Here is a 72,089-nt window from a genome sequence, read left to right on the forward strand (position 1 = left end):
TGTACCACTTTGCTGCACTGCAAGCTTCTGTGGATCAAAAGGGCTAAAGTGGATTTCAATGCTGCATATCCATAACTGATACTGAAGTTAATTTTCCTGTTTTTTCACATTTCATATGGTGCATAAATTAATTGTTAATTTGTATTTTTTTTAATTTCTGGAATGTAATTAATGTGCCACACACAGGTACAATGTGTGTTTAATGTCTCTTTAAGTTTGCACCACATGTGTTTGGTTAGAAAGGGCAGGCAGCTTTTAGTTTTCAGGACAGAAAACTGAAAGAGCCAAGTGATTTAGAGAAGTGTGCAGGATGAGTGAAAAAGCTGCGGTTTGTTTCACATTCAATTTAGTAATTGCAAAACTCAATACAAATATATATTTCGGTCAAACAGAATTGGTAAAGAATTTATATATTGGTTTTATGTCTATTTTGTATGTTTTATTGATTTTAAGCTAGACCTTTTAATTTTTGCAAAATACATTTTTCTCAAAAATAATATTGTTTATTTATTATTGTGCCAGGTTGTTCTGAGGTTGTACTGCATTTTGGGACTATTGTATTATAAAACCCTATATTGCAATACATATTGTATTTAGATTAAGTGTATCCACTCATGCCAGGAAAGGATATATGCAAGAGTTTGGGCAACCAAAATGTGCCTTGTCTAAGGTGACCCGTAGTGGGAGATGCAGAGAAGAGTGCAGTCAGGTTGAAGCTATACTGTACATGTTGGTCTTTCCACCTCCTGGAATCAGTCCACAAGCTTCTTTCTCTTTTTGCAGTGCTTCTTTTTTCTTGCAGTGTATCTCTACAAATACAGAGCAGCTTAACAGAGTCAAACATCATTCTTACTACTTGGTTGTGTTTCGCATGTCAGTCTTTTGTAAAACGAACCAGTGAAATGTATCATAAGCATTCATCAATCCATGAATTTTCTTTATGCTTATTCTACCACAGTGTCATAAGAAGCTGGGACGTAGTATCCTAGAACACCAGGCAGCAACCAATCCTGGACTGAATATCAGTCCATCATAATGAAGGTAATATAAATTTGGCACAAAATTATATTTCATATGCAACAATATATTATACCTCAGATTTACTATGTAGGCAAATAGAAAAGCAAGAGGAGGATGAATTCGGGAGACTGATTTATTAACACTGTTTTTTTAACCTTTCCTGCGTAAATAATAATGAGCATACATTAAAGAAGTAGCATGTCTACAAATGTGGATTCTTAATCAAATTCTATTGGGACAATCAAGAATCTGTAGGATTGCTCAAATGGGCTAAACTGCCAAATAACGTTGTAATGAAGAAAAGATTTATTATAAAAATGTATCAAAATAGTAATCAATTTGTCATAAATGAAGAACATTGGATGATAAGAGAGGAAAAGCTTATTTCATTATGAACAGGTAAGCCTTAAGGGTTTAAGGAATGTTTACTTCCTGCCCCAAAAGGCCGTAAATCTAAACTCCACACTCCTGAAACTATCTTTGAATCAGAAGCGTTTTTCACTGTGTGACTAGCTAAGTAAGTAAATCATAGGTGTCTGTATTTTCCATGAATAATTAAATAAATAAAATCTTTACTTCTAGACAGAAGAACTGAAGGCCTTGTTTTGTAACATATTTTGTGTGTATTTTGAACTCTGCCTGTCTATTATGTGGCATTAAACTATTCTTACACATCTCAGCCTTTTTCTGCTTTGAACAGGTTATACTAAGCAAGATGCTGACTTACAAAGGAAAAACCAATTGATTATTTTTACCAATATACGTACCAAGATTTCTATCTTGTAGATTCAGCAGACAAATTTAAAACCAGGGAAAGACATATTTGTAATATTAGTGACACTATTTACAGTGAGAATACTTAGGAGGATGCTGACTTAAAAAATGTACTAATGGCTTCACTTTCACTTCATTTCAGTTTATTTCTATATAGTGTTCTTGTTCATAGGTAGACTGAAATGACTGACTCAGATTTACAGATAAACAGCAAAGGAAATAGGCATTAAGTATGCATCATTTCATATAAAAGTGCACATATCTTTGCAAATGAACAGCAATAAAGCATTTAATAAACTTCAAATAAAATGTAACGTAGCATAAGCCTATTCCAGTAGTGAATAGCTTTCACAGGACACCAGTCCATCACAGGACCGAAAATATAATTCCAGTTTATTCTTATTAGGTATATTTCCAAAAAAGTCTGTCATTTTATACAATGGTTGTAAATATAATTGAATAAAAGAAATATGTAAAGAGAAAATATTGTGTTAAAATATAACAGCAGGGAAATATATGTTGTATAGTCTCCCTACTTGGGGCTTGTGGAATGTACGCACGTTTATTTCTCCTTTCAGGGATCAAACCTCAGTTGTTCCACCTGCATTTATGTACAATACAATACAATACAATACAATACAATACAATACAATACAATACAATTTATTTTTGTATAGCCCAAAATCACACAAGAAGTGCCGCAATGGGCTTTAACAGGCCCTGCCTCTTGACAGCCCCCCAGCCTTGACTCTTTAAGAAGAAAAGGAAAAACTCCCAAAAAAACCTAGTAGGGAAAAATGGAAGAAACCTTGGGAAAGGCAATTCAAAGAGAGACCCCTTTCCAGGTAGGTTGGGCGTGCAGTGGGTGTCAAAAGAAGGGGGTGAATACAATACAATACACAGAACAGAACAAATCCTCAATACAGTATAAAAGTAAAAATTTTAGAAGTACGGAGCAGAATTTAACAGTAGATGATATCACATAAGAAGATTTGGATAATTTTAGACTCCTGGAGACCTCAGCCATCAAGCTGCCTCCCCCATTTGGCCATTCCATGGCTGAAACAGCGCTGGGCCAGCCAATCCGATGAAAGGACCCCTCCTTCCCACGATTCCTGCGATCCTCCATCAGGGATGACTTTACCTTAGGTAGGCAAAACAACCTGACAGGTGGGCCGTGGCACCAAGTGCCACATTTGAGTACCGAGAAGAGAAACAGAATAGGTGAGGGTTAGTATCCAATTATAACTATCATGTTACTTATGTTTTAGTGCTAATGACTAACAACAGAGATGCAGTCTGTACAGTTAATCAGCAGTTCTAGTCAGGATATGCTAAACTGAAGTAGTGAGTCTTCAGCTGGGATTTAAAAGCTGAGACCGAAGGGGCACCTCTTATAGTAGCAGGCAGACCATTCCACAGTTTAAGGGCCCTGTAACTAAAAGCTCGACCTCCCATTGTTATTTTATTAATCCTTGGAATCATAAGCAGACCGGCATCTTGAGATCCTAATGTGCGCTCTGGTTTGTAAGTCATGATAAATTCCGACAAGTAAACCGGACCTTGGCCATTTAATGCTTTATATGTTAAAAGGAGGATTTTGAAATCTTCCCTAAACTTAACCGGGAGCCAGTGTAAGGATTTAAGAACTGGAGTTATGTGTTCGTATTTTCTTCTTCTTGTAATAATTCTTGCAGCCGCATTTTGGATTAACTGGAGGCTGTATAAAGAACAGTTTGAACATCCAGTGAACACCGCATTGCAGTAGTCAATCCTACTAGAGATAAATGCATGAATTATTTTCTCAGAATCCTGTTTATTTAGAAAGCACCCTAATTTCCTAACATTTTTAAGATGGAAGAAACATGATTTGGACAACTTATGTGCTTTAAATGACATGATAGAGTCAAAGATAACTCCTAGATTGCAGGCTGATTCAGTATAATTAATGGGGATTCCGAGTTAAATGATGACAAAATATTGTTATGATCAGCGTCATTCCCTCCAACAACTAACATTTCTGTTTTATCTGTGTTTAAAGACAAATAGTTCTCATTCATCCACTCCTTTAATTCACTAACACAACTAATTAAAGACAACATTAGAGAAACTTCATTTGATTTTAATGAAAGGTATAACTGGGTGTCATCTGCATATGAGTGAAAATTAACATTATGTTTCCTAATGAGAGATCCCAGTGGAAGCATGTAAAGTAAAAACAATAAAGGTCTCAGTACTGAGCCCTGCGGGACACCATATTGAACTTCTGTGTATAATGATGGAGTACTGTCAGCACATTTCTGTACATATTGGAATCGATTTGATAAATAAGAACTAAACCAAGCGAGCACGGTGCCTGTAAGCCCAACATCATTTTCTAGCCTGTGCAGTAAAATAGAATGGTCAGTGGTGTCAAATGCTGCACTTAAGTCCAACAACATAATTACAGTGGAGTTTCCTTCATCAGAGGAATAATGGAGTGTACAGGAAGAGGTAGTACCTCAGATGGGGGAACACGTGGTGCTCCCAGGAGCAGTTTGTCCGCTTTGGTCCTCACCTGTCACTCAGCTCTCACCTGTGGCTCCTTGTAGCTGTTAGCATGCAACAGCGGCCATACCCCAGACAACGGCTTCCACTGGCCGGCTAAACCAGGTGAGGGTAGCTGATGGGCCCAAACCCTCGGTGAACTAGGCCTGCCTACCTATGCATGCGAAGTCTGGACGTCGGCGGAACCTGCGGAAGAGACCATCTAGGTCCAATGGAGGTGAAGGTGATTACAGCAATGCACCGTGGAGTGCACAGAGCAAGATGAGGCACGTAGAACATCTTGGTCATCCACTGCCAGGACTTGGTCTTGCCACTGGACACAGGTGGTCCCGGACGAGAGAGTGAGGTCGACGCTGCGCAACTCTTCCTCACTATAAACAAAGTCAGCCGCGCAAGTCATCAGTCATCAATCTCACATCATCTTTCAAGCCCTGTGGTGACGGGTAAGCGACGAAGCGACAGGTGTGGTGCACTGGGAGTCGTAGCCGCAAGCCTGCACACAGGCGACTCAGGCCATAGGGTCGCTCTTCACTTACTGGAGCAGAAGTGGAGTTCGGCAGCCACCTGAGTGTCTGAGCAGCCCTATTCAGGACAGCACTGCTCACCTCCATGCATGAGGAAGGGGCTAGAAAAGGTGCCCCAAACATTGCCTGCTCCTTTCCACCCTGGCCGGCTAGCCGCGGTCGGCGGGGACCCAACTATGCGGTCAAAATTTAAAAACAAAATGTATTTCACTAAAACTTGCCACATGGAACATCCGCACCCTGCTTGACAGGGATAGCACAGACCGACCCCAATGACGTACGGCACTCATTGCCCACGAACTTGCCAGATACAACATAGACATTGCCGCCCTCAGTGAAACCAGACTCTCCGGTGAAGGAGAACTTACAGAAAGGCTTGCTGGCTACTCATTCTACTGGAGCGGACATGACCCCGACTCAAGGCGAGAAGCTGGAGTTGGCTTTGCTATCAAAACCTCTCTTGCGAGCAAACTCTCCAGTTCCCCGAAAGAAATCAATGATCGTCTTATGACAATGAAACTCCCCCTCATCCATGGAACGAAGGCTGCCACTATTGTCAGCGCGTATGCACCCACCATGACAAACCCAGAAGAGACCATAGACAAGTTTTATGAGGACCTGAACACCGTCATCTCCTCCATTCCTACTGCTGACAAACTTAACATTCTTGGAGACTTTAACGCACATGTCGGCAGTGATAACATCCCCTGGGAAGGTGTGATGGGGAAGCACGGGGTTGGAAAGTGCAACAGCAACGGCCTACTGCTCCTTCAGACCTGTGTTAAACATGGCCTTTTAATAACAAACACAGTCTTCAACCTCCCCACACGCAACAAGACATCCTGGATGCACCCCCGCTTAAAACACTGGCATCTAATCGACTACGTCATCGTCAGAAACAAGGACCGACAGGACGTGAAGGTGACTAAGGCCATGTGCGGAGCAGAATGCTGGACGGATCACCGCCTCATCGTCTCAAAGATGAAAATCCACATCCAACCTAAGAGAAGACCTCAAGCCACTAAAGCTCCGAAACGCCTTAATATCAGCATGCTGAAGATCCCCAATGTCAGACAGACCTTTGTTGACACCCTGGATGAACACCTTGCTTCCATCACACTGGACAACCAGGACGTGGAGATGGTGTGGACCACACTTCGTGAGACGGTGTATAGCACAGCCGCTGAGCGCCTCAGACCCTCTACCAGGAAACACAAGGACTGGTTTGATGAAAACAATGCAGCGATCCAACTGCTACTTCAGCAAAAACGGCAGGCATACAAGGCGCTACATGACGATCCAACATCAACAGCAAAGAAAGTCGCACTGAGAAGCATCCGCCGCAACGTCCAGCTGCAACTGCGCCTGATGCAAGACTCCTGGCTGAGTGCGAAAGCTGATGAGATTCAGGGCTTTGCAGACAGGAAAGACATGAAGAACTTCTACAGAAGCCTGAGAGAAATATATGGCCCTACCACCTCAGGATCTTCCCCTGTCCTCAGTGCAGACGGCTCTACACTCATCACAGACAAGGAAAAAATTTTAGAAAGATGGGCGGAACATTTTGCCAGTGTGTTGAATACGCCTTCCGTCATCAACAATGAATCCATTGAAAGACTGCCCCAGGTTCCAGCGAACAAGGCACTGGACGCTGTTCCAACGTTGGATGAGATACAGACAGCCATCCGCCAGCTGTCCAGTGGTAAAGCACCTGGCTCTGATATGATTCCTGTCGAAATCTACAAAGTGGGTGGACCAACGCTGACAGATAAGCTGTTGTGTTTAATCCAGATCATCTGGCAAACTGAAACTGTACCACAGGACCTCAAAGACGCTTCCATTATCCACCTGTATAAACGCAAAGGAAACCGTCAGGCCTGCGACAACCACCGTGGAATCTCACTACTGTCCATCGCAGGCAAGATATTGGCCCGTGTCCTACTGAACCGCCTGAATGTACATCTTGAACAAGGTCTCCTACCCGAGAGTCAGTGCGGTTTCCGCAAAGAATGTGGGACTACCGACATGGTGTTTGCTGCCAGGCAGCTCCAAGAGAAATGCCAGGAACAAAATACGGACCTATATTCTACATTTATTGACCTGACCAAGGCTTTCGACATGGTCAGCAGAGATGGCCTGTGGAAAATCATGAAGAAGTACGGATGCCCAGACAAGTTCACTACCATCATTCGACAGTTGCATGATGGCATGCTCGCCCGAATCCAGGACAACGGTCAGTCATCTCAAGCATTCCCTGTCACAAACGGCGTGAAGCAGGGCTGTGTCCTGGCCCCCACACTCTTCAGTATCATGTATTCTGCAATGCTAGCTGACGCATTCAAGGACTCCACTACGGGCTTGTCAATTCGTTTCCGTACCGATGGATCAGTCTTTAACCTTACGAGGCTTCAAGCGAAAATCAAGGTCAAATGTAACACCATCAACGAGCTTCTGTTCGTGGATGACTGCGCCCTCAACGCTGCCTCAGAAGCCGACATGCAGCACCAGCGTTGATATCTTTGCTGAGGCCTGTAACAACTTTGGTCTCACAATCAACACAAAGAAAACTGAAGTGATGTATCAACCAGCTCCCAGGAAGCCCTACGTAGAACCCACCATTACCATCAGTGGGCAGCGTCTAAACGTGGTGGACAAATTCACCTACTTGGGCAGCACCCTTTCCAGAACTGTTGTCATGGACGACGAAATGAATGCCAGACTGGCAAAAGCAAGTGCAACATTTGGCAGACTCCGCAGCACCGTGTGGGACAGGAGAGGTATCAAACAAGAAACCAAGATCAAGGTGTATCGCGCAGCAGTCCTCTCTACATTGCTCTACGGATGTGAAACGTGGACATTTTACCAGCGTCACGCCAAGAAATTAAACCACTTTCACACAACCTGCCTCAGAAAACTTCTCGGCATCAAGTGGCAAGACAAAGTGCCTGACACGGAGGTTCTTGCCAGAGCGGACCTACCGAGCATCTTTACAACCTTGATGATGTCTCAACTCCGATGGGCAGGACACATAGCCCGTATGGGTGACAATCGGCTTCCTAAAAAGCTGTTCTTCGGTGAACTCACGCAAGGGAAGCGCTCCTAAGGAGGTCAACGTAAGCGCTATAAAGACACACTCAAAGCAGCCCTGAAAGCCTTCAACATCAATCCTACTAAATGGGAACAGACAGTTCAGGACAAAACCAAATGGAGATCAGCTGTCAAGAAGGGGGCTCAATCTTATGAAACTAGCAGGACTGCGGCAGCTGAACAATGCAGACAAGTCAGAAAAAACAGCATTAGACCATTGACTGCCGCAACCATTCCATGTCCGCATTGCCAGAGACTATTCCGAGCACGCATCGGACTAGTAAGCCACCTACGCACCCACCCAGACCCACCCCACCCTTAACCAGATGACTTGATGGTCCTTGTCGATTTCGACGGACGAACGAACGAACTATGACCAGTGCGGAAACCAGACTGGAATTTCTCAAATAAATTGTAATGTGTAAGGTGTGACTGAAGCTGACTGGTGACTACTTTTTCTAGTATTTTAGAGAGAAACGGTAAATTTGAAATAGACCTATAATTATTTAGTATGTGTGGGTCTAGGTCTGACTTTTTAAGTAATGGTTTAATGACTGACACTTTTAGTGCATCAGGTACTGTGCCATGCAATAACGAACTATTGATAATAATTCATTACATTTATATAGCGCTTTTCTCAGTTTAGAATAGGCGCTGCAAGAACATCCATTGCAATTTTTACCAGTTTTGTTGGCACTGGATCTTGGGAACAAGTAGTGGGCTTCATTTTAGAAATTAAAGTTAAGACTTCCTGCTCAGTTACAGGATTAAAATTATTAAAGTACTGAATGCAATGTGAGACAGGGTCTGCTAAGCTAGTATGCGGTTTGTAGTGTGATGCAGGGATCTGGGATCTTATATTTTTAATTTTCTCATTGAAGAAGTTCATAAAGTCTCTACTGCTAATATCTGTTGGTATTTTGCACTGTTGATCTGAATTTCCATTTGTTAATTTAGCCACTGTTCTAAACAGTACCCGAGGATTTTTATTATACTTTACTTTTATTGTACTTTATTATCTCAGATTGCTGTGAATAAATATCATTAGTAGAAAATGCAGCAATAATGTAGATACTTCATCGTCAGTGACACGGTCCAATGCGGCCTCTATGCCAGAAATCTTGGCCCCAGTGAGGCATTTAACATTAACTGCTGGTTTAACATAGTTTGGAATTCTAACATTCCACACTATTGAATCACCAATTATTAGCACTTTCTTATTCTCAGTTTCCACAGGCGCACTACGGAGTGCTGAGAATCTGTTCTGGGTCCGAATTGGTGACCTGGGTGCTGGGGGACTAAATTTTGGCTTCTTAGACCCCCGTCTTACTGTTACCCACTCGCCCTGTGGCTGAATTGGTGCTGCTGACTTCATGGGACCTGGAGAGACTGAAGCCGAATCAGAAGTAGCCGAATTCTCTAAACAAACCCAGTCAATCCAATTTTCGGTTTCCCTAATTGCTATCAGATTCCTAACGTGGTCCTTCAATTCGCGTATTTTCCAGACCAACTCTAAATTAACTAAACACTTTTGGCAGGTGAAGCTGTCTACACTTTTAGCTGGAAAACCTGAACTGTACCTGCTGCAGGACACACAACATATAAACGTGCCCTCAACAGGCAGAGAGCAGATGGAACTTACATTTAGTGTCGATGTCATCGTCTCCGTTTTTTTGTAGTAACTTTGGTGCTTCAGCGCTTTCCATGTTCAGCTGAATCACTAAGAGACCGTTGGCTTTAAGTTTCCACCACCCGTTGAGCAATAGACTTTAATTTCTCACTGCCGGTTATTTCTCTTGGTCAGCTGCCGGCTTTACTTCAGTTGAACTTGCCCGGGTGTTTGCGAAGGGCTACGTGCCTGTGGGAGACGTCGCTGCTCTGTGCTTCTGCTCGCCGCTCCACTCTGTGCTTCCGCTCGCTGCATCCATCCACTCTGGCCTCCCGGCCGGATAAGATTTTTTTAGTTGGGATGCCAATCCATCTGTTCAAGCTGTCTCACACTTGGGCATGGGAGGCAGCTTAAGGGCTCGAATAGTGACAATTTCATGTCTGACCAGGGGGTGGTGAGGTGCACTGGCTTTTTCTCTCAATCCTCTGCAGATCATTCATGGGAAATTCCACAGGGTGCCTGTGATGACGTCACTTCCTGCCCAGATGATGTCAGTTCAGCTTCCGGTGCCTGTGACAACGTAACTTCATGTCCAGATGATGTTATTTCCGGTCCCTTTGCCTGTGATGATGTCACTTCCTGTTCAGATGATGTCACTTCCTGTCCAGACCTTTAAAGCCGCCATTTTTGCCACATGTCATCAGTTCTGTTTTGGACGTTGAACCAGACAGAACTCCTCAATAATTAACCCTTTTGCAGCCTGGGCATAATACACGGGTGGCTGCCCCAAACCTTTTAATGTCTCCTGTCCATTCTTGTGACAAAACATTTACAATATATAGTGATGGGCACCTCTGCATGTCTCTCTTATACAGGACAAAATAGCTAAAGTAGACATCTTTATCAGCATAAAATGAACAAGAGAGAGGGATAAGATTGGGATATACATAAAGTAACTGGTTTTAAGATGAGATGACTAGTTCATGAGCTCACTGTTCAAAAAATATAGTATACAACTGTCTACATCATAAACAGCCTCCCTTCAATGTACACCTTTTTCGCTCTACTACTTTTCTTCTAAGGAGCTCTTACCCAAGTGACCTTCTCACTCTAAGTACGGAGTTACACTCTGACCTAAAGTGCATGGATATATATATATATATATATGGTTGAAAATAGTTTTACTGTCAAATAATGCAAAAAGTACGCGACACATGTTTCGCCCTAATTCTGGGCTCATCATGCGTACACACTCACTGCACTCCCTCTCGGAAATCGAACCTCGGATGTCAGCGCTAGAGGCAAAGCCCCTAACGTTGCGCCATGGCATGTGGTTCGTTCATTTGACAGCATGTAGATCGGGGCAACTGAAAGAGGGCACCGTGGCAGATGTTAGCCGACTTGCTGACCAACCACAAGCGTTACCCTGTAGGTAACCACCCATACAATCAGATTGTGATTCAGACTATGAATGCCATGAATGTAATTACCCCGATTTACATGCTATCATATAAATATTTCCCATCTTATACAGGCATGTTACCTCAATGGAAATGTACAATTTCTGTTAACCAGCCATAATATTAGTGAGAGTTCATCTGACATAAGACAAATTATGGTGGGTCTGTCTCCAATTGCCTAATTGTTTGCCACTCATCCTAATCCCTTTTCAACCCAGCTCAGCCATACCAGGTTGCCACTCTACTGTGATACATATGTACAAGGTGGCTTTAAATCCAGAGTGCAACTATCCACAAACAGGCCATATCTCTTAGAAACTATGACAATGCCAGGTGCATAGGAGATTGTTGAAAATTTGTCATATCTTTTGCAATGACACAGAATTTTTGGACAACCAAGTACTACTATCGAATGGGAAAGGAGGAACAGCAGCTTATTCATAGACTAGAAAGAAACTCAAAATGAGAATCAACAATTAACAAAAGGATCCCACTCTGCTAATAAATGATGGATTTTTGCCCCAACTGTCCACAAGACCCACTGCATTGAATCTTCTGGAGCAAAGTCAGGAAACAATGGATAATGACTTAAATACATTTATGTTATTTATACATTTATGTTATATATAATGCCGGTGAGGCTGTTCAGTATTTTGGCCTTGAAATTTTTTTTCTCCAGTTTATCTTGAGTTTTTTGTAAAGTTTTTTTGTCCATCTGAACCATTCATGATACTCATCTTTAGAGACTTGGAATACAATTCCATATATAAACACTCTACTTTTCTATTCATTATACTGTATCAGTTTTATGTAAGCCCATATTGATTTATTTTTTATTTGTTCATTATCATTCCTATCTAATTTAATTTGTTTTACTTCTTTTCTTGCATCTGGTGTATGAAAATGTGCTTTAGAAATAAATATTGTTAGTGTTGTTGTATTTAACTTGACTGTGATATTCTATTATTAAGAGGACCTCCTTTGCTGAAATTACTTAAAAATAAATAAATAATAATCTGGAGTTAGAGAAATTATCAGTAGTGTTGTCCCTTGACTTTACAAGTGTCCCTTACCAGTCGAAAAAGGAACAATATAACTAAGTGTGAATTGTCATGCTGGACTAAAATGCGGAGGATCACTCCACAGTCTGGGATGACCTGAATTTCAATGCTCAGTCTACTTCAGTAGCTTTATTTATAATTGGAATTTTTTGAAAGACTTCAATCTTGAAGTCATAAATGCAAGTACTATAATATATACAGTACATCAATATGTTCCACTAAGTAAAGAGAACAAAATCCATTTAAGTTAGATTTTACTCTTTCCATAAAGTTATACAACTTTGAGAAATAAAAGTCTTTCCTTATAAAAGTTTGTTGCATTATATAAAAGCTTCCATTTCTTTGGTTGTTTTCATTTTCTTATGAGCAGCATACTGTTGTATTTTGGTAACATTTCTGCTTCTCAAGATTTCAGCCTCTAGCTTAATTGTTGACTGGAGGATCTACTATGCTGAATTTGCATCTTCTTTTCAAGATCATATCTCTTCCCAGAGAGCAGTGTTATAAGATGGATTGGTGGATGATTCCTTTTGTGCCATAGAGTGTGCTGCAAAAATATAATGAGATCCTATTAAGACCTTGGGCTCTTTGCTAGCATGATGGACTTCAATTATTCATGTCCCTGCCCAGAAAAAGGACAGTTAGACATTGGGTGGATGTCTTCTAAGGATATCTGTAATTTTTTGAGCTTAAACCTTTCATAAATACCTGATAAAAATTCCAATAATTAACCTGAATTGATATTTAATATTAATTTTAGAGTTCTGTGTGATATACCAGTGTGCTAGTTGGAGTTTCAACCTCACAGTGAGAGATTGGATCCTGGTTGATTCACAGTCTAACCAGGATCTACACAGGAAGCTTCTGTTTCTGCAGAAATGCTCTCTGTATGGAGTTTGTTTGTGCTCACTTGAGTTTCTCCAAAGATTTCTCCATCTGTACTCAGTCTGAAGACATTCACTGTATATGTTTATGGTTGTGCGCATGACTGTTTCTTGTGACTGACTGGCTTTCCATTTGGAGTTTGTTTCTGTCTTGGACCCAATGCTGTTGACAGATATTGACTCCCAATGACTATGTAAAGGAAATAGGTTCAGAAAATAGATGCTAAAATATGAATACATTTTCTGTATTATCAATTTCACATTCCAAGTACAGCCTACTGCTGAATATAAAAGAGCTTCAAGAAAAGTGAAATCTTTTAGACATAGGTGAACAATATGGAATTTACCATTTTTATATTTTGATATTTTTTTAATTAGGCTATTGGTTTGTTTTTCTGATGTCAATGTGTTTCTCAAATTACCAGTGATGATTCTGCACAAATTGAGCTGTCACAACGGAGACTTCATTTTTTCTTTTTACTTTGGACTTGTGAGATTAGTTTTCTGCCAGGACTAACACAACCATGATGCAAGTCAGAAATGATTGCTGCTAGGAAGTTTGGCCATTTATTCAGACGTTACATCAGACCTCTTTAATTTACATGAAATCACCGTGGGCACAAGGAGCTGGTAGTTAGCCATCTCGGGACATTTCAGACTAGAAAAAAAAAACAGAAAAATCAGCCAGAAGTTTGAGACTACAGAAGCCTCTCAAGCAAAAACCTGCTGGTCTCCTTGGTGACAGCATGCTGGGGACAAAAATAAGGTTAATTAAAAAACCACAGCAACGTATAAGGGCTCTTCAGAAGTACTGTAGATTCTCTCAAATAGCATGTATACATTTTTGAATTACGCTGTGATTTTTATTTGTTTTACAGTAAAATTCAGTTTTCAAACCCTTCATAAATTATTTTAAAGTATTTAACTTCTCATAGAAGTATTTCAGATGCACTTTTTAAAGACTGATAAAAGCTTAATAAGTTAGTATGCTTTCAAAATAAAATAAATTACCAACAAAGTACGTATGTGTCTTTCCCTCATTTCTCAATGCGTTTGAGATCTCACTCAGTTCTCAGCTCTCTATTAAAATACCATGTTTAAAACTACCAGAAATTCCTTGAAAAATTCTGATGATCACTTTATTCGATCTATATATGGACTCAGACTTTATGTTACCCCTGATAACTATGCTTAGTAGGTTTTTGTAACTGACAGTTTCTACCATCTCTAGCCCTCTCACCATTCCCTGCACTTGTAAGCACATGATTTGTCTCTGTCTCCCAGTTCTGGCTGTTAGGTATTTAACTTCTTATTCGTGTATATTTACCCTACCCTCTTTCACTCAATGCTGTGTTGGTAGGTTCTTGTCAATCACTCCCTTCTATTTAAAGAGGTGTATTCAGAAAATAAATAGATGATTGATTATCTAAACTAGATTTGCCTCATTTGTGTGAAGGTGTGTATGTATCGCTGAGTGTGCTCAGTGATGGATTATTGCTCTGTCTTAGATTGAATCCTGAAGATAGTTTGGCCTAGACACTTGACTACTATGAACACTTTTGATAGTTCAATTCCAATTGATAACTGACTGACTGCAGTATGCGTTAAGGGTACATACAAGGTCCCAATTATTGTTATAAGAAGGAAGAAATAAACCAGAAGACCACATGTGAAAAAGGGCTTGACAAAAGAATGGTTAGGAGAATCAGGTTTCAAAAGTGGGACAAGCATGAGAGGGAAAAACATCTTAGAAATAGTCAGCAATGGAAAGAAAAGTAGTCTAAACCAAAGTCAAAATCCAAAAGTTAACCTATGGATAATCTCCTCAAAGCTTGCCTACAACAGAATACTATTTTAAGAGTTTATCCACCATGTGGTACTGAACTAACGTCACCATAGTTAGGCAAGGAAACCTGACATCACTAGCTCCAGTAATTATGGCTGCATGACGGTGAAGAAAATGACATCATGAAAGCCAAGAAAAAAACAAGAGAGTAAAATATAATCAAACTTAATCAAAATGAAACCAAATCCTTAAATTATTAATCAAAACAGTTATTTGTTTAAAAAAATACCTAAAGAGCACATGAACGTCCACAAAAGGACACCATAGAGCATAGAAAAGATTAAAAAGATGATAGAATCCCAACAGTTTATTGAAATTTTGTGAAGCATTGTATTGTAGATTGTGGCCGAATAAGAAACTGCAGGTTCCCACAAGAATATGGTGGTGGGCCATCCCAGTCATCCCCGTTTAATAAAGTCACAAAAATGAAATAAAAAGGGGCAGCTATGCACACCACTATAAATAACTATAACAAAAATAGCAAGGTTTCTATCACTCTTTGTCAAGCTTTGGGGAGCTCTGCTCTATGGTGCAGTTGGTATCACAACTGACTGCCTCCTTCCAGCAGAGGTGGGCTTTAAAAGTAGGATACCAGAAGGGGCAGAGTCAGTTGCCCTCACTGGGCATCTTCTCAGTGCAGTGGACGAAAAAGAAGAAGAGAAGGGTAGCACAAGCACCCCATCTCGACTCCGTGTGGTACTACCTGCTTCAGATGAGCCTTGAGGGTGATCAACAGATGCCCCATGCGTGACAAGATGCATACTTGTGAAGATAAATTTGTTGGTTTAGTATGTAGCTGCAAGGATCAGATTTCCCAACTCATATGTTACATACAGTACTATATAACAGAGCTGATTCAGGCACAAACACACCACTAACCATGACTGTTTGTCCTATTGTTGAAGGAGGTCAGTCCCCTTATATTCAAGGTTCTTTTGTAAATGGTTGCAACTACTGCAATTAAATGAACAACACACAACTCACCAGGCATAATATTTCTGTTTGCCAGACTCAAGGATGGTCTGAACAGTGTACTCATATAGCAACTGGGGGCTATGGCCTCAAATAATGCATACTGTATTGAAAAAACAAAAGTCACCCAGGACAGCACCATACTGCATGAACACGTTTGTACTCTTCTGACTGCAAACAATAGACAAGAGTTCTGTGATTCCCCTGGCAAGAAACAACAGTCTTATTTAATGCTGCAGATAAGCATCTATTTTATTTAAACAGGACAGAGAAAGATATATACCATAACAGAACCAAAATGCAAAAGTTGCCGTAAACAGAATATAAGCAGGGCAGTAGGTAAGGACCTGAAGTGATTCATAGGTCAGCTTGAAGACCAGTTGCTATTTGACTAAGCGGCATGAGAGTTTGAGTTGTATTAGAATAAATCTAGGTAGCTCAATCACTCATAATAAGTCACCATTCTGGGTACCATTGCAGGAATCTGTCTGTGTGAAACTTCACAAGTTCCTCTTTCCTTCTCTACTCTGCTTTCTCCTCAGTTCATTGCTTAAATATTAACTACACTCTAATTCATTTAATTGGGCTTAATATTACTAATAGTTGGTCCCTTTAAACTTGAGGATAACATTTAGGGAGCAATATCCCTTGCTTTTCACCCAAAACACTTTCGCAAAACTGTATAAAAATTAAACTTGGCTGTTTTACTCATCGTTATGCATACCAGGTAAGGTAAACAGCCAGACACAAGCCTGGAAGCAGCAGGTGTCACACATGTGTGCTTAGGATGCAGCCAACAAGCCCTAAGGTGAGTGATCTAGCACGAGATAAAGGATTGATTTTGGGTACTAATGCATCTCTCTCTCTCTCTCTTTTAATTAACAGAGCCAAAGAAGAAAAATAATAATCTCACACACTTCCGCCCCCAGTGATGATGTTACTTCCATCCATCCATTTTCCAACCCACTGAATCCGAACACAGGGTCACGGGGGTCTGCTGGAGCCAATCCCAGCCAACACAGGGCACAAGGCAGGAGCCAATCCCGGGCAGGGTGCCAACCCACCGCAGGATGATGTTACTTCTGGCCCCTAATGATGACAACATTTCTGGCTCCGGCACTATGACACCACTTTCGTCTGTCTGTATTGGTGTAATTTCCTGCCAAATCACTTCCTGTTGCCATTTTTATATATAAATCCTCATTCCATCTCTGTACTCAGTCAAATGCTTTGGTTTTTTGATCAGTTCTCACTAAAATCTTCATCATGTCCAATGGACATTATATGGGGCAATTCCCAAACTCTTTGAAGTTTTTCTCGAGTGAATTTGTTTATTACAAAAGTGAAAAAAACAAAACTAAAACCATAAAGTTCCTTTCTGTAGTCAACACTATATTACCTAAGAAAACAATCTAACAAGTAACATTACTAAGATATAGACATTTCCTTGCTGCCACCTAATCACACAGGAGGAAGTCAGGCACACTTTCCATTGCTCTGATGTTTCCTGAACTTACATTAGTACTGCAGGAGTCATTTGCTCCTGGTCCATACATACTATTAGAGCATAATGCCCACTATTGATGATGGTCTGTTGTCACTGGAAATGATATCAATGCCAGTATACCTCCTAGCCAGACATCTGACATCTTGACTCCTGTCCTGTCCCACAGAAATAATCATTGCAATTACAGTCACTGCCTGGTGTTTTGCATTGTGTGAAATATCTTTTATTTTGAAATGCTCTGTGTATAAGTCATAATGTGTTTCATTAGGTTGCTATACTTAGATGTGTGTTTTTTAGTTAATCATGTAGGTCTATTCTGTGAGTAAAGCAATAAACAAAGATCTTGTATTATCTGAAGTCAGCTACTTACCTGAGTATAGATATTGTCAAACACAGTAACTATTCTCTTTTAAACATTATGATACCCAGGATACAATGCCAGGACCTCTTTTACACCATGTACAAGAAGATGCTTTTAAAGTCATTAACTGAAAAGACTTTGACCCCAAAGCACACTGTCAACACAACAAAAAGTTCATGGAATGTTTTAGATTGACTAGCAAAACCTTCAACTTAAATCCATTCAAGCAATGTGTTTCAATTGATAAAAAAGGGTCTGAAGTCGGGACATCTACAAAATTAAGAGAAACTGATAATGGCAATAGTACAATTTACAAAATTTAAAAACATTTAATAAAATGATATTTATTTGACAGTCATATTCATAACTTGCCTGTTTGTGTATGTTGTGTTTGTAAGTTTTCAATTTCCGGTCTCATCTTAAATATGTGAAGGATAAGATGATTGGTGACTCTAAACAGGCCCAGAATTAATTAAAATGGATGTGTTTGTAGTACTAGGGTGTTGTACCGTGTTAGCCATTATGAATGTAGAGAAAAGCCAAGCAGAATGACACCTTTTATTGGCTAACTAAAAAGATTACAATATTAGCATATGTACAATATGCTAATCTTTTTAGTTAGCCAATAAAAGGTTTCATTCTGCTTGGCTTTTCTCTACAATGGATGTGTTTGTAATTCTGTTTTGTAGTGTACTGCTGATCCAACCAGGTTTGCTTCTTGCCTTTGGTGCAAAATTGCCATATAGTCCTGGATTGCACAATGTGTGTTCTAAAATGGATGGATGGATGTAAATGCAAAAACCAAAATATGCATTAAAATTACAGTATAATGAAAAGCTCTGCATAATTCCATCTGAAGCATAGGTGAGATATTGCAATCACCGTGGAGGTGCCATTTCCAGCAGGATTATTATATTCACCTCAGGAATGTGTTCATTCCAACTATTTTTCTACAGATACTATAAGACAGAAAACATAAGTAACAAAATGAAAGCTATATTTTAACCACAAACATTGCAGTAGAACTCTTACAATGTACCAAGAAAAAATCAAAAGCAGAGAGTAATGATTCAAAATTTGAGTTAACATGCAAAGTGTTTTCAGATGCTCGCAGTCTGACATATTAAGTACTAATTTTGAATTCACGTCACTGTTTGAGTGCCTAGCTTCATATGCAGCTCTAACCATTTTTACCCCATATGCATGATGGGAGAAAAAGTAATTTTCCATTCAATAAGAGTCTTGTCTGGCTTATAGAGAAGATCAAAAAACACTGAGCTGATAGATGCTGCCTCACGTCAAAGATATGCATTCAAAAACTTGACCAAATGGCAAAGCTTAAAATGAGAATCGATTCAGGATGATGGGCTTAGTGTGTAAGGCAGATGAATAAAATTGGCAGCTTCTGCATTTCTTTAAGGGTTTATCACATAAACTAGTCATTTATAGTGATATTTCTCTGGGATTGAGTAATTTTTGAAATGTTGATTGTAGCTCCAAACAGCTCACAATATGCTTTTTGTAGGCAAATTTAATTTTTGGGGGATGCAGCCAGATAAGGAGAGGAGGATTCTGGGGAATCATACTCTTTTTAAAACTTAATATGGAAATAACCCCATAATACTATTTTCTGAAGAGTACAAAGACAAAATATGGTTAGGAAGGGATGCCAGGTCATTGGTTATCTGCAGAAATTGTCAAGCACATCAGTGCCTGTATTTATCAATCATCTCAGATTAGGAAAACAATCCAAACTGGCTCTAAACCCTCAGAGTGATGCACATTTGGTCCTACTCATAGGAATGGGAAAAATAATATTTGATCAGTTTTCCTAATTTAGGAAATGACTCCAAACTTCTCCAGAATTTAGGAGAAATCATGAGCTGTCCTAACTCGAAAGGAGCTGCCAGAAAATGCGGTTCAGGCAGAAATTGGCACGTTCATTCCGGGAAAGGCTGAATGTTTTGGAAACACTGTACAACAATGAATTTGTAAAAAAATATTGATTTGAAAAAGATGGAATAATATTCATAACAAATCTTGTATACCACATGATGGCTCCAAACCTTGCACTAGTAGTCAAAATGAAAGTACTGGTAATGCAGTTTTGCAACTGCAATTATTTAAGTATGTCACAACAAGCGATTTCTCAAAGTTTACATCAAGCTTTGAAAGTCCTTACATATCCCCACCACTCCACGTGGGGTAATATTAGAGCAAGCTGCACTTCAGCATGCTGTTGTACCTTGATCTTGGAGGTCAGCCTCCATCTGCCTTGATGTTTTCCTTGGTTGTTTCTCCACCATTCAAACTATGTGTTCAGTTTGGGGCAAATTTCGTCTTGCAGTCATGTCCAGAGCAATTGGCTAAGGTTCCAAGGGCCTTAAACTTATTGATGATATTAACTACTGTGGTCACAGGAGCACAAATACAAGACCATCACTAAGGCTACAAGACCAAGTCCATTACCTTGACCAAGCTTGACCTTTACCTTCTTCCTTTCCTCCTCAAACGACTATGATTTTTCTTTCTCTTGACGCAACAACGCTAAATGAGGCTTTTGCTCCAAATATGTGTTGCTAAAGAGAATAATTAGTCAGCTGGAGTTATAGCTACAATCAAATTATGTGTCTTAACTACTATATGGTTCCAACAATTTTGTCCTATCATTTTCATTTGTTTTATTTTTAAAAAGAATAGGCAACATCCTAAATCAAAAGCAAAGTGTTTGTTCTATGGAATATAGACTAAAGAGTTATGGATTATTCTTGTCAGTTTCAGTTTATTTCACAGAAAATTGAGATTTTTTTTAAATAGTGGGGATATTATTTGGCCACATTTGCAGAGAACCATAGAGTAAATGAGAGGCAAGCACTTTGCTTTTTCCCAATCACATTAGAGCCAAGCGAGCAGACTTTAAAAAGTGTTAATAAGCTTTTTAGGAGGTGATTTCACACTAAGAAAGATAGGTGACTGGCAATAAAGTATGATCTCTGCTATGTGATATCCTGGCACAGCTCTGGTAAAGTTAATCAGTGTGGGCTAAATGATTTTAATTATCCCAGAAGCATTCTAAGTAGAGAGATATGTTGGAATCCAGATGAAAACTAGCAGTAAACAGGATTCTTAAGGAATGTGAAATATGGACAGATACTGGAGATGGTCTTGAGATGAGGAAAAAGCATTTGTTATGTAAAGCGAGGTACGCACTAAAATGAAGGATTTTGACTGGAGTTTCCTCAAAACTGGAAAATAAAAGAAGTAGCCAAAATGAAAATGCCATGTTAACTATGGAAAATGTTTACAATATTCTTACACTGCAAATAGCATGCAGTAAGAAACGAATTGTTTTTCCTGATGTTAAGGTGTTTGTGAATAAAACTTCAAAGTAAAGATAACTTGGCTGGAAACTTAAATGTCACAGTTTGAAAAATGATCTGCACACAGGCTTCTACCTGTCATACAGTTTATTTTAAAATTAAGGCACTTCCTTGAGAACTTGATGTTAAAATAAACTTTCAACATCAGTGTGCAGATCCACTGTTTTCCTGCATTTTAATGAGATTTCTACCCTTATGTTCTATTTGATTTAAAGTTTTTGTGTCCAGCACAAATAGACCAAGTTCAATGCAACGAAATGCACTGTTGAAAGGTAGTTTCACTTATAGTAATACCTTAAAGACACAATGGCTGTAAAATAACCACAATAATCACCAATATTAATTTTAAAGTATATGCAACTGTATGCGGGAGCTGAGACCAGAGGTGTGTCAATAACTAGACTCAAAGGTGCAATGCAAGACACAGTAAACCTGTTGTGTCCATGTTTAAAATATCTTCTAATTTGAATAAAAATCTGGATAAGGTTTCTCAAGCCATACATATATTTTTCAAATTATTCAATATTTTATTTAATCTGGGCACCTTGCCCTTAATTGTTGATACAGATGGCTAAGAAAAGACACTAATAGTTAAAAAACCATGTACAACTGAAGATAATTGAGCTAAGATGCTCTACGGCCATCAAAAAAGGCATTGGTGATACACAATCTAATTGTAACAGTTTATGGCTTCACATAGAAGCAGCTTACCACCATTTGTCTCACCTTAGAATTGGACCTGCTTTCTTTAACCCATTTTTGCCCCAAAACAATCCTCCAATATCAACATATGCCAGATGTGAAGGTGGAAATATATACAGTGAAAATGTGATTGAACCTAATAATATTTACTATGAATCTTAGTTGTTCCACTTCTTCAACTGATTTTTTTCTATTTCTATTTTTTTACATGTGTTTTTGAATTATTTATTATTTGTATTGTCCTGACAGTGAAGTCACCACAGTGCAATTTTGTGGGTTCATATTATGGCTGCATTTAAATTGTTTATTACTGTGACATTTTTTGCTGAGCATGCGATTAGGCATTGTCATTGTGCGTGATGTTGTAATTGTAAACTAATTTAAGTGTACATCACAGGATGCTTGTTATCTGAACATTAGATAAATAACAAAAAAAAACAAACCATCTAATAAATAAAGCTTAGACTGACAGAAAATTACACAGAGCACAACAAACTTAATGACTGTGATTGTTGGATATCATCATCTTGAAAATGTCAGATTGCAAGACTAGTATTGCAGAGAATGTTCTTACCACAGTTTCAAATTTTCAAAGTATCATGAGCCAGGGTTTTATCTTGAAAGCTAGTTGACCAGTTGCCTGAGAGTGCTGGTGGATGTACAAATGTTTTTCAAATATGGTGAGTTCTGCTGCAGTATTTTTCTTCTTCCTTTCTATCATGTGTAGTGTGCAGCTGGGGCCCTTGCCCTGCCAGGAAGCCTCCATGCTGGGAGGACCGGGGGAGCAAGTGTGGCTAGAGCGTTACCTCCCCCAGGATGCTAGATGGCAGCCCCTGTGGGTTACAGCGCTGCCTTGGACAGGGTTCCATGGGAGTTGGAGTTTGGCGCAGCCCTGTTGGGATCCACAGGTGCCACCAGGGGGTGCTGCAGCAGGATCTGCTGAGCCCTTTCGGGCAGTTCTTTCACCACACCCGGAAGTGCTGCCGGAAACTAGGTCATCAAGCACCTGGAGCACATCCAGGTGCAGTATAAAAAGAGCAAGCAACCACTACTTGGGGAGCCAGAGTTGGGAGGAGGAAGACGAAGCTTGATTGGAGGAGTGGAGGAGAAAGAAAAGAAAGAGAGAAGGAAGAGTCGTGCTTGTGTTTTGGACTGTGCTGTACTTGTGGGAGATGAGGGAAGGCATTTCCCACGGGGTAAAAAAGAAAAACAAATAAAACCCGTGTGTGATTTGAACTTGTGTCCTATGCTTGTCTGTGTCGGGTTGAGGCAGCTGTGCCAGCCTGGTGGGCCACACATGGTACAAGAAAACCAAGACAGAAAAGCCCTTCTTCTGTTTTTTTGTGGCCCAAAACCCCTATTATTTCTTTTTTTCTTGTCGCTGCATTGTATGCATTGCACTTCCAGGTGAGCTATCATTGCTTGTCAGGTCTTCCTCACACATGATCCCATGTCAGAGATGTTAAACAAAATCAAATCTGATTGACTCAACTCAGTAAAGATGTCTTAATGAAGGCTATGACTGAAAGTAGCATATTTCTATTATCTTTACTTGAAAAAAGATTTAAGTATATTAATTGAGAATAATTATCAGAGGCAGAAACAGTAGCCAAAGGGAAAATTAAAATAATGATACAAACCACTACATGCCTAATGCAAGAGTCTATAAAGATCCATAGAGAAAGGTTGCGGCCTACTCTGGGAGATATTGACTTTCTTTCTAAACTGCAGAAGTCAGATGAGGAACTAATAAGCAGTATCTATTGGTATTTGTTGAAGTTAGTTGAAGTTAGAAGAGAATACTCCAGGATGTTGGCACTCTGGGAAGAAACCTGCAATAGTCCATCTAAATTTAAGAAGGCAGTACTAAAAAAGCTGGGCAGCATCGAAGCTTGTACAACTCCTCCAGGTCCATGAGAGAAACTGCTTCTCATGCTGGAACCATTCAATTTATGCCCAGGCTCAGTGATGTAGTTCTGCCATTGACCTCTACTGTAAATGCTGCAGTGAACTAATAGTTCTGGATTTTTAAAAGGATTACATTTAAAGTCTCTGACAGTGAAATGATAAGTCTAGATTAGTTCAATAATGTCAGAGCTCTGACCCACGATACCCCTTCCATTTGCAACCTGCCTCTGATATTGTCAATCTGATTAGGTTGCTGGGGAATGATAAGTAAGAGGTGGTCACATGATGAAGAAGAGTAGAGGCATAATTCAAGTGGCAAAGGATCGTTTGTGTTTGAGTATTGTGAAAGCTATTAATCAAGACAACATTTTGACCATAAGCATGACTGGGTGTTACACTTGAATGAATAGATGCACATTCAGTGGTTTCAGCCATTCTTGAGCATCTTAATAAGCCACTAACACACCCTGAGGCAGCATCAAGAAGGAGCTCTTGTGGTAGGTCACTTGTCAGAAGTTTAGATGTGGAAGTCTGGGCTGTGGGGTGAAGAAGAGAGAAATGTGCACAGTTAGAGGAAGAGTACTTTATTAGCCTCCCCACTAGACAGCTTTTAACATAAAGCCTGCTTTGGACAGCCATATTTTGCTGTCTGTTTTCTTTTTCTTTTGGAACTTTGTATTTCCTTTTATATCACTCCTGTTTTGCTTTGATAAAATGCAACCTTTGCTCTTTGTGGGCATTATTCAGAGCTTTGCGTTTGGAGAGTTGCCAGAGGACACTTTCTTCTAACAGCCTTTATTCATTATCAGTAGTTTGATTTGTTTCATAATATTTTCACTTCCTTCTTAACATCTCCTTAGCTGAAATTAATTTTTAACGTATTACTTCTAATATACAGTATATACAAGCATATATTGCATTTTGTGGCTTTTTATGTATTTAAACCTCCTTCGGATTTTTTTTCTCATCTAGAATGTTTCTGTTCAAATCTATTTGTAGATCTCTGATGTTTTTGCAGACATGTACTGCCAAATTATTCTGAAACTAATTATATTATAGTTTCTAATTCAATAATCTCTGAACTCTGTGTTAATATATAAACAGCACAAATTTGAGAGATATGTCTCTTCTTTGTTATATATACTGAGATAACAAGAGACAGTTATCAAATGTCCAAATTTTACTGCAGCATATTTCTGTTATTTTTTATTTTTTGTTCAACATTACAATAGCAAAATTCATATGCACTGCTGTATATGACTTTATTAAAGAAATTATTTTATTTAAAAGGGTTTTAATTTGAAAACAAGCCACATTTCTATGTTACATTTTTTTTCTTAGCTTTCCATAATGTGGATGAATTATTACATTATCTTTCTAATTATGAGTTTATTTTTATTGTCTCAATACAGTTTGCTTAATATTTGAAGTCTATGAAACACAAAGGCATGAAATGAACAATTTAAAAAAGTGATTAAGTTTGAAAAGAAACACTGGGACGTTTGGTTGTGCAAGGAGTCACACTTTTTATTTATGTACAATTCTAACCATTTATCATGTGATTTTGCCACATCTGTTGCATCAGTATGTTTAACTTTAGAGTGAAAATCCTAACGATGAACTAAACAACTGGAGTGTAAGTGAAATTAATTTGTGAGTTCCTTTCTCCTGTCATTTATCTACCATTTCATAAATAGTTGTAATTAGAATTTTTGGCAATATGTATGTACAATAAAAATGTGTTAAAGTACCTGGTTTGTACACTGCCAAGGAACCCTTCAGTAGCTATGTGAGCAGGAGAGAATGTGAGTTAGACTTTCCCTCTGTGAAATATAAATAATATGCTAAAAGCCATTACGTTTCTGTAGGAAATTACCATTATTCTTCTAGCATTACTAATAATCTAATGTGCTCCTGAATGATGAAGACCACATGTTATTTTTAGGGTAACCCCAAGATGTAGCTAGGCATTTTAATTGCTCTTTAAGTTTTGCTGCAAGACCCTCTTGACTTCTCTTGTTGTCAAGGTCACAGGAGAGAACATTTCCATTCATCTCTATAATTCTCTTCTTTTTATTACAGAACTGCCCTTCCCTCCAAGTCTTTCGTCCTCTTTTAAGACTGATTATCAGCTCCACACATCCTTTTTATCATCTTTCTTCGCCCATCGGCAGGTTTTGGTTACGTAAAGAGCTACAGGAAATGTTGCTCTTATTTGAGAGGACAGCCATGTCTACTAATTGAGTACAGAAATAAAACAAAGTTGTATCTAACGCAATGCTGATGCCTTTGATGACTTGCTTTGGGCAGGGGCATATTTTATTTAGTTTTTTATATGATTCATATTAACAATGTAATTTTATTTTATATAGTGTCTTTCTTTAGCAAAATCCACCTAAGGCACTTGGTTAAGCAACTTACTCAGGATCATGCAATGTGTCACATCAGCCTTGTAGTTCACTTCCAGGTCTTTAGTCTCTTTGCTACGTTGCCCTTGCAAACAAAAATAACACATAAAATAAATTAATGTCATTTCAAATAGATATGAGAACATATTAACTATATATATACAGTAACCAGTAACGGCAGACTGCACGATAACGTGCAGTGAATACACTTGACTTACGCATTCATAGTTTTCATACTCTTTCTCTGTACGTTTAGCATTCATTTGCTCAGAGGTTGATGCACTTGCTACTTCGTGAGCAGCTCTTGTTTTCTCCACCCTAGCGGCCCGTTTCTCTTCTTCCATTGGCATCTTTTTGCGTTAAAACTGATTAAGTCAGTGTTTGTGTTGCAATTACTTAGTTCGTTTTTCTTAATTTTTCACTTAAGCTGGCATTTAAGTGTTCGATCTGCCCCAAGTAGTACTAGGGTGTTGTACCGTGTTAGCCATTATGAATGTAGAGAAAAGCCAAGCAAAATGACACCTTTTATTGGCTAACTAAAAAGATTACAATATGCAAGCTTTCGAGGCAACTCAGGCCCCTTCTTCAAGCAAGATCTGCCTCAAGAATGATTTAAGATATGAAGAGGTAGGGGAAGTGACAGCAAAAGTGGTAGGGATAAGAATGGCGCCCATGCACATGTACTGCACAGCTGCCCTGCTGGCTGCTGCTGAGAGTTGATGCTACAATAAAATAAAATAAAAATAAAAAGAGTAGAAAAACCATCACCCTGAAAGTGGACGGTAGAGGTCACGTAGTATATGTGTACCAAATTTCAGGTCAATAGGTGAAACGGTTTGCGAGCTACAGGTGAGCTAAAATCCTGGACAGACAAATGGACAGCCACGGTAGCGTATTATGTAAGAAGATGGCAAAGCACTGGACTTTCAAAAAAGACCCCAAGGGAAAAAATTACAAAGTAACAGTAGTTGGCAAACCAAATTTAGTCTGTATTAGGTTAAGAAGGCCCTTGGTGATGATAATGTGGGTCAATGGCTGTTGGAGCTCAGTCATGCTCAGAATTCAGAATGGCAAACTGGAAACACTGGTAAACCATAGGACAGGTTTAGAGAGTAACATGGGCTACTAGAGCCCTACCTTGCTCGTGAAATTTAAATGGTAAACAGTTATAAGTGGCTCAGAGATACAGGAAAATGTGTGCCTGCCACAATGATCTCTGACAGACAGGCTACAGGACACCAGAATTCTAGGAAGGCATTCCTGACCCCAAAAGGCATTCCAAGGATAGTTCTGGAAGCACAATTGAGAGGGAGCTTAAAAGTCACTCACTGACCAGAAAGCTTTAGTCTTAGATTCAGGAATGTATTGTTGGCAAAGTGTAGCAGTGAGATTATGTGGGAACACGTTTGGACTTGAATGGGAATTGAGCTTTTTGTGAGTGCTTGTGTACATTATCCTTGGACAGCAGGATTGTGGACCTTCAACCCCACCTTAAATTGTTATTGTTTTCGGTTTGTTTAGTTAATTTGAGTTCTCAAACATTTATCCCTCCTGTTCTGGATTGTGGGTAAATAAAACCTAACATTTTGATTTATTTCTTTGTTTCCAGGCAAGGGTAAGTCATGGGGTATATTTTGTTTTCCAGTGGATTCTTGCTCTTGACATTGCACTTTTAGATGGACAGTATGCTGTCTCCACACTAATTTAAATGCATACAACAATGGCAGGCTTGCCATTTTAGAAGGATTCCCTGCAATTGGCTCTGAAGCTACCCATTTGAAAGATGGAGTACCAGCTTATGCTGGTGGCGACTCCTTGGTGATGCCATCACTTGGGCTAATGCAACTTATCCATACAGTTACAATATATTTTATGTTCTCGTCCATAAGTCAGATAGGGTCAAATACCTCTTCAAAGTTTAGTATTTTGTAATTTTTTGTCCTTTTGAAGCCAAATAGCAGCATAGCTTAGAGCAGCATCATCACCATTTTGTCACCACATTCTCTCCCTAATAAATTCTTCATTTGTTAAGAGTTTCCACGGCTTCCAAAGCTGAATTTAACCCCAGACTACAACGACAAAGTAAATCATACCTCTTGGTGCAGAGTTTTCATTTATCTCTATGTGTATTTTTTTAAATCTACCTATTTCATATTAGTCTGGCAAATGAGGAAAAAATGCAAAAAAAAAAAAAAACAGAATATATTGGATACAAGGAAGAAACCAGCCCTGGATGGTAGTCCTGTACAGTATTTAATAGAGCATATTTGGATGACCATAAAACGAAAAAAACAATATTTCAGCTGCCAGTTTAGAAATAAGTAATCTTTTTGGTTTCAAAGACAAAACTTATGCCCAATTTTAGATCAAAATTCTTCATTTGCTTTTAACATTCTATGGTGTATGAATAAATTTCTCATTGGAAAAACAATTTATTTTGTGTAAGTGCCATGTCAAGTCCTATTTGAAGTCAAATAGAACTGATCGCATTTTATTGTTCCATTAAAATTAAAACTACAACACTCACTCGCTGCTGCTACTCTCTTTTCCCGTTCAGAAGGTGGTTGAGTTTCTGTATCAAGACATGATTAAAACTGCACAAGGTATCAGTATTCAGGTTTAATGCATGGCAATGAAAATAACAGCAATATTTCAGTGCCAGGTCTGAGAAAAACTTTATGGGCTCATGCTTTAAATGTAAAAAGGTGAATGAAAACTGATACAATCAACTTGGAGTGCATGAATAAATCAAACTGAATTGGCATACATTAATAATTAGGCATAATCAAGTCATTTGCTTTTCATGTGGAAGGATAGTATTAAGAAAGTTTGATATTACATGAACTTTTGCTTTTGCTGTTGAGATGGTTAAACTGATAAGTGTGTTAAGGAAACAGATGATATTTCGCCTTCAGTCTAGACAGCCTTTATGTTATTTAGTAATCGTGTCACATTCTCCCTTTCTCTAACAAGTCTTTTATGAGTATTGCTCATGCCCATCTCCTTGCACTGTGGTGGTTGCCTGGTTTAGTTACAGTCTAACAACTTGACTACAACTGTATTGATGTCTAAAAGGACACAAAAAAGTGAATACATTGTTTTTCACTGTTATTACATTACAGATTTATTTTATTTCCTTATAGCACAGTGCAATTCAGTCTCTCCTTTTCAACCCATTAATCAAACCTTACAAGTTCTTTGCCCCTTACCCATTCACTGTGTGTTGTCCTTACCTATCTGTGCTTTAAGACAAATTTTATATGAATGCCCTTCCAAGTGGCAACTTCTAGAAGGATACTTGGTAGATAACAATGTCACCTGATTTTGTTATCAAAAAAAAAAAAAGAATCAAAAATGGCAATTTGTTGTTAGTTTGAATTAGGAGCAATGAGATGCATTATTTGCTTAATGTGTTTCCTTTGCTTGTAATTTTATTCCAAAGAAGATAGCAACTCTTAAATTGCGTTTTGTCCAAACTGAGCAGAATATCGCCAGTTATCTTCCTTTCACCCATCCTTTCGTTTTCAAACCTGCGTCCTGAAACTCTAACTGAAAATGCCACCTGAATAGAATTAAGTGTGAAAATCCCCATTGCATGTGAATGCGGGCTTAGTGGCTCAAAAGTGCCCCTGCCAAAAGTTTCAAGTGAGTTTGCTGAATTAGCTAACATTCCACATATTTAAAATCTTCCTGGAGTTAATTATTGTGCTAACCCCAGTAGTCACTATGTACAGGGCAGAAGTACTGATCAGCTCGACACAATTCAACAATTTCACTTAGAAGAAAAAATATACATTTTTGTACCATTTTTGTCCATTCAGGAACACAAAGAGGTCCCAGTACCTACCTTTGGCAGTATATGGTATTGAGACTGGACTCCAGTGTGCAGTGAACATCTCAAAAACTATTTAATAATATCCATTAAAAGGTCACGCAGTGCTGAGCAGCATATCCATCACAAAGAGCTTTGATTCCAAGTCAGTGGTGGATCAAAGTGTCAGTTTATCATGTCCTCCTTGCTTTCCTCTAAGGCCTCTGATTTCCTTCCACAATCCAGAAACATGCTAATAGGATGATAGAAAGTCGTTGTTTTCTTAGTGTAAGTGTAAATACCCTCTAATATTCCAGGGTCTGTGCCAGACTTTGGTTCATTGTTGCTGGGGTAGTTTACAGCTCCTTAAGCTCTTACTCTTCAAGAAGAAGGCTCATAAAACAGATGAATAGGTTTGAAAGTGATAGCATATCTTTGGATAGCAGAAGGAATTCTAATCCTCATAAAAAAAATAAAAAAAAATCAGGTGCCATTGCAGTGGAGGAAATGCGATGTAAATCATACTGCCAACTAAATGATAGGCAGGAACCCAACAGTAATAAGTTTATTCTATCATGGCTTTCCTATCAGAGTGTGTGTGTAAGGTAAGGGACATCATGAGCCTGCTAGAAGTCTGATAAGGTATATTATCAGCATTTTAATTTATAATTAACAACAATGTCCATGTACATTAATGTCAATACCTTTGAATCCTGCAACATGCACACTGAATGTCTGCTAGTGAATATACAAGTGTTAATTAAAGCCATTTTGGAAGCAATTTTCAGAAGTCAAATTGAATCAATAATGTTTTTTTGTGCAAAATTATCTTTAAATGTGTTTCATTTTCAGAAATAGTTACATTTATGAGTGATTTAGGATTCGTCCACAATTTTAATACTCCATTACAAATAATATACAATACAATACAATACAATTTATTTTTGTGTAGCCCAAAATCACACAAGAAGAGCTGCAATGGGCTTTAACAGGCCCTGCCTCTTGACATCCCCCCAGCCTTGACTCTCTAAGAAGACAAGGAAAAACTCCCAAAAAACCCTTGTAGGGAAAAAAATGGAATAAACCTTGGGAAAGGCAGTTCAAAAAGAGACCCCTTTCCAGGTAGGTTGGGCGTGCAGTGGGTGTCAAAAAGAAGGGGGTCAATACAATACAATACACAGAACAGAACAAATCCTCAATATCCTATGAGTACAATTGTAGAGATACAGTTTATGATTTTATGAATGCTTACTCAATCTCTGTGCATGTGGTCATAGTTTGCAATCATTAAATCTCTCATGACAAACGTGCTACACCTGTTATACCCTTAGCAGGTATCATTCGGCTTATTTATATATATATTATTTAAAACTGAGAATGGTCAATCTGCCATTTTATGAACAGTTTAATTAGGTCCAAGAACTGCAGGGATGCAACACTTAGCTCAAAATTAAACTAACAATAGAATAAAATCACAACGCCTAATTTACATAAATGTATTATAAAAAGGTGCTGTGACCTGAGACCATGGTTTTGGATTTTATAGCACTAACCTGGTCGTTCGATTTTCACCGCTGACTTCAACAAACCCTTTACCTGCCTATTTTATATAAGTGCCATCCCAAAGGGCATTGCTTGGACAGCACTTCATAACTAACACAAATAAATATTACTTCAGCTGGCACAATAACAGATTTACCCATCTTGCTCAGAGTAACACATTGAACCTAGAATGGCATTTGAACTGCAATTCCCTGGGTCTCAAGCTACATGGAACTACTAAGCCATGCAGACTGCCAAGTGTGCCAGCTGGAAAAGCTCTAAGACATTTAGGCTGCCCAGCAACTTATGTTGGGTCACCAATCAGCATATTTAAACAGGAGTGATCGGTGAATGACATACACTGAAAATATACTGACTCCAGAACTTAATGGGTAATTGAATAAAACAAGCATGCATTTTCAAATTATGATTTGAAAAAAAAAAACAAAACAAAAACCACACTTTAGATTCAGTGTCTGCTTTAAGACATTCAAACTTTGCAGCATCTGCCAGTTTTTAGCTTTCATGGCAAAGACGTCTCACGTTAACAAACAGGATCCCTTTAGAAGGCATTTGGCCTTACAGGTGTTAAGCTGAAGAACATTTACTCAAATCTAAGTATGTGCCTTCTAAGAAAGAAGATGCCAGATCAGACATCTCTGATGAACATCCAAGACAGTTTTTCAGATGATGCTTGGTGCCATCTGCATATAAATGCAAGATGAGTAGTGGCTGGCATTTCTTATATTCAAGGGGAGTAATACAGATACTTAAAACCAGAGTGCAGGGTGCAAAGATATATGACACATTGCAAACTGTAACATGGCACTGTATGTATTTCCACGCAACATATTTAGTTAAATTAAAAACATAAATTTTGATATTAATTCAAACAATAAATGCAGCTATTTTTTTTACCTTTAATTCATTCTTTTATGAGAATAGTGCAGTATTATACAATATCGTTCTAATTTTTTTACCATATATGTTGCATTAAGTGGTGCAAAGATACTTATGTTATATTTGGCAGAGACCTTTTGCATAATTCTGGCATTACAGAAACTAAAGTCTGTTCACATAATATGTGATTATTGAGAGCTGCAATTTAAACTTTTCTCCAAAATGTTCACTTTTACTTTGTGGACAGCACAGCAGTTTTGAAATCCAGATCTGTATTAAGAGTGAGTAGTTGCCAAGCATGGGTCCTGTTTAATATCTCCAAAGCAGGCGGTTATGTTTGTTAGTACAAATTAGTGTCTGGATAATTCTGAAATGAAAATAGGCTTCTTTAATCTTCTAGACATCTGTCTGATTGGAAAATGTGCAGGATCACATTTCATGGGGTTGCTATTTGGATATATTAAGTATAGGCGTCTTCTCGAGAGGAGCAGTAAAGAATAATATCTGAACCTTCACATTTCATTAATACTTAAATGACGAGATGAATGCTCGCTGGATCATTGCCTTAAGCTGTAAATTAGTAACATATCTGAACTACAAGGTGTTCACTCTTATATATTCAAGTTTAAGTATAAATGTATTTATTCCGTTGCTCCTCTGTTCAAGTGGATAAACTAACTGATTCATTGTTTCCATTAAAACGTAAATAGTGTTTATAGTGTATATGTCTCATTTCACAATTGAATTACTTCTTCTTGTTATTTAAGTAATATGCACCATAGTACAGAACTTCCTAGACAACACTATTCCTGTACAAGGCATATATTATATATGTATATAATTTCTGAACACTAAAATGTGTTGACATCATCATGTAAGTCATAACGATCAATAAAACTGTTTACAAAATGAGCACACAGAAGGGTACATTTGCATATTCTTATTGGATATATTGTTGAAATAGTCAAGTTCAAGGATGGATAAAGCATATGAAGCTCCAAGAAGGAGGGTAATTGGAGTCAGGTGTTGTAATCATGGGAGATGGTAGGTCTGAGCTGCCCTGTCCTATAAAAAGAGTAACCCAATTTTGGTTTTGTAATATTTGCAACAGACATCTGTTGAAGCACAAAATCAAAAGAGGCGATCAAAAGAGATGTCAGAGGACCTCAGAAGAATTGTGGAGGCTCATAAAGATTGAAAGGTCTATAAAAGTATTTCTAAAGAGCTGGGCTTCCATCAGTCCGCAGAGAGGCAGAAAGTGTGCAAACAGAAGAAATTCAGTACTTTTGCTACTTTTAGAGGTGTTGGTATCCTACAAAGACTACTAAGTGCTCAGTGTGTGATACTCAGGAAAGTATTGGGTGACAGTTAAGGATCAGCAGTCATTTCTTGCACTGAACAATGTCTATGTTTATGAATCTACAATAAGAATACCACTGAACAAGAAGGCCAGAATGGAGGAAACCACTACTCTTGAAATAAAACACATCTGGTCATTTCACGCTATCTAACCACACCTTGGATTTTCCATAAAAAAACTGGAATATTGTTCTGTGGACAGATGAGACAAGGGTTGAACTTTTTGGAAATGTTAGCCCAGTTGGGAAGTATGATGAAATGAACATAACAATGTTGAGCTGTTTTGTTATCTCAGTGCCTGGCCAATGTAGAATCATAGAAAAGAACTATGAATACCAAACTGTACAAAGAAAATGTGCAATAGAATATTAGGGCATCTATCTGTGACTTGAAGTGTTAACAGGATTAAATGAATAACAGAGTGACCTTAAAGGAGGAAATTCTACATTTTAAAATTGGCAAATCATCATGTTGGCATTTATTCTATTGAAATGCTTTAGCATGAGCTGAAATAATCTGTTCATGCAAGATATCCCAGAAATATAAATAAACTGAAACACATCTGGAAATTGAAAGGGGACACAATAACTCCTGAACTCTGAACTGGTCTGATCAGCAGCTACAGGAAGCATTTCTGTGAGGTTTACTCCTGCTAAGACGGGCCCACCCACCAAATAAGGGTTCACAAACTTTGCACATACAGTACATATAGGTGTTGGCTTATTTTAGGTAATATTCTGTCATGGTACAGTTATGCATAATAAACATAATGCAAACACATACCTGTTTTTCACGTTTCTTTTTTGCTTCTTAGCTGCTTAGCATTTTTTTGTGAGTTTTAAAATGATCTAAATATTTTTGAAAGATTCTAAATGCAGATAAACTCAACTCATGCAAAATAAACTAAACTCATGTCAATTTCTTTAGCATACTTCTGAAGCATAAATAATGAATTTTAGACTAGATGTTTTTACACTGCTAAAAATAAACCTTTCTTAACATGCAACTCTTTTCCCTTTCATTTATGCAAAAAGCAAGTTATTTTGTGACATTCCTTTCCTTTGCCCAATTGTGTATTTAGAAGCAAAATGCAACAACGTTTTTGAAGTGTCAAATCTCTGGAACAAATAAGCAATTAACAGCATATCACAATTTTAATATGGGGCTGCGGGGAGACCTAAGGCGGCCTTTGATGGACTTTGCCGCACTTTACATTTTCACTGAAAACACACGACCTGATAGCCAAGTAAACACAGTTGTTTGCAAGGAGAGGTGACAACACGCTTTTAACTAGACATCCATTAGTTGTCACTATACTATACAAATGAACCTGTTACCAGAATATAGCGAATCCGTGGAACTGCCATTTTCTGGAATTTCTGAAATAAAAACAAAATGAATATTATATCGTGAATTGGGCATTATTTCTTAAACAAATAATATTTTTATAATCCAATATGTTGCGCATTCACCTCATTTAAAGCTTGTTACACCTTTCGATCTTATACAAGAATTATTATTTTTATTCGCGACATAGTTTTTAAAAATAAACAGTTTTGCAAAGTGAATGCAGTAAATACATAAAAAACAAATAATTGAGAAAATGGAAACATCCATTTTTGTTTTAGATATGCATCTACAGTTTTAATAAAAATTAATCACTTAATTCTCGTTACAGTACTTTCAATAATTTTTTTGGCATATTAGCATATATCAAAAAAATGTAGCTGGAAATTTCTGCTCGAGTCCAACGAATTTATTTTATTTTCATGTAGTGCGTCTTCTGAGTCTACGAGTGTTCCTCAGCGCTTGTGGTCAGTTCTTTTAAAAATCTTTCTCACCTAAGTTTAACTTTAGTGAGCTAAAACTGTATGGAATTTACCGCTGGTTTAAGTACGCGTGAATACATTAAATTATGTTTGGAAAAGTTTAAATATGTCAACTGCAGGCGAGCCAAACACATCATTTTAAGATTATGTTCATGTCTCAATTTAAAACGATTGGTAATTGAACCTAAAAGAGTGGGCCGGAAATACATTGATTCAAAAAGTGGTCCTTTAACAATTTATTACTTTACGTCTTCGGATTGCTATACAATTCTACATATAATAGTATAAAAATATAATGAAACAAAAAATAGAGCACGTATCGTTTATGCTTTATTTTTCTGTTTTACGACAGCGCATTGCTTAAATTAAAAAAAAAAAATTACGTCGGGAATCACAGAGACGATCCATCCAGATTTAAAAGATACTTTTGTGAAATACGTTAGAAACTCTCATGTAGACAGTTGAGGACTTTAAACAAAACACAACTTCACATGTCGTGAGATTCTGCCAAATATTACCAGCGTTTTAATGAAATGCAGATATTTGCTTACAATTGAATTTGTTTTTAAATGTAAAACTTCAGGCATATACTGTGAGTAATTTAAGCTGAATACACTGCTGCTTTACACTGTAAAACTATGATTTAAGGGGGGGGGGGGCACTTTGTGTATTTGCTTGTGAAACAATATAGATGCATTCAGAAATATATAACGGTACTCGTACTGTTGGCTAAATATAATTTGATTAAATGATTTTAATTAGTGTGCTTGATGATATGTTTAAGAGTAAAACTATTTGTTGTATAAATTCAGGTATATTTTTATTTTAACCTTATTGTAGCGATAAGTGCATACGGCACAGTCTTATCTTTTTTTATAATCTGTTTAATTTTATTCACACTTCACAGTATTGTACAGGGATATTGTTTAATTATCTATAATTATCTTGTATTTTGTACACTGTATAATGTAATGCTGATTTTAATATAGGTAATAGTTTAAATCTATTCATTAAAAATGTTATAGTAGTGTTCGTTAAAAAGAAGTTTGATAAAAAAATACGGGTGGTGGTTTTGTGAGCTGGCATTGCAAAGCTGTTTTAACGCTTACTCCGACGACCTTGATGGAAGCTTTCCTTTTCCTTACAAATGCTGCTATTTTATACAGAATGTCTCATCCCTTCAAATGGTAATTGATAGCATATGCAGATACATTTGAGGAATAAAACACGCATCTGTCCATCCCTGAACAGACGTTTAGTGTGCAGTTACGCTGTAATAAGATAACTGGACACACAGATCGAAATAGCGCAGAATCCAAAGGCAGTCGGTTTAATTAAATATTTTATTCATTTAAACAGCTCGCGTAATCAGAATTCAGCACATCTTAAAAATGTTCATCACCAAAATATTTTCATGAACTCAACTGATTTCGTTGATTTCAGTGTGGCCAGGCGCTGAAAACGGGTTAAAAGGATTTTTAAGAAGTAAATCATGAAGTAGTGGTTATTTTAAGCGTACAAGAAAAAAATGAAAATGGTTAACTTTACAAACTTTTACGGTTCTCCAGACTCTGCAGCCGAAACGAAAGCAACGTTTCAAAAGGATTGAGGCTTCCCACCGCCCCCTTTCCCATATCTCTGTTTTATTTTTATTTGTACTTTTTAACTTCATAATAAAGTCGGTAGAAGCATGCGAGTATGTTAGATGGTGTATACGCGTTTCTCGAATGTGACTCATGAAAGCCGCTGTTGTTTGAGCTGACGCGGAGCCGAGCAGCGCTCTTAGCCGTCAGTCACAAAGCCGCGCTCGCTTCTTCCTTCCTTATTTGGACCAAGGTGATCTGATATCACTTTCTTCTTGTTCATCAAATATTTTCCGGCTGAGCGCTTTGCTTTCATAAGTGACAACATTCGTAAACGTTTACCTGAAATGAACCCTTTTGATTGCAGATTGTGTTTGAGATCGAAAACAGGAGATGCACATTGCCATCCGTTTTATTATTTTTTTTTTTTACTTTTTTGCAATCGTGTAAAAGGCGCTACACTTTTTCAAAGTAATAAGATCGGCAAAACCAGCAGTACATAATTGTTTAATTTCGTGAAATAAAAAGAACAGCGTAATGTCTGAATTAGAAACATTTGACACACACACACTGATATATTTTATGCCTTCAACCGCGATCTCTTTTTGTGATTCGTATCAAATGATGACCAGTTGGAACATTTACTCAAAATTCGCGATTTCGTTTGTCTAAAGTTCAGCTTCAAAGCGGGTGCGCCAACCTGTGAGAAAATCGCCCTTTTCCCTTTCCCTTAGTTTACGAAGGGGGCAATTCTGCACTCTTACCGAACCTATTAAAAGGTTAATGCAAATCGCTTGAGGTTAGCGAATGATTTAATTCACTTGAAGTGAGTTTATTGTGCTTGCGGCTCATTAGGCATATTTGAGGAGCTTTCCTTAACAAATAAATACTTTAGCCAAAGGCCATGGGGACCGAGCGCGCTCCACTTATCTTGTCAAACGTAATACCGTCTGTGTTTTCAGTGGCCCATCAAGGAAGGCCACTTATAATGTGAGTGCAGTAATAGTCGTGAGCGCATTTTGGCCGCATCTGAACGTATTAAAGTGTTCATAATGAAAATGTGTGTACTGACGTTTTCGAGTTCATTTGTCTAACAGTTCATTTGCGTTCCTCTTAGTATTTGAATCACTTGGCTGGGCTCCTGTCAGCAGGCCCGCTCATTCGGCGCATCTCCCATGGTATAAACTTTCAGTCCCTACTTACAGAATTGTTCCACATATAGGAAGAGTTCATTGTTTAATTAACAACAAGCAAAATAAATAGAATATAGCAAATATTTCTATATGGATCTTTTGTTTACTACATCTATTAAGCATGTTTACTTATTTCTGTGGTTTATTTTCCACTTACAAGTAAAAATGCATTCTTCTGAATTTAATGAATATTAGAGGGTCCCATTTCGTGAACTGTGAGATTATACCTCTGCACCTACACAAACCTGTTTGTCGACTGAAACAAAAGGAGCCCACCGTTGCCAATACAGCATTTCTGTCTTTAATCTGCTGTCCTTCTAGCACTAAAGCAAACATGTCAGGGTTAGGGCAGCACTTGGAGACTCAAGTGGAAAAACATTCTAGTTGGGGCATGATGGATTAAGTGAAGTGAAAAAACGTAAATGCAGGCCATTCCGGCCTTAGCTTCTCGTCTTCTGCACAGTTTGGATTTGATCTTTTATAGTGGAAGACAGATTTCAGACACCTGCCTGTGGAACGTCAGGTTGTGTCAAATACATCTTTAACTAGAACTTGTGTATTTTTTTGCTTTGCAGGTAATAACATGCTGAGGATCATCTATCCTCCGAGTTGAACATAAACATCATATTTTCTGTATTCAAAGCCCTAAGCCTGCCCCTGTAGATCTTCTAATGGACATCCTTCTGGAATAATATACAAAACACTACCCAGAGCCATGTGTCTTCAATTTAGGATAATTCAGCAATCATGTTTAACCAGAACCTGATTACACAAAATGAGACTTTTCAACTCCCAGACCCTGGATCAAATTCAAGGCCACGGAAAAGATAATATGTAAGTTGATTATAAATGCCAGACAGCAGAAACAGCGATCTGCAACAACATCAAAATTATCTTTCTGTTGTGTTGTTTTTTATGTTTCAGCAATCGAACAGTTTTACATATTGTGTGGCATTTTGTCTGGTTTTGTTTTCTCTGCATCTCACAGTTTGGCAGCACATTAGCAGCCATTTTAGAATGTTTTTAGAGCTTGTTATTCACCTCTTATTTAAAACTGCATAAAAAAAGTGGCGAGCAAAATAATCATCACTTAAAAAGGTTTAAATAAGAAGTGACATTAATTAATTCCCCATTATTGTCAAAATATAGCACTAGAAAATAAGTATGTTGAATGTAATTTGATTAATTACAGAAAAAAATACTTAACTCTGCTTCTATTCTATTAGCAATATTCGGTCTATTGTAGCAGTTTATGCAATTGAAACAGTGCATATTTTCTAAGAGAATACGACAATGGCATTTTGTTTAATTTTTAGAGCTTTTTTCTTAGTTAAAGACATACCATCTTACTGAAATGAAATGAAGAGTAACTTCAGAAAACAATTTATATCAATGGCTTCTGTTTTCAGCTACAATTACTGTAGGACATGCAGACACATTTGGTTACAGCAAATGGCGAAGAACTGCAACTTCCCCCTTAAGCCCCAGAAATGTTCACGGCTTGTACAGTAAACGATCAACAACAACTGAACTGTACATGTCTAAGTTCAAACAAATACATTTGTATCGGATTATAAACACATATGAAGTTTGTTTCAAGTAACTACAGGAATCTATCCATATTTTGGTAAAAAAATGTCTTTCACAAATGTAATGAGGGTATGGAGATATATTGCATTGTTATATATGTGCACTGTGTCATAATTGGATTACATGGTTCGACTATGCGGCCGTGTGCTGTTTGTGAGGTGATAGTTGGACTTCTTTGGCCTGAGGGTGCTTGAGTGAAATAAGAAAGGAGTTTGGTGTTGCACAAGTGGGCTGTCAGCGTCTCTCTTTCAGACAGAATATGCATCCGTTTATCTATCTATCTATCTATCTATCTATCTATCTATCTATCTATCTATCTATCTATCTATCTATCTATCTATCTATCTATCTATCTATCTATCTATCTATCTATTGACCTATTTCCATGTTTTCCAAGATTTTAATTAAAGAGGTGTAACTCTATCTTTTCGTTATGTTCTATATTTAGTGCAAGTCAAATAAAGCCTCTGATGTATTACAGCTGATGCTCTACATCTATTCACAATTTTATGTACGAAGCCATTGTACACATACAAAAACAAAGTCTTGTATATGATACCTTTGAATTTTTAAATATTTATGTCTATAGATATGTAGTCATTTTGTTAATTAAAAGCAAAAACCCACAATATTTTCTAAAAATGAAAGACAACTTCTACACAATAATTATTACACAGAAAAATAAAACATCTGGAGCAGCTGCATTACAAAATAATCCATTCTAACACTACATTTTTTCAATTATATTTAATTTAATGTTTTTTTCTTTTTCATCTCTGTTGACTTGCTCATGAGACAAGAAGAATACACACATATATAAATGAGACAAGTTATCAAAATATTTTAAGCCTGAGAGTGGCTTCTATGTGTTGGATCTTTAGGTGACCAAAGTTTAGCTCTTGTGCACTAAAACATGTGAATTACAAATTTCTTAAATGGTGGTTTAAAGTGTATGTTTTTTGTTTTAGACCCAAGTAAACATGGATGTTGAAAACCTGAAATCAAGTACTGTGTTGTGCTACTAGTCAGTCAGTCAGTCATTACATGTAACAGGACGACTCTCATTAAAGACCTCAACAGTTGGGCTGTAGAATTCCATTGTGACAGGAAGACTCTTGAAAGTGACTGAGGGTCTGGCCGGATTTGACATCAAGAACAGAAGAAAATGTTGTTGTTACAGTGCAAATCAAAACGGAGAATCAAAAACTGATAGTATATGAGATAGAAGACAGCATTTTGATATTTTACTGGTCAGTTCAATCCATTCTTCATGAAAACAAATACCACGAGCAAGGTCTATGCACGCTAGGTGTCAAGAACGTTAAGCCCTGAAGTGTGCTTCACTGCATGCAATGAGAGACTCAAGCTAGTGAATTCAGACTTTGAGTAATTCGGATGCATTTCATAACTGGGGATAAAACTTGGATGCATCAGTATGACCCAATGATTCCCTATAGCAATTAACACAAACAATGGAGGCATATTAATTTTTCAACACCAGAGACATAAAAGATTCAGGTTAGTGCAGGCAAGATCACATACACAATTTTTTATGATGTTGAAGGTCTAGTTCATACAGATTACGTGATTTAAAAGATCTAGGTAATTGGTCCATACCATGCTAATTGCGTTGGCATTTGCTCAGACAATCAGTGAAAAGAGGCAAAGGGAAAGCAGTTTTACCACCTGTATTCTGCCTCACAACAATGAAGGCAGTGACCGCAAAGGCTGCTTAATAGATCTATGGATTCGAAGAGATGTCACACCTACCTATTCTCCAGATGTGGCCCCATGTGACTACCACCTGACCTTCAACTTGAAGGGCGACCTTCATGGTGTGAACTGTGTGCCTATGATGAAGACATCAAGTCAACTGGAGAAGAAGGGTTGCAAAAGCAAGAGAAAAATGTTTTATTTAAGTGGCATAGAATAAATGATTCAATAAGTGTCCATAAGTGTTTTAGCGTTAACTGGGATTATGTTAGAAAAGAAATCTTCGGATTGTTTTAATTTTTACTCAAGCAAATTTATGTTTGATTGAATGCCCAGTGGAATTTCGGTGGTCATTTGGCCATGAAACCCCTGAAGATTTATTTTTCCTAGCATCACATTGGCTGGAGTTTTTATTTTTCTGCCCTCCTTGGCCATCTGATTGTACTCTCTGGCTTATCGTTATAATTATTAGAGATTTAAAAAACTAATTTAGAAATTTAATCCATAATTAAGAACTCTTATCTGTTATTTGTTTAACTGTATTACATATGTATATTGATTTATTATTATTTATTATTTTTTGTACTTCATTCATTCATTTTTCTCTATAACATTTTGTAAATAACTTTCAACTACATGTTTTGTGTGAAAATGTGCTATGGAAATAAATGTGGCTGTTTAACTGATGTTTCTGTTAATAAGTCAGGCTCAATTTTTTTTTTTTGGATCATCTTCATACTGTATGTATAGGCAGAATTGTCTAATAGCGCCAGGAAACTTTCACAGTTCAAATCCTGTGTAATGTGTTCTGGGGTACGTCAATATTACTCATTTATGTCCAAGAGATTGAGGCCAGGGTGACTGGAAATTTTAAATATGCCAGTCATGAGTGAGTGTGAGCATGTGTAATGGACGGTGGGTGCTTGGAGTTGGTCCCTGCTTTGCACTGGCTACTGCCAGGAGATACTCTAGCTCCATATATTTGATATAAGCAGGTTAAGAAAATGCTGAATAGGTGTATTCATGGAGGTGCATAAGTGGTTTTAGTCACATTTTATCTCTTATAGCTTTCATTGTAACAAAATGTACTTGGAGTGGAAACTTTAGTCTTCTGTAATAGTGATAAAGATCAACCATCTAAACATTATATCTATTCCTTTTTTCATAAACAAAATAATGATATATATATATCATTATAACTCCTTTTTGCACACACACACACACACACACACGCACGCACACACACACACACACATATATATATATGATACAATCACATGAATTTGAAACTATATCTTTATTAAACTTAAGTTTCCTTTAATAATTAATTAAGGCTTAGAATGGCTGACACAAAATTAGATAATATATCCTACATCATGTTCACAGTTGAGAGACTTAGATAAGTTAATTAGTATAGTCAACTGTATCATGTTTATGCTTTTTTGAAATAAAGTCATTCATCATACTCTGACAGAACTGGAAAAGACATTAACTATATCAGATTTCCCTGAAAGTATTGATCTGAAATGAATGCACAAAAGTGAAATAGTTTTAATAATGTTAAAAAGAAAGCATGCTGTGAAAAAATATTGAAGAATTCCTAACAGTAGATAGTTTTATGGAGCCAACCACATTGAATACACTGACCTCAGCTAGGCTCCCTAGTGACACAGGATTCCTTCTTATTTGGATGTGTATGTATCTGATGTGACTAATTCTCAAAATACAGTATGTTTAGGACTTCTTCCTGTAGTGGCAAATCTTTCAAAAGATAACCTGGAAAAGTAACGCTTATGTATACTTTGATGCATGACCAATCGAATTTGTGTTCAAAATGCTTTGAACTAAACCAGTCTTTAGTGTTAAGAAAACAATGAAAATTAGTTGATAGATTTGTTTCTGTCAAGATGAGTAAAAGTGAAAAGAATCCAATATACACATGTTTACAAATTTAGAAATTAATTTTTGAGTGCAGTGTATTTCTGGTACACAATGATGCATGGGAATTGATTAAATGACTTGTTTATTTAAGGAGCAACATATCCTAAATGTAAACTAGTTAGAAAAAAAAATGAGGTATTACTTTTTTCTCAAACTATAAAAGATGTATACAATAATCTGTATAAAAATAATATTCTCTTTAGTAATATTTCTGTAAAAAAATTAAAAAAATATTTTACTGATTTTAAAAATTGCAACAAATGAATGACACAGCAAGGCATAATATTCAAAACAAGGGTAAGTTTCCTGAAAGCAATGAATCTTATAGATGAACAAGTAATTTTCCTGATATATATTTGTGATATATGTATGGCTGTTTTTTGTGTGTTTCCCCAAACCCTTTTTAATCAGCCACTTTACAAGTGCATATAAAGTACTATTTTGTTAACGTTGCTGCTGCATTAACCTGCACAAATCCTCATAAGTGGATTGAAAAACAATCAATTGACGATGTTTTCATTGCATGGTGATGTTTTTGATCCTTTGGTGGACTGAAAATAATGCAGTGAAAAGTAATAAGAAGTAAACATAACATCATAATTTAATAACCAGTTATTACAAAGTACACAAATAAGGAACAGATTTGGACACCTATTGTTTCTAAGAAGAATGCACAACAAATTATGGACCATATGTCATAAAAAATGCATATTTTTAAAGAACAGCAGAGTGTTGTTGGTTACTGAGACACACAGCAACCTTTTAAAACGCATGAAGAACACAAATGTGAGATGAGACAGTGAATAGAATAAGCCTGCTCTTCATGATCAAAGTTTACGTTCTGACATGGACAGCCTAGCAGTAATTTGTAGTTTGTGAAATATATTTAATATATGTAATCTGTTATTTTTCCACAGTTCTTAAATTAAGATGAGTTAAGTGTATTCCATTATTTATTTAAAATTCCCATACTCTCTTGAATGGTGTATGTTGTGTTTATTTCTCAAATATGTTTAATAACTCAATTATAATGAAATGCCAAAGCTGCTCTAATGAGTTACTAGTGAACAAAACTAAATAACACCATGTAACACAGTTTTTGTGTCTGTGAAATAACTATTAGTTCCTGTTAGCTTATATATCCAAATGACAGAAAATAACTTTCATTTCAAAATAACTTTGATTTTGTGGTCAGGACATCAATAGTTCAGAACACGCATTAGATAACATTAACAGCCTTTGTAAGAGACTTTAAATTTTTTACAAAATCTTCTGACTTGTGTCCATATAGTCCAATTAAACTTAAAAATTACATGTCCTTTTAGACTGACGATTGTAAACTAAGTTACTGTCACAAACAAGACCCCAGATGTAGTCCCCCATCATATTCTCGTTGTATTGTCCTTGGTATCGACGCTCGAATTCCTTGAGATCTTGGTGGAATCTTTCTCCTTGTTCCTCTGAGTACGCTCCCATGTTCTCCTTAAAATTTTGTAGATGAGCATCCAGGATGTGCACCTTTAGTGACATCCTACACCCCATAGCCTGATAGTTCCTTATTAGTGTCTCTACCAGATCCACATAATTCTTGGCCTTATGATTTCCGAGGAATTCCCGTACTACTGCGATGAAGCTGCTCCAAGCTGCCTTTTGGACCTCTGTGAGAGTGCTGGGAAATTGCTGACACTCCATGATTTTCTTTATCTGTGGTCCAACAAAGATACCAGCTTTACTTTAGCCTCAGACAGCTTGGGAAAGAATTCTTCTAGGTATTTCATGGCTGCAGACTCTTTACCGAGAGCTGTGACAAATTGTTTCATTAGCCCCAACTTAATGTGCAAGGGCGGCATAAGAACCTTCTTAGGATCCACCAGAGGCTCCCATTTGACGCTGTTAATTCCGACGGTGAAGTAGCTCCTCTCTGGCCAATCTCAGCGATGGTAGTGTTCTTTGGTGTCTCTGCTGTTCCAAAGACACAGGTAGCATGGAAACTTGGTGAAACCACCCTGAAGACCCATTAAGAAAGCTACCATTTTAAAATCACCAATGACCTCCCAACCATACTGTTCATAGTTCAAAGCCTGCAGCAGTAGTTTGATGCTATTGTATTCCTCCTTAAGCTGTGCTGAGTGAGCCACCGGGATAGATGGTAGCTGATTCCCATTGTGGAGAAGAACTGCTTTTAGGCTCCTGGAAGAACTGTCGATAAAGAGGCGTCAATCCTGTGGGTTACATGATATCCCAATTGCATCAAATAAACCTGTCACATCATGGCAGTAGCAAAGGTTATCTTGAAGGGTGAAAAAAACGGAAAATGCTTGATGTTGTTTTCTCTGACCTGTAACTTGCACGCTTTTGTCTAACAAGTTCCACTGTCAGGATGTGCTGCAACTAGAGGGTGAGTTGCTGTATACACAGCAGCAGTGTCAGTGGGAAAAGTTGTCCAAATACTCTAAACTTTCTGTACAGTAATTCGTTAAGTAAATACCATGTCAGGAATCAATGCGCCGCAGCAGCAGTCCCCGTAAGGTGTTACATACTTCGGGTTTGGTAAACAGCAAATTGCTGCTGCTATACAGGTGCTGCCATCTGGCAGCCATGTCAACGACATCTAGCGATATATCCGACTGATGTTACAGCAATTACATTGGTGTATGTTTAGACATTATATATACAACAGCTTGGCACCATAACGTAATTCCATTGAACGACAGAATTATTAGCAGTGACTCAAACAAGGTTTTGCTGCAGTGATGCTAAACTTATGGCCATGACTGTATACAAAATGTTGGACAGAAGTGACAAAACCAATGTTTTGACTCGATGGATGATTGTTACTAGTTGCTTTTGACCCAAGCAACACGAAAATAACATTGTCTTGCCAGGAACAAAACAAAAATTTTTTTTTGTTGCCTTGTGTAAAATTTAGCACTCATGGCCTGTCCAGCATCCACACCAGCCTGGCATATGCCTTCTGCCTTAAGATCAGAAAATGTCACATTTCCAGCCTCTTTCCTCTTTCTCAGGGTTATGCCTGCTCAGATAGTAATGTAGTGCAGCATTGTACACTCACTTATCTCAGTGCATTATGGTTAAAGCGAAAACTGGATGACATCTGATGATTTATGAAGACAACAGTAGCGGTATGCCTATCTCTATTCCATTATGCTGCATGTTTACTGATGTGCTACGTTGTATTGTTCTTTGGGAGCTGTTTGGTATTTAGTTACAAATGTGGACAATTATTCATGAAGGGGATCCCCGCAATCACTCTCTGCTTCCTGTCTTCTGATGCACTGCTGAAGTGACCTGCAGATAAAGATTTCATGCGTACTAACAGGCTACTTTGTCACAATAATTGTAAGAAATCATTTGTGATTGTAAATCACTATACATTCAATGCAGAGAACATCTACATCAGGCATGACTAGGCTCCGAGAAGGTGAGCGAATGAATAGATATCAGCTGCAGTCAAATCATTGAACTTAAAAAAGGTGTGAGTACTGGGTTTGTGATTTCTGAGCTGGCTGGTGACAAAGACACAGAACTGGATATTCTTCTGAGTAGAGTTTCTTTATTGGAGCCACAGTGCTTCTCCTCAAATTTAGAGCAGCAGACCCAACTTCTCTCCATTACCAATTACAATACAGAAATGACTTAATGAAAGTAAAACAGCAACAAAGATTCTGCAAAATTTTTAAAGAACATAGAAAAATGATCAGCTTGAAAATTTATGATTATGTACAGTACAATTTACATTTATTTAGAAAATATAATCAATTGTGTTTGCATGGGTTTCCTCTGGGTGCAGGTTAGGCGGATTGGCCATGCTGTGTGCGTCTGCAGGAGCAGACTGGGTTTCAAAACCAGCCCATGCATCTTTCAACAAGTGAGGTGACGAGATCGACCCACTCAGCCCATTATTCATTGTAATTTTCTTAAAATTTGTGATATGATGAATACGCAGCTCACTACTTGCTATGAGCCTATGATATGAACTCTATCTAAACTGTTGCCAAACTTAATCTGTACACTGCTAAACGAAATTTAGCGGTATCAAAACAGAAATTGGCAAAAGGCAGTTTTGACCAAATTTTTCACTGCAACGTTGTGTACTGACAACTAAAACAACTTGATGATGTAATACGGTATATTATATCGGACTATATAATCACAGTACCGGACAGATAAGGTTTAGAAGTTTAGCAGTTAAGAAAATTAATTTTAATGTCAAACAGTAACCAGTACATAAAATTTATTTCATGAAATGGCCGGCCCATGACCAGACCAGAGTCCGCTGCACCGGGCATTGCCCAAATCCTCTAATGGCCAGTCTGCCCTTGTGTGTGTGTGATGGACTGGCACCCTGTCCAGGGACTGTTCCTACCTTGCACCCTACGATTGCTAGGCTAGGCTCTGGCCCTCCGCAACCCTGCTCCGGATTAAGTGCTCTTAGAAAATGGTATGGTATATAATCATTTGAATCCATTAATAAATTTCATCATATAAATTATATAATGTCAAATATAAATCCTAGTATTGTAAATGTTCAGAGAACTGGCATGACATGAAGTTAACATGCCCTATCTAGTGACTGCTGTCAGTTAACACAGGAGATATCCTGGTGAAGAAACACATAGCATTTAACGGGTGTGGTTAGGGAGATGTAGATTATGAAGGAATTAATGTACTAATTTTGTTATGATGAGTTTTGGGGAAAATATCTGAATAAAACTGAAATATAATAATCAAATGCTGAATGATAAAAAAAATTCTCAAAAGTGATCATAATAAAACTAAAGCAAACACAAAAGATTAAAATAGAATGTGCTTATGACAGTAATGATTATCTTCACAATATTCCATGAGAGAACTAATTTTTTTGAAACTTGTTATAACCCTTTTCTGATTTTTTTATTTTAACAGTAAGAGCTCATAGACCATGGTTATGTCTACACGATGCATCATAGAAATCTTTTTAGGAATCCTATTAAAACATCAGTCAGTCAGTCATTTCCTGACTTGTCCTGAACAGGGACTATGGGGGTGCTGGAGCCTATCCTACTCAGCATGTAGCGCAAAGCAGGAACAAATCCTAGTCATGGTGCCAGTCCATTGCAGGGCAAACACACACACCCCAACCACACACTAGGGACAATCTTAGTAACGCAATCCACCTAAATTCATGTCTTTAGAGCACCCAGAGGAAGCGACGCAGACATGGGGAGAACATAAAAACTTCACGCAGGGAGGACACAAGCCCTGGTCTCCGTCCTGTGAGGCAGCAGTGCTACCGGGGCACCACCGTGCCACCTAATTTTGTTTAGTACCAATCAGATTATTTTAATTGATATCAAGTGAAGTGATCATCTTCAAATTACCATTTGAAATGATTTAGAATGTGACCGATTAAATATGGACACAGTTAAAAATAACATCGAGGAGGTGTACACTTACACCATCAGATTATTTTGAATTTTTCTTTTTAATTATTTCTCATACAAATAATCAATTTTTTAGTTAAATGTTATTGGTTATAAGAAAATGTTTGATGTGATTTCCTTTAAATTTAGTCTTTAAATCAATAAAAGTAGTGAGAAGTCAAGCAAAATGACACCTTTTATTGGCTAACAAAAAAGATTACAATATACGAGCTTTCGAGGCAACTCAGGCCCCTTCTTCAGGCAAGATGTACAAAGGTGTCATTTTCACATTCATAATGGCTAACATGATACAACACCCTAGTACTACTGTATAATCAACAAATGTGGCTCTTATCTGGCCATGTGATGGTGCAGTGAGTTAATAACTGCTTCCCATAGCCTAATAGTTAGTGCCGCAGACAATATCCCTAACCCTAACCCTAACCCTTGCAAAAAAAACAGAGAGCTTAATTTTTATTACTGTTATAGTTTTAATTAAAAAAAAAGGTTTGTGGAACTGAATAAAATGCATGTTTTACAGGTCAGAAATAACTTGAATATATTTACTTATTTAACATTATTGCTAGTGAAAAGTGAGGTTGTGTTTGTTCTATATGAAGTGAATAAGCACAATGAAAAATGCTGCTTAAAGGTGTACTGCTGATTCCTCTTTAACCTCCTCTTCAAATAAATAATCAATTTGTCTTACAGATAAAAAGGCATATTTAAGGAATAAACTTGTTTTCTTATATACAACATGCTGTTAAAATCACAGTATGTGTGTCAATTAGACATCCTTTACAGCAGATTTTATGACTGTGAGTCAAAAACAGCTGATTCACACTTCACTGCCCAAGAGCCGGAAAATACAGCAGATAGTCCTTGTGTGAAAATAAATGGCTCTAACCAGGCACTGACGGTGATTTGAACTCTAACTTGCACTCCTCCATAAAAGTGTAAAACACGAAGAGAACAGTGAAGCTCAATGTTTCTCGTATATTAAAACAACACATTCTTCTCTTTTTCTGAAAACCTCTTTATCCACTGCAGGGTCACAAAAAAGGATGAGCCTATCCTGGCGGCAAGACAGGAACTGGTACTGAAAAAGATGGTAGGGCATCGGAGAGCATAATGTACAGACCTACACGTACACGTGTGGCTAAATAGGTATTTCTAATCAGCCTGACCTGTGCGGTTTGCTATTTAAGAATAATCTAGAATACCCAGAGAGAACACATTCAGACAATGGGAGAACAAGGAAACGCAACACAGAGAATGTGCTAGAATTCAGACTTTGATCAGTATCAGTGTGCTACTCAAATGTGAAGCCATTACATTGTGACTGCATAGCACTCTCAATTCAATGTGCACATCATTTGTTGCAGTTTTATTTGTGCAGTAAGTGAAGTATTTAAGTTTATATCACATGACTCCTTGTGTCTGATTGTATATATGAAAGATATACTGTATATCACAGAGTTAATGGCTGGCAAGAGATTTCCAGGGGCAAGGGCACCATCAGGATCATGCAGGGCAAGAATAAGTTTTATAATAAGGACCTGTTTATTTAATTTAGCTCATTTAACTCATTATTTTCTATTTGTTAAGCTTTTGCCTTTGTTATATTTCTTCTTTTTGTAAATTTTGTAATTTTGCATTATTCCCATGTTTGTTCACTTGGAATGATTTTAATATTATCTTAAATTTTGTCCATCAATCTTTCTATGAGGGCCTACAGTTGTGACCTGAAGAGCCCAATATATTCCACCTGATAGTTTCAGTTCAATTGTGACGCATTAGCTGCTCCTTGGTTTTTGTTGCTTGGCTCCCTTTTCGTGCTTCCCTTCTATTTCTGTCTGTTGTGTGAGTTTGCTTGGTCTTTTGACAATTTTTAATTGCTTCCTTGGATTTTGGCTTTCATTTTGGATTTCCAACATGGTTAAAGGATATGTTTGGTATTTTTCAAGTCAAAATTATTTCTTCACAATCATGGTACAGTATATCTACTCTCTATATATAAAATCCTAAGCCTAAAAGTGCAACGATTTTATGTGGCGTTTTTATGCCACATTTTTTGTCACACTTTAAATCAGGGCTAATTTTAAAACCTACATGTTTGGTATCATTCTTTTCAGAATTTATCGAACTTTAATGTGATGTTGTTAGATTTTCAGATTCTTATTCCATTTTTAAATTATAAAGTAAAAAATATCAAGAACTCACGTCCTGCGAGACGAGACTTTGTGGCAAGAGATTTAACCACACCCGGGGATGGAAATAAAAGACAAAGAGTAGATGACAAAGACAGCTGCTGTACAGGCTTTTACATGTTCGAAGCGCTGCACAAGATGCAGATCACGCGGCACAGCAGCAGCAGCAAGCCAGCAGCTGATCGAGCAAAGAGGAGGTAAAAAAAAAAACTGTATTTTGTTTCCCATTGTATCACCGTTTCAGAGGGGGTTTCGGAGGAGTGACCTCATCTCCATGGAGTGCGTTCAGCCCCCCTCTTCACCACATGAGTGACAGAGACACGAAGTGGCTGGCGCGTAGCACAGAAAAGGGGGGTTGACAAGCAAAGCAAGCAGGGGGTAAGCCTACTAGTATTTTTATAATGGAGCTTATGGGTATCAGGGCCTCATTAAGAAAAATGTAAAAACTTACTAGATATGTCCATTGTTCAAGCCAAAAATGTAATCCAGTTTTTATCCATGTCTTGAGATTACACATATGCCGCCTTTTCATTTCTGTACTTATTTCTGACCTTATTAAACTTGTCAGCTGACTCCCCATACACTTTATGTTGAACTTGCGTTCTGTCTTACCATGTTAATTTTAAGAAGGAATAAAGCAAAAAAGCAAAACATTTTGAGATGTGTCCATTTTAAAAGCAGACCAGCTGAGCACCACCCTTCGCCAAGTTCGTCTTCCTCCGCCGATTCTTTCAGGGCCAGGGCTGTGGATTCACCTGCCAAGCTCTGTAAATGACAATGCATGTTGATGCCCAGATGCAAGCTGCTTTGTTACTTCTATAGACAACTAGACAAGAATAACTGAAAAAAAGTCACATGATTGCTTATATCCTTTCACTCTACAGAAACTTTTTTCTTTATTTCACAAAAGTACTGCTTGCTGCCACTGGATTGATAAAGTACCCATGTGTTTCAGTGAGAGAGAATGCTGAGCAGGCATGTAGCATGTAATCAAGTAACAAGAACTGAACAAATGTTGTTGGCATCCATCTTCCTAACCCGCTTATCCAGGGGCAGGGGCATGGACATCTGCAGCCTATCCCAACAATCACAGGAACAATCCCTGGACGGAGTGCCAGTCCACCACAGGGCAGACACACACAGGCTTCATTAGCAATGCCAGTCCACCTAACCTGCATGTGTTTGTACTATGAAAGGAAACTGAAGCACCTGGGGAGAACATGCAAACTCTATGCAGGGAACACCTGGGACATGAACCTTTGTTGTAAGGCAGTAGCGATACCACTGCTCCACCCAATTATCATTATTATTATTATTGCTGTCCTTAATATCTTAAAGTCCATGAATCTGTTCATATGTTTTTTCCACTACAGGCACAATAATAATAATAATAATAATAATAATCATAATCCATCCCTCTTCCTAACACACTTATCTAGAACAGGGTCATGGAGCAGCTGGAGCCTATCCCAGCAATCAAAGGGCGCAAAGTGGAAAAAACACTTGGATATAAAGTGTTTAATAATGTTTGTAATATAATGTTTTAATAATAATAATATCCGTGGGTGAGCTTCTCTTGCCAGGAATCTATTAGTCTGATTTTTATAAAATCCTCCACCCAATACCATTAAACACAAGTTGTTTCCCCATTGATTGTTAGTGCCATCTGGGGCACAGCAAGGTGGGGGTCTAGAACTCATATAGGGAGAAGAAATAAAAGTACACGTGATAAACTGGAGGAGATTTAACAGGCAAAAGAAGTCAATCTTAATTGCATTCTGGTTCTTGCGTATTAAAGAATACACATGCCTATCCCAGTACGATTTACTGCCCATCTTGACAATAATTGTTAAAGATAGGAGATCCCACTTGATGGCATATTACAATTTTTAATTTAACTTCTGAGCAAAGTGCATGGCTTTATATCAATCTACTCTACTGATGGACTATTGACAGCCATAATCCCCCATATTGCCTGCCTCTCCTCTGTGGTACCCGGCGGGGGTTCATGCCCGGCCGGGATGCCAAGGAGGAGCGGAGGAGGGCTTGTGCCTCCTCCAGGACATGAAGGGGCGTCCTTCCTGGTTGCTTTGGGGACCACGGGTACAGAGCTTAGAAGCTCAACCCTGTAGGGGCCCGTGGTCACCGCCAGGGGGCGCCCCGATGCCTTGGGAGCCCTGGACCTCAGTACTTACGCCACACCCGGAAGTGCTGGGGGGAAGAGTATTGGGGACACCCGGTGGACTTCCGGATACACCGACAGAGCTTCCGCCACACAGGGGTGTGGCTACGGAAGCCCTTAGGATACACCTGGAGTCCTTCCGGGGTGTATAAAAGGGGCGGACCAGAGACTGTAAAGGCATTGTGAGTGTGGCCAAGGACTTAAGGGGTGATTGGTGCTGAGGCACTGGGATTGTGCACTTGAACTGTAAATATAATGTATAATAAACGTGTGTGTGGTGAAACCAACATGTTTACCTGTCTGTGTCCGGGCTGTTCCCCACACCTCTAAGAAGCAGAACCCAAATAAAAATAAAGTCATGCATTTTAAAGAAGCCCTGAAAAGTGCTAAGTTTTAGCCAGGATATACGTTGTTTTTGTTGGACATTTTTCCCTGTCTTTAAATTATTTTTTGTATTATAATCTACATTACATTTTGATCCTTTAATTTTTATGTTTTGTGTATTTTGTTCTGTAATGTTTTAGTAGTTTTGTATTTTGTTTGTATTAATCCATCTGAACCCCTACCCAGTGTCATTGGGGTGGTACTTGAGAAGGTGGGGTCACCAATAACTTGTTTTCTGAAACACCACACTCTGCCTGTACAATCCCGGCAGAGGGAGGAATGATTCAGTGAATAAGGATTTGGATTTTGGACTGGCTTGGATTTCTGGGGTACCTTTGGGCACAAACGTTGCTTCTTCTTTTTGCTTTCTAAAGATTGTTTTCAATTAATGTGCCATTGTTTAAAAAATACACACTTTTTCTGATACTAGGCTTCAGTTTTCTCCAAGGGCTGAGATTAAGAAGGCAAGGCCTGATTTCGCTATTATATATTAATGAGCTTCAGGCAAGAAAGCCTGAGACTCCATCATGGAGGCATAAGCCTCATTTAGATGTTTTGTTTGGAAGACCATAGCATTTTCATAAGAAAAAAATAATTTCATTTAAAAGTCCTTAGTGGTGTAACTGATTAAATGTCCAGTGTGTCCAATAACTGATTGTTCAGGGAGAGAAATTGTTTAAAATATTAACTGCCAGCTGTAGTTTCACTGAAGACATGACTATTGCAAGCATTTATTTATTTTTTCTGCTAAAACTATTCGTTCAGATGTTACGTGACTCAATACAGTGCCACATGGGTCTGTGATTCGGACACATTCCTGGTTTTCATGGGACGCCCAGAGTACAAATTATCTGCAAGTTGACCGTGACAGCCAAAGAGCTGGGAACTTTTCTGTTAAATGGACTAATTTGAAAAGCTCTGGGATAATGCTGGTTCTCTGTAAAATGGCAATGGAATGGTTCCAAAATCCACAACTTAAAGTATATTTTTGGGAGGACATGACTGGCAAATAAAGGAATATCATTAACTGAAAAATAGCCACCTTTTATAACTGTCACTATTGTAACCCCCTTGCACCACCCTTCCTTCAATCAGTGTGCAAGACCCTGAGCTCTTTATTATGGTGTCACCACTGCTATTGTTGGCATGTATAATATATGCCACCTTCAGCCTTTGAACACATAACCAAATCACAGTTACTCAAATTTTAAGTAAAAAAACTCTCTTTACTTAAATACAAAACGAACAGGTTTCCAAACTTGGCATTTTACAAATATATAAAATACATAATAAAACACAAACACTAAATTATTTACAGCTATACATATATCATCGGTCCAATACTACTAATGAGCTCACTCTTATTAATTACCACAGTCAGTGAAGTTTACTCACTACGTTGGGGGCCCCAAACCGTAGCTCGGGTGTGTGGTGGCCAAACAAACAAAACAGAACTGGCCCCTTCACTTGAGGATTTAACTCAAGCCACTTAAAACAAACAAAAAAAAAACACACAGGCCTTGTTTTAATGTACTCTCCTTTATCCTCGGGTACCTCCTTTGGGCCTCTCTTCTCCCTCTCTCTTGAACAACCTCCTCACTTGCTGTTTGCCAGTGCTGAACTCGTGTTTTGCCGTCTTTCTCTTCTTCAGGTCATCAAATCACTCCGTCCACCACGTGTCAGTCCCTCTCCTCTCTCGACTTTCTTTGCGTCCTACAGTGGCACACTTACTTGTCCTTTCCATTGGCTATAGGCACACTCTGTTGGACGGTGCCCCTTACAGTGTTCCTCACTTGCTTTCTCCTCTCTGAAATATCTATTACCTCGGTGCGTCGCTTTGCGTGTCAGTATTTTGATAGACTGTTCTTTCACACTTGTTGCGTTTTTTTCAATACACTGTATATTTCACGTTCCCTTTAGCGTTCTTCTATCACTTCTTTCTGTCTAATCAGTTTAGCATGTTGCTAAATTTTTCTCTTCTCCCGTCTTCTCCTTTTATGTTTTAGCAGTGTGCTAAAATTATTTTCTCTTTCTTTTTCCATCTCGTTTCTGCATTCTGCCTCAACTGTCCTTCTTTCCTCCTTGTTTTGGCGTTTTGCCTGCCACTATCTTTCTTTTCTCCTTGTTTTGGCATTTTGCCTGAAACTATCTTTCTTTCCTCCTTGTTTCGGTGTTTTGCCTGAAACTCTCTTTCTTTCCTCTTTGTTTTCTCCCCCTCTTTTCCTCCAATCCTGTCTCACAACTATCTTACATGGACTGTCAATAGGCCAATTAAAGGACACTTAACATATCTAGCTTAACTTTACACAGCCCCAGTAACATGTACCCCATTTCAGTCAATAAACTTTACTAGCACAAACTCGCATTCTGATATTCTTTTTTGTTCTCTTTTTAAACCTAGCCCAGGTTACACTATTAATCCTTAAGTATTTTAATTAAAGACTTCTATGTTGGTCTAGAGCTGCTGTCACATTCTACTTAATCACGCATGTGCAACCGACGATCCTCTTCTAGGCTCAACTGAGGAAAGCAATTCCACTCCAGGGCAAGAGAGGGCACTGCCAGTAATGGTGTTGTCTTTTTCCCCCATAGCCCCCATTGAGGGCTCTCAACACCGACAGTGACTTGAGGAAGCCCCCCTCCCTTCCGGTCAAGACAACATAAAAAGGGATGGCACTGGAAGGTGGCTTCTAATTTGCGATGGGGACTAGAGTCCAAATGAGCTCCTGAGTGAGAACCATAGGAACTGAAATGCTACAGAAAACCCTGCATTGGCTGATTCTGGTCAGCGTACTTCATGTTGTGCCACAGTGCCCCATTTTGTTTTCTTCAGAATCAATTAAACTAGGATTACCAGATTGGTACCCATTGATTCTTGCCGTTCCGAACAGGTTCTCTACCACAGGTTACAACTGTTTTTACTAAAAATATATTCACCATTCATTTTTATAACTGCTTAAAAATTTTCAAGTTTCTTGCGGCGTTGGGCACAAGGCAGGAATCAACTGTGGATGGGGCATCAGTTTGTGACAAGACTGATTAAGGGACACACCCATACTCACTCAGATTAGGCCAACAGCACCCTCACCTTTGAGACGTATAAAAAAATCAGATTAATTGCAATATCTGCGTGAATTGCAAAAAATATCCATTTACACTTGAATTTTTGTTTCTTCATGTGTGAACTTCATATGCTATCTGACACTTGTCAAAATGATGAAGCTCACATAAATGGATAAGGATTAGCTTGTGCTGCTTTCAGCACGCACCGACAAAATACATGACTTGTGTTTTTTAATATGATACAAATTCAGTCTTAAGCTTAAAACTCACAAATAGCCTGCATGGACTCCAATTAAAAGTTTTTTTTATAAAAGTACAACATATTACTTTCAAGAAATTTGCAGGTGCAACAACAATTATTCCTTGAAAAGGAAAGGCAGATGTAACTGATTAAATATAATGAAAAAGAGGCCATCGAATAAGGAAAAGGAACATTAGTTAAACCAGAAAAATGAGTCTGACTTGTAGTCGGTGGAAGATCTATCCTTTAAACAGCAAAGGTTCCATTTCTGCATAGAGGCACAGCTGCAACCTTTTCCTTGAAGAGGATTACAAATTGACTGGATTTGGCATGAGAGAAAATAGACAAAAACATAAATCTGCCTAGTTTCTCACAGTGGTTCCAATAATGGACAGGAGTGAAGAGAACAACTGAGAAATGCTTGTTTTTTCTGCTTACCCTTTTGAGAGTGCACATCAATGGGAGCCTTTTCTTTTAAGCTAAAAAAAAATTATTTACATTACTAAATCATATGTTTAGAAAATAATAAATGTCTTGCTGAAAGAAACTGAGCCTTACATAAAAGACATCTCAAATAAAACCCAAATGTGATATTTATTGCAGTGCTATCAGAACTAATCCGTCACAGCTAGAGCAGCGTGCCATAGCCCAAGGCACTGTAGTTTCAAGGTGGTAGCCATTTACTCCAACAGGAATTCTTTATGTTTTCTAATCAAGGTTCTATCCATTAAAATAACAGAAAAAAATCAGTGTTAATATTTAAATATGCAGCCATGATGGTATCTGTCAATCAGCCCAGATCCTGAAGTGTAATTTGTGAGTGCATCAGGATTTATTATTTGAATAGCTATGGCTTTTTTGTGTATGAATGTAAAAATATCCTTTTTTGGTAATTGTTGTTAACAGACATGCAGTAAAATTACTGTATTTATATATTTTATATTAAGGCTACAGTCTGCTTGTTTCATTTATCAGCCCCAAGGGACTGGCCTACTAACTCAACCTTAATTACACAAGAAATTCTACACAAACTCCAGAGTTATAAACCTAAGGGAATCAGAATTTAATTTATTAAAAAAAAAATTAACCAAATATTGAAAGAAATATTCAAATAATATGGATTGTTTGAGAAAATGTCTACACATTAATTACTGGAATGTCATTGATAAAGTCCAGCTAACTGGTAGGACTGGTCAAAGCACAACTGTGGTGCAACATAATGGGAATGTGAAAATAGAGGATTTAATGAAGTGATTGAAGGATTTTGAATGGCCATTGTGAAACATAATATAATATTCTGTTTAATCAAATTCCTTTCCTATAAGCACTGGGCACTGCAGAAAAAAACGTAACAAGGCCTGTCTATGGCAGGGCCCACTCACACAGGTCTGCTTTGGAATCAACCGTTCAGCTAACATGCACATCTTTGGGGATGTTGAAGAAAAGCTGACAAAAAAAAAGGGAAAGCTATTTACAGTCCACACGGATAACATCTGGTCATGGGATTCTGGATTCATGAAGCAGTAATGCTCTCCACTGCACCATGATGCTGCCTCTACAGTAAAGGAGACTAATGATAAAAAATGACAAAGATTTATAGAGTATGTGTATTAAGAGATGGAAATTACAAAGTGAGAACAATAAGTTGAGGATAAGAGTACTAGGGTGTTGTACCGTGTTAGCCATTATGAAAGTAGTGAGAATTCAAGCAAAATGGCACCTTTAATTGGCTAACTAAAAAGATTACAGTACGTAACACGTCTTAAATCTTGCCTGAAGAAGGGGCCTGAGTTGCCTCGAAAGCCAATAAAAGGTGTCATTTTGTTTGACTTCTAACTACAAAGAGGATAAGAGAAATGTATTGAAATAAGGGAGAATATATAAGAGAAGAAAGGAAATGAAAAGATGATTAAGAAAGGAGGAAAGAAAACGCAAGCACTAAGGTACAGGGGAATGAAAGATGTAGAGTTTTTAGTGTAGAAAACAAAAGTCAGGAAATGGTGAAAGGAAAGATTAAAAGTAACAACATGGAGCAGGGGCAGAAAATATTGCACAAACACAAATAAATACGTGTTTTGGTTATACAGGGTACCAAAAAATGTCTTAGAGATTTAGTAGGAACTTTATCTTGAAATAAGAAAGTGACAACACAAATAGCAATTTAAATAGTAGGAAGCACAGCAGAATTAGAAAAGACATAAGGAAAAACTATCAATGTGATGAAAGGCACAGCTGTGGGCAAAATCAAAAACAAAATACAGTTTATCGATTGGAATCCTGAATCAAAGACGTGTTAAGGGAATTCAGCATTAGGTAGTAAAAGAAAAAACAGACGGACTGAAGAACAGATGACTGTTTGAAGATAAATACAATAACTTGGAAAGACAAAGAAAATGAAACACAGAACTGAATGTTGCAGAATTAGTAAATATTATGGAAGTTAAAAATAATTGGATGAAGGAAGTTGAAGGGTTGTATTGTTAAAAGATGGATTTATTAAATGAAACTATTAGTCTTAGGAATGTAGCATACAGACAGCATAGAAACTAGAGAATTTAGAGAAATTGCCAAATATCGGAAATGCAATATTACACAACTTTACTTGAGTGTTTCATAGTTAGCAAAGGGAATGTAAAGTGGATAAAACATTTACTGAAATTAATACAAAGCTATGAAGAAACAGATAAAATACAAAAGAAAGCAACAATAATGTTAGCATAGTATGTTGATAGTAAATATGACAGAAGGAAAAGAAAAATCCTAACTGGAAACTTAAGGTAAGTACAGTAGATAATGGAAAAGCTGTTGAATAATACAGAATCGAAGAAAGACCTAAAGAAGCAGAGTGGAAAAATGAAGGAATGAGTCTGAGAAAATTAATTGGGGTGCTAGGAACTGGATTAGAGCAGAGTCATGACATGGAAAAACAGGATTTAAAATTGAAAAAGAACACTGCAAAACAATTTCTTTGTGTGTAACAGGTACATGTTGTGGCCAACAAACTAAAATCTTGTTAAAACTGGATGATTTAAGTATTCATGGTAGGAACTGCTGGCACAGTGAACAACCAATGAAGGACATAACATTTTTAAGTAGAACTGATGTTCAAATTAAATGGGATTATGTGTTTTGTGGCACGTGGAAAACCAAACCATGATATGCAGTGGAAGATAAACCATTTATACACTTTGGAAGAAAAATGGAGAGAGACAGACTGGAAGAAAGACAGAACTGTTAAGTACTTGAAAAGAATATAAACAGGAAGTGTGATTTATGAAAACTGAGCAAACTAACAATGCATGAAAAATATTAGTGCGCAAAGTAACAGTACTTCAAATGCCAATTAAGACAGTGTGTTTATGCCAACATGAGACATAAAAACTATTGTAAGAAGTTTAGTTAATATATTGTGGAAGTCTTGTCAAGAAATATAATAGAGATGTACTAATTATTATAAGAATTGACTCAAGTGTCTAAAAATATATGGGTAAAACAATGTAAATATGTGAATGACAAAAAGAACATTTAAATGCCATGAACCATGAGTTCCTTAGCACAAAGTGCCATAAAGTGATGCCAAAAGTTCCACAAGTGGAAAGATCTGTCAACCTTCAGCTTGTAGAACATAAATGGCAGAGGAAGAATTTGTATAAATGAAAGAGTTTTTTTTCAAAAAGGCCCTGAATCAAAGAAGCTTTGAAGAGCACAAAAAGCGAAGAATGAGTTGCCTTAAACAGCAAAGGCAAAAACAGGCAGTCAAGTCCCAAAAATACAAATCCAGAAGGTGAACGTAAAAACACAGAATAAAAGCACAGTAATAATCGAAAAAGAAGCTCACCAACACCAGCACATTCAATGAACCACAAGGCTCTGTGTGTTTCCTCAGCCTACACATGGCCGAGGGCAGTCCCTTGATGGAGATGGACAAGTGGCCCTGCCTCTTGGGGAACCACCCACAAAATACATGGAACACAATAGAACAAGCATAGACTGAAAGAAATAACATAATACACAAAAGTAATAAAAACACAGAATGCAAATAAATGGCAAAAGTAACAATATTAATACAAACAAAAGAATAAAAAACAAAAAAGAAATTAAACAGGAATTTGAACAGTGGCTGAAGCAGAAATCCATGTCATTTAATTAGCATTTTATTTACATAGATATAATGTTACATAATTAATTAAAATTTATAAGAAGTGGATGGTTAAATATAAAAAATGTATTGCCTATGTTTTATCTTGGAAGGTTTTCAGGGTGATCATATTCTCATTTTCAGACCCTTTAATACATAAACCTAAACAGAGTGTCCCCCCCTATATCCCTTGAATGTTTACACTCACCAGCCTGCCATAAAAGGATGCCTGTCATGAAGGAGATTCCAGGAGACAGGCAGTTACTCTATGAGAGCTGGACAGGGCCGTAGAAGGTCCTTAACTCATCAACAAGACCAGTATCTGCAAGGAGGAACAGGATGAGCACTGCCAGAGCCCTACAAAATGACCTCCAGCAGGCCACTGATGTGAATGTCTCTGACCAAATAATCAGAAACAGACTTTATGAGGGTGGCCTGAGGGCCTGACGTCCTTTAATGGGCCCTGTGCTCACTGCACGGCACTATGGAGCTCGATTGAAATTTGCCATAGAATACCAGAATTGGCAGGTCCACCACTGGAGCCCTCTGCTTTTCACAGATGAGACCAGGTTTACCCTGAGCACATGTGACAGACGTGAAAGGATCTGGAGAAGCTGTGGAGAACATTTTGCTGCTTGTAACATCATTCAGCATGACCAGTTTGGTGGTAAGTCAGTGATGGGAGGCAAATCTATGGAGGGATGCACAGACCTCTACAGGCTAGACAATGGCACTTTGACTACCATTAGGTATTGGGATGAAATCCCGGGACCCATCGTCAGACCCTATGCTGGTGCAGTGGTTCCTGGGTTCCTCCTGGTGCACGACAGTGCCCATCCTCATGTGGTGAGAGTATGCAGGCAGTTCCTGGAGGATGAAGGAATTGTTGCCATTGATTGGCCCCCACAATTGCCTGAGCTAAATCCAGCCGAACACCTCTGGGACATTATGTTTCGGTCTATCCGATGCCGCCAGGTTGCACCTCATACTGTCCAGGAGCTCAGTGATACCCTGGTCCAGATTTGGGAGGAGATCTCCCAGGACACCATCCGTTATCTCATTAGGAGCAGGCCCCGACGTTGTCAGGCATGCATACAAGCACGTGGGGGCCACACAAACTACTGAGTACGATTCTGAGTTGCTGCAATGAAATTTTGGCAAAATGGACCAGCCTGCCGCATCATTTTTTCACTTGGATTTTCAGGGTGTTTTTGAATTCAGCCCTCTGTAGGTTGATAATTTTAATTTCAATCAAACAATGTGGCATCCTTTCGTTCCTAACACATTACCCAGTCTCTATCAGTATACATATCCAGCATGATGTTTTTCCCATTGAGATCTGCTGTGTTTTCAAAGTGTTCTTTTAATTTTTTGAGCAGTTTATTTATATTCTTTAAGTTATGGTTCTAATATGCCTAAAACAGAAGAAAGGTAATGAGTGCTAAGAGGTGAGGCATCCAATATGCCTAGACAACCAAGTGACTCTTTGTCTTAGTAAGTTGGCTGTTTTCTGATCCTGATTGTACACTACAAGTTGCAAGACACAGGTTTGTTTAATAGTTTTGAGCAGAAATATAATGGCAGAAGTGGAAATGTTCACAATTAGTTTCAAACTTTATTAAAAATTAAATAAATATTGTGTTAACGCTACTTCAATTACCTTCCAAAATAGGGGAGTAATCCTTCATAATAACAGCACTTTTCAAGCGCAGCTTTAGTAAGTGGGACAACCAATCAAATGATATTGGTGCATGTATACTAAAAATAGTGAAGGAACTACAGGGAATGTGTCTAAGGCTCTTTGTTTTTAAGTTGCTGAATTTAAAAAGAAAAAAAAGAAAAATCTAGTCAGGTTAAACACGGAGAGAATAAACAAAGTCTAAACAAATAGTCATTGGGCTAGTAACTGAAATAAGAACCATCTACATTGTAGATTCTACACCAACCAATTAGTCACCTAACAGATATCAATCTATGTATACTTTAAAAAATAAAGATATCAAACAGATAATAAAGGGTTAGGGTCCCAAGGGATTGCCCATTTCATGTCCAGTTTGAAAAAAGGAAAACAGAAGAATACAGTAGAAATGCTACAGAGAATTAAGATTGCCCATGGCACATTTTTACATATTTACTGAAAGCAATAGTTGTTAAGAAGCAGAAGATCATAACTGATGTTAAAATGAAAAAAGAAATAAAGAATTGAAATTATAAAAATGAATTAATTGCTGTATTACTGTCAAACAGGAACCAGAAGACACACATTTTACTAAGTATACATTTTAACGTGAAAGACCAGAGCAAATGCATACATACATTGAAAACAAAACTTTAAATACATATGGGTAATCCCTTTGTTCCATAGCATGACACTCTTTCTTAAGGCACACACAGATGGGGGCAATAAAGAAAATAATTACCACATTAAAACAAGACATTGAAATATCTTGTGTGTTACAATGAGAGGAATATTATATAAAGTTGACAGTCCTCATCCAAACTGAAATGAAAGTCTAATCCTGAAGCAATCAGTCTACACTGTATTAGGTGTACCTGCTAAATTAATGTGAACAGCCTGCTTCTCCAAACTTGTTGATCACCTTAACATTATAACATGCAGTAAGCGTAATCTTAGAAACTTTAACTACGATATGATTGTTGAGGCAAGAGATGCAATTTTGAGGGTCTTGTGTCCCACATTTCTAGAGGCTCTGAAGTTTATAAAGCATTGTACAATAAACTTAAAACATCCAATGAGCAGCACTTCTAGGAGGAAAACACCTTGCTAACAAGAGCAGTCAGTTCAGAATGATCAGACTGACTGCACAGTGAATACATAGACTACGACTTTGAAGAGGATGAGCTACACCAACAAAAGACAACACTGTGTTCTACTTCTTTCAGCTAATGAAAGAAAGATGAAGATACTGATGGCAAGTGAGTATCAAAACTGTAAGCTTAAATTTGGAATGAATTTTGATTTCCAGTTAGAATTTGACATAAACAACATGAATGAATCAGTCCATTAAGACTTATGTCAATGGTATCGGCTGGTGGTGATATTATAATTGTGTGAGGAATACAGCATCTTTGGAAGGAGGTAGCACAAGAGGTTTGCAACTTCCATGTATGGTCACAAAATTTGTATGAACTCTGTAATAAAATCCATTCCGCTTGGACTAAAAACCCTAAGGAATGTTCCAGCGACTTGTTGAATCTGTGAGTTGAAAACTGAGACTGTACTGGAGGTAAAAAGGGGTCCCTCCCAGAATTACATAGAAGTAACCAAAACAATGGCCTCTGAATTAAAATTACATATGATAAAGCCTGTTATTTCTGTTTTTGTTTAAAACCGCAATTCTCATAACACCCTAATAATTCATTATGTTGTTTTTTAACAAATATAGATAATTGGGAAGGACAATTTGGGTATTTACATGCAGCTGAAACTAATTGTTAATCAGTGTTTCTCTTGAACTCTTAAACCACAATAATAAGTGGCCAGAGCTTTGGATTGGTGAGCATATAATAAAGCGGTTAACCACAAAACTTTGGATAAGACCAGATTATTCTTTCATATGGTGTCTTGTATGTTTGTCTCATAATAAAAATGGCCTCCAACCCAGCATGCTAGGGGATTAAATATGGTATGCATGATATAAAACCCTCAAGAATACACCATATGCCTCTGTGGGCGAGTTTTTCTGAAAATGCTGAGTGCATCAACCACAGAACAAGTAAGAATACAGTCACCCGAGACTGAAAACTAGCCAGCCGTGCCAAAATACTGTTAAATGAAGTATTAAGAAACAGTATTTTGTTTTATCATAAAAGGAACCAGCTGATGAAATGTAAATGTAGATGTCAGCTCCATTAGGAATCAGAAAGTAATGAAAAATGATATGACATGAGCACAATCAATGTATGGAGATGTATTACCACTGTTACTAATACTTTGTAAGTGTTATTAAGACCAAAACAAGCATTTGTTAAGGACTTGCCACATCGTAGTATAAGAGTAATAGATGTATTTCTACTATATCTAAACTAAAGTGCTAGCATGATTGTTCATGCCTCCCGCAAGATGCTTGTTGCGCTGTGCGCGACCTTCAAAGAAATAATTTATTGCAGCAGTACTGTCTCAAACGTACTAACCTCCAATTCCTGTCCTTCCTTTTCTTTCTCCAAGTAACCAGTCGCCACACAATCAGCTCTGTAATAGATGTTAATCCATCTGTAAGCTTAGAACGCCAGTTCTTCAGAACTTTTAAGGAACATTGAAATATCTTCGTAGTACATATTTAATTATTCTATCCATCTATCCTTCCAGTGTCACCCCAACCCCACCAAGAATACAGCGTGAGGCAGGAACAATCCCTGAACTAGCTAGCGCTGAAACACTGTGCCCTCACATGTTTAATCATTAGCAATATAGATTATTTAAATGATGTTAACATTTTATCTGTATAATGTAATAAACATATTTTGCTGTATTTCATCTTAAAAATGATATTGTCATCAATACGCTCTTTATAAAGTGGCTCAGGTTGTGCAATATTATAATTGTATCGCAAGTTTACAGTGAGGTGATTGTACTAATAAGTACAAACAGTTCTACAAGGAGCACTTGATGGACTGATTGAGTGTGTTTATAATTCTTGGGATGAAACTGTTTCTGAATCACGAGGTCTGTACAGGAAGGGCTCTGAAGCATTTGCCGCATGAGAGCAGTTCAATAGACAGTGTCCATGGCTGAGGCAGAGTTTGCTTGATGCTGTATACCGATAATTCTCTTTCCAATCAGCTGCTGTAGAGCTGTGATTCCACACTCGGATACAGTGATATAAATACTCCGATTGGTGCAGTGAGAGTAATATGGAAAAAGATGATCTGCTGTGGCAACCCCTAATGGGAGCAGCTGAAAGAAGAAGAAGAAGGTGCAGTGAAAGTAACAACGCTGAAGCAGTTATGGTATTTGGAATTGTTTGGCCATTTCATGGACCATTATATTGTTACAGGTTAATTACAATCAGATGCCTTAAACTAATAAACAATATTCGGTTAATTTCATATGATAAGGCCGCGTCAGGGATGTGAATCTAAAAAAGAAAGGGAAACCACACTGGAACAAAAGCACTGCTTTGACACTGGGTGCCACCAGTTTGCAAAACCGAGCGGAGAACTTGCATACGCCAAGGATTGAGCTACCGTGAAAATGTGTGTGACTTTACGCCAGGTTTAGGTTTTATACATTGCGACATGAGCTTGGAAATGGGAGGATGCAACATTTTTGTGCGTACACACCGTTTACACACGAGGCCCCAAGAGTTTTGAGTTTTATTATGTAGTCACTTCAATATCTACATCTTTGCTCTATTTGTGCTGGGGGTAAAATCAAACCTATGCTTCTTTTATCAAAAAGATGTAATTTCACAGAAATCTGAACAGCATCTATCATTTCATGCCCTTGTGTACCATATATAGGTAACATGTACTGAATTTACTGCATTGCACCTAAAAGCTATTAGACAGTACAGTAATGTCAGCATTAGCGTAGTCGGCGCAACAGGGTTTGCTTTCAATAGAATAAAAAGATGCAAAATGGATGTTCCTCAGTATGATTCTCATGACTCAGAGAGCTGGAGCCACAAAGCTGCAAGAGTATTCACAGGAAGTTACATAACTGTCACACTTTACAGAGAAAAACCATACTAAATGTTTTAGAAATTATTGGTCCTAAGGATTTATGTTTGTTTACATTGTAGAAATAGATATGCTTTAACTCATAGGCCTAATTTGTAAACAGGTTTTTTCTTAACAAAATAAAATTAGAAGGTCTGGTTTCAATGCAAAATGAGCTGAAGCTAGATCTCATACTAAACCGATTTTCTACATGCTTCTGCTCAGAGTTTCAGTTTTCAGACACTTCTTAAAGAGATTGCTGTGTTAATATACTCAAGGTTTTTAAAATAGCTACAGTCAGTTAACACTAGAATTACCAGAGCCAACAAAAAAACTCATAAATCCGGCCCACCTTAAATCCCTTCGCACCTTTCCATCAGCGTCTTTTGTCTTCTAAATGTAGAGATAAGCAGCAAGCTATACCATCGTCAACCCCCCCCCCACCTGCCTCAGAACAGGCAAGAAGTTCTCCCAGTTCCTGCCTTGATTGATTATCTGGGTGTGAGCTACCCAGAATTGTAAGGGGAAATAATTTGAAGTGTATTTTGTGTCTACATCAATCTATGTAAACAAATCATTAAAACAGAAACGTTTTTCATGTTTTTGTAATAAATAACAAAATGTAGACATGAACTGTATAATGTGTGAAGGCTGATGGCCAAATATCAAATAAACACTTTCACAAAACGTGCAAGTACAATACAACAGCTTCTGTGGTGCTGTGGTTAGAACTGCAGACTTATAATCGGGAGGTTGTGAGTTCAAAACTAGCTCCCTGGCAAATTTACCATTTTGAGTATTGAGCTGCTCTTATTGTTAATATTACACAATAAAAACAAACATTTGATTTGTGTCTGCAACAGCCAGTGTAAATTTATGGTACTTGTAAAAATTAGTGTTTTTTTTTCACTTTTACACTCTCAGTCACGATCACGATACAACACCCACCCCCCGCCCTAGATCTGATGCGGTTACATTTTATCTGAAACTGGGAATAACTGTAGATGTGAGTGGTGTTTTGAGACAATCAAACTAGAAATTCTCTGATCTGGAGGGATAAAAGCTGACACACAAACACTGGTGAATCTGCCTTCTTTGTGTCTCACCGTTACATGAATTTTTTTTATTCAGTTTTATTGAATGTTCCTGCTCATGCTGAATTAGTATGCACCTTATGGTCCATGAGGTCAAAGCCTCACTGACAAACCAATGTTTTCTGATTGGTACTATACAGGTCATAAAATGAGTTATTCCAAATATCATATATACCTATGTCTCTGTTGTTTTTGTCAGTGCGGCTTTGACATCATGGATCATAAGGAGCATACTGATTCAGCGTGAGCAGGAACACTCAATAAAACTCAATAAAAAAAATTCAAGTGATGGTGAGATATGAAGAAGGCAGATTCACCAGCGTTTGTGTGTCAGTTTTTATGTGTCAGGTATTTACAGTATACTTGCCAATGTTGTGAGAGCTCTGATCAGCCCCACGCTGCACTACACACATCTTTTAAAGTTACCACAACTCTGTAACAGGAGAATGGTGAGCTGTATCTGGCCTTAGAGTATGTGTAAGGGCGGTCAAGTTTCAGTTTAGAGGTGTGTGTGTTTATGTTCACTTTGGAAACCAATCCAATTTGGTAGCTGGAACATATATGGTGGTTGGCCCACTAAAGTCATTTATGCATGGAGCAGAGACGCAGAGATGTTTTTAACTCCATTTACGTGTTTGTATATGTGGAACAAATCTGTAATGCCTGTCTAGTTTAATATGAGAAAGTGGTGCTATAAATTTGCTCATTTCTGATAATAAATGATATGATGTTGTTTGAAATAAAGAACAACGTACTTTAGAAATGCAATGTTCAGTACAAAAAATGTTTAAGTTTGTGATGCCACCTTCCACAAGGACATGTTTTTATTATAAAATAGCAACACCTCAAGTAGTGACCAAACTACATCTCTCCTTCTATCTTAATTCAGACTGATGTACAAGAGATCCAGCAAGCCATTTCTCAGCAAGACTCCAGGTACTATGTTATTATTCCCATCTGTGGTTGGCTCTGTGAAAGAGGCTGCAATTACATCACTTGTAATACATTACAAATGGTGCAGCTGTAAACACAGTGCCAGCAGTAGGCTGATTACAAATCCCCAGTGGCAAAAATAGACACTATAAATCAATGAAGTTAATAATGGTGATCTTTAAAGTTGAAATTGCTAAAAGAATAACGGCTTGCACACCTGTTAACGTGTTTGCTAATTTAAAAAATTGGATCCTAACTCCCATTACATACCTTAATCTTTCTTCCACTTCCGCTATGAAATCCAATAAAATGTCATTTAAAGTGAGAAGGCAACAACAACAACAACAAAAAGAGGTGTGATGTGGAATTCAAGGCCTAGAAAATGAATGCATATTATTAGAACTTGCCAGTTGGTGCAAATCTGGATTTATTAAGTCAAACCACAGCGGTATTAAACTTTTTTGTTAGTTAATCCTCAAGGTCTCTGACCTTGCTACATTTTTAATGCGACCTGAAAGCAATACCCTCAGGATCACAGAACCTAATTCCATTAGTATCCTGCAGCGCCGTCTCATTGTCTGCATGTGTCAGGGTCCACAGGATCTGTAGGCTTTTCAGGGCTATCAGCACTCTCCAAAGTTACTCAAGCACATACACAGAAAGGCAGATTTGGCAGGGGGGGGTCATATTTCGAGGGAGATATTGATCTGGTAATGCATGTTTTTATCAATGTAATTTCAATTTTCCTGGAACCAATTTAACATGTAGAGCATTGCCAAAATCTGTGCTGGTTGTATTGGACTGATCCTAGATTAACAAAAGTATAGGGGCAACTGGCATTAAAGTCTTTTGACGTGTTCATTAGGGAGAAAGTCTGCTGCAAAAAGAGACTGTACTTTTAACAGATAATGACATGTTTTACTACCCCTGAGGCCCAAAAAGTTGCTTTCAGTGGTGTAAAAAATAATATGCTTTTAATTTAAAAAACAATATGTCTTTTGTTGCCCAGAGTTATAAAAATATTTTAGTGGTGAGTCATTCTGCATTATTTCAGACACCTTTTTTAAATTATTACAACATATGATTAGGTTTATACGCATTTTTCTCTGAGTGTGATTTTATGCTTACTTCTTTATTTAACACATTTTTTTTACGTGTGACTGCTGTCACTAATAGGCCTGTAGCCCACCTCCTAATGTGGCCTGAAAATATTATGACTTCTAAGGGGCATTGCCACATCAAAAAGCTGGATGGTAGGCATAGTACTAGTGTTATATTCTCCAACCTTCTTAACTTAGTTCAGCATCATGGGAGCTGGAGCCTATCTTGGCAATATCAGGGGCACGTCAGGAAACAGACTTTAAAAGTATTTTTAAGCCTTCTTGTAAGACCCATCCTTATATAGGCCAGTAATATGGCTTGTGCTCTGGTTTTCCTCAAGTAATACCTTAGCAGACTCTTGGGCAGAATTCCTCTTCTTTTCATATGAGCTGTTATTCCAACACAGCTATCGCTTTTAATAATTCCTAGTAGCAGCCTAAGTAGATGAGGTGGTACTCTTATTACCTGCTCTTTGTGGGTGGCTTTATATCCACAATCCATCCAGTGTTACTCTGAAATAACTATCAAAAAAGTTATGGATGGTACACTTTCTGGGTCACAGAAAGGTCAGGGCAGATGTGCAACACAAACATTTATCTCTGGACTTTCCTTCTCTTTTATATTTCTGCATCCCTAGAAGCAGACTCAATATATACACCAGGGCACACATAATAAATGTCTCAATAACTGATACATAAGTAATGTATTGGCATGGTTTTCTTTATAGACACCTGTGAAATCCCATAGCTTGAATATCACAAAATTGGATTTAATGGAGAAAGTGTTACTTGTGTGAAGTAACAAAGGTTGTCTGCCCATCCATCTTCTATGCTCACATTTCCCAACGCATAATTGACTATTCCAGAAAGATCAAGTAAAAGACTGGAATCAAACATTGGCAGAATGTCAGTCCATCACAGAATGCACTCAAGTGCACACAAACTGCCACTTCTGCTGGATTACTCGAGGCTCATAGCTTAATAGTATTTGTTTTGAGGAATTTAGCACAACAAAACCTTCTATCGAGTGTTATTTTGTAAGCAAGCCTTGATGTAGAAAAAAGCCAGACAGAATACATATTGAACATAAGTAACAGATTACCAAAAAAGGCAGTGATCCTGAAAATAAAAGCTTTTCTTATTGATGCATGATCAGGATCCAAGTCATTGTATAAAAGTAAATCAATCAACACCATCCAATTCTTGACTTAAAAAAAAAGAAAATTTCTTATCCATTTTGCTATCACATACCACATCATTAAGTCTGAAGCAGCCACTTATTGACTGCAGTGGAGCCAGGTTGACTGTTCTGTCTATACATTTATAATATGTTAAAGGAACAGCCATTTCAATTGTTTAATGCTTAAAAAAAACAAAACAAAAAAAAAATACAATGGTAGTATGATTATGGGGAAACAATGCAATTGGGACATGCACACTTAATACGTATTCATGTTAATTTATTATTTTCATACTTGTAGACTGCCTTCTTTAGTCGATTTATGTTTATTTCTGTGACATTTTACATGGAAAAAATAAAACTGCTTCGCACAGGTAAAGTAAACAACAGCATATAATTTGTGTTTTGATTAATTTAAAAAAAAATCTCATTTTATTTTGTTTATTGTTTGCTTTGCTTGATTTTTACCACATTCTTCTCATTTTCTTTGATTTATTAATTGTTTCATTGATTTTTTCTGCAATTCAGATAAAATAAAACCTCTCCTTCTACTCCCAGATATGACATAATCCACTTATTATTAGCTGTTGCCAACTTGATTCACCATCACCAGTTATCCTTCCATCAATTTTTTGAATCCACTTCACAGGACAGCAGTCTATCCTAGGCACAGGGCAGGACAGAACACCATTCTAATGCAGTGAACAGTCACTCACATGCAAGTGCCTTGCAACATAAAGCCATCAATTCACCTAATGTACTGCCTGGCTTATTACAAAATGTGGAGAGCCCAAAGAAAACTGACATGGCCACAAAATCTACATTTCATCCCAGGACTCTTCAGCCCTGGCCACTGTATTATTGCTCCAAGCTATTTCAGAACCATGCAAGATGTCACAACAGACAGGAATTTTTTGGAAATGTTATTTTTGCTCAGTTAACAAAAGC

This window comes from Erpetoichthys calabaricus, chromosome 13 (assembly GCF_900747795.2).
Source record: "Erpetoichthys calabaricus chromosome 13, fErpCal1.3, whole genome shotgun sequence".
Lineage (NCBI taxonomy): Eukaryota > Metazoa > Chordata > Cladistia > Polypteriformes > Polypteridae > Erpetoichthys > Erpetoichthys calabaricus.